Source organism: Callorhinus ursinus, unplaced genomic scaffold, assembly GCF_003265705.2.
Source record: "Callorhinus ursinus isolate GAN/ISIS: 27379988/994484 unplaced genomic scaffold, GSC_fseal_2.0 scaffold46, whole genome shotgun sequence".
NCBI classification, from domain to species: domain Eukaryota; kingdom Metazoa; phylum Chordata; class Mammalia; order Carnivora; family Otariidae; genus Callorhinus; species Callorhinus ursinus.
This window is the reverse complement of record NW_027397108.1, coordinates 1,630,834-1,702,717: the sequence shown is the minus strand read 5'-3', so window position 1 is coordinate 1,702,717 and position 71,884 is coordinate 1,630,834. Positions and strand designations below refer to the sequence as shown.

At 45.9% G+C, this 71,884-nt stretch overlaps 2 protein-coding genes across 3 annotated transcripts; both read right to left on the bottom strand.

Annotated features, from left to right (window-relative positions):
- Positions 1 to 46,091: 46,091 nt before the first annotated feature.
- On the bottom strand, positions 46,092 to 59,336 carry SYCE1L (synaptonemal complex central element protein 1 like). The gene is given in 11 exon segments (XM_025860365.2): positions 46,092 to 48,660; positions 48,942 to 49,017; positions 49,109 to 49,178; positions 50,015 to 50,078; positions 50,825 to 50,879; positions 51,154 to 51,201; positions 51,763 to 51,837; positions 52,253 to 52,312; positions 53,482 to 53,595; positions 59,169 to 59,288; positions 59,291 to 59,336. Coding segments are annotated over 11 exon segments (924 nt in total). The 3' UTR covers positions 46,092 to 48,464.
- On the bottom strand, positions 56,557 to 67,991 carry MON1B (MON1 homolog B, secretory trafficking associated). Of its 2 annotated transcripts, none has more exons than XM_025860363.2 (6): positions 67,761 to 67,991; positions 67,189 to 67,346; positions 64,690 to 65,019; positions 63,357 to 64,176; positions 62,836 to 62,983; positions 56,557 to 60,499 (listed from the first exon to the last, which is right to left on the bottom strand). In XM_025860363.2, the coding sequence occupies exons 2-6, from the start codon at positions 67,334 to 67,336 to the stop codon at positions 60,290 to 60,292; spliced, it is 1,656 nt and encodes a 551-aa protein (XP_025716148.1). In that variant the 5' UTR covers positions 67,337 to 67,346; positions 67,761 to 67,991; the 3' UTR covers positions 56,557 to 60,289. The 2 variants fall into 2 exon arrangements, with proteins under 2 accessions (XP_025716148.1, XP_025716149.1); XM_025860364.2 differs by lacking the exon at positions 67,761 to 67,991 and adding an exon at positions 67,563 to 67,719.
- Between the last annotated feature and the right edge of the window lie 3,893 nt (positions 67,992 to 71,884).

Here is a 71,884-nt window from a genome sequence, read left to right as displayed (position 1 = left end):
CACACCTGTTTCTGCTGGAAACACTTCTGAAGTTCTGAATTCTAGCTGCAGAAAACAGGAGACTCGGGCCCTTCCACTCGATACCTTTCTCATTCAACCTGCTCTTCAAGAGTATGGCAGGAACCATTCCATCTGGCATTTGTAACAACCTCCCTCCCAAGGGAAAAAACTATTTGCTATAAGGTTGGGGCTGGAGAGGGTAGAGGGAAGGAAAAACTAATTTACTACTACTCCCTTCCCTCTACCCCACCCATTAAAAAGAGGCATACCTAGAGGAAGGTATTTTGGACACAGTAGTCTTTAGTAGCTGGTGGGTTCTTGGAAAGGGATTTTTTTTTAAACCTGCATTAAGAATCATCTGATGAAATTTAAATGTTTTCTTTCTTTCCGTAAAATTTTCCTAGGACCTACTTGGAAAACCAGTAACAACAATGTAGTACAACAGCAGAGTTCCCAAAGATGGGCCATAGGAATGGGAAGAGAATGGAGAAGAGATGGTGACGTCATGATGGCTGACATTAATGCGCATCTGCTATGTGCAAGGGACTTTCCCTGTATGAATCTGAATCCCTGTAGTTGTCTGAATCTTAAAACAACATGTGAAATAAATCATTAACTCTCCTAATTTTGCATATGAACCGAGGCTCACAGACATTTCATACAAGGGAATTAGATTCACAGAAACCCTATTAACAGCCAGGAATTTGCAACCACAGGAACCTCAAATCCATATCCTGGGTACCCTCAAAGAATCTACCTGGTCAGCAGCAGTGCTGCTTCATCTCGTTAAGCCTGATTTCTTCATCTAGGAACAGGACTTTATAATCACTTATTCAATGAAAGTTAGCTCCACTGCGCTGGAGGCTACACGGTTGAGGAGAAACAAGGTTCTGCCAACACTGGGCTGGTGATCCATGCATGGGGAGCGCCATTAATCAAGTCAGCTCACAGACAAACACAAAGTGACCACCACGATGAAGGTGAAGCAGGAAAGGTATATGATCGTAGCAGAAGCTATATAGTGCTCTGTGCATTCATGCTTGGAACCCTTCGTCATTTTCTTGCACTCCAGTCTGTGGTGTGGTTTTACCCCCAAAGCCAGCACCTGCATATCTTTTGCCAAGGCCAGGCGCTCACTGCCGGCCCCCACTTTGCCCGCAAGCACAAAAAACCACAAGTGCCTGGGACGGTATTCCCCCACTCAACCCTGAGCCGACGCTGAACCACGATGCCACTCGTTCATGAGTGATCATGAGAAGCAGGTTCATGTGGGGCTGACATTTCTTGAGGCACTAGACCACCTGACCCTCAGCTACCAGCCTTCTGGCACATGTACATGGCTGTTGTCCTCCAAAGACTGAGATCTGGCAGCCTGGCAAAGGCCAGCAGCCAAACTCCTCTTCCCCAAGCGGAAGGAAGCTGGTTCCTGTGTGAATATTAATTCAATCTCAACAGGGTGGGCACTTCTAGTGTCCTTTCCAGTGGCAGTCTTGCTAGCAGAGTTCATAACTGAACTGCAGCCAGCCTCAGGGAGCAGGAAACCACCTTTGGCTGGGGCCAGATCACTTGTTCTGCATCCAAATTTACTCACCCAGGTAGAGGTCTGAATTGGAGGTCAGCCTGTGATTCTCAATGGATTGATTGTTTCCACCCATCTCCCCTCTGCAAGGTCCGGAAGACATGAAATAGGATTTGGGGGTGAGGGGAGGATTAACATGCTGTTTTACCATATTGTCTATCTGGAAGGCACACTCTGGGTATTGTTTCACTAGCACAAAGAGTCTTTCAGAGTTACCCTCTAAAGGACTGCTTTATGGAAGATTATGTTTGGGAGTTAGGTGTCTCAGTATCCCCAGGACAAAGTGGCAGGGAGATTTAGCAGTGATGTAGATAATCTTATCAACCCAGATAATTCAGATGTTGGTTTTAGTGCCTTCAAATGCACTAGGCAAATAATCAGCAGCTCGGTTCAATTCCTTTCCAAAGCGTTTACTGCTACACAGAGAAAAGGGGGCTGATATTTACTAAGCCCCAGTGGTGAGCCTGGTGTTGTCTTGGGTACTTTGTGTGTACTCTCTCCTTAATTCCCACATCAAATCCCTCGTTATCATTTCCTCCCTTTAAGGATAAGGAAACTGAGGTTCTGTAAAAGGAAATAATTCCCTTAAGGTCACACGGTAAAACCTGATGTGACAGGGTTTAGAATACAGGTCTGTTTCAGGTAATCAAATACTTGGGAGTGGAGTCAGAGCTTTGAATCTCTTAAGCTCATGGAGGGGATTCTGGCGCACAACCAGGATAGAGAACCACAGCCCTAGACTGAATGCATTCAACCTAAGTTGCACAGCTAGTCTATGGTGAAGCGGATACCAGAACCCGGTTTTACCTGACTTGCTTTCTACAAGCTCTGCTGTCCCTTAAAAATAATAAATTCAGCCCAGTTCTCAACAGTGATTAATGGAAGCCAATATTCTGGTGACCAAGGATCTTGGCTGCCTGAGGTTCATTACTTAATGAAAGAGATCTTAAGATTTGCTGTCCCTATTCCCAGAATTGATTAGGTAGACATTACTAAGCGCATTACTTACTAAGTGCATTGGAAAGAAGACCACACTGAAAAGCCGAAAACCTGGGCTTTAGACTTTGCCCTACACTAATTCCTTGGATGAACCTGATTTATTCTCATATTCCCCTTGAGCCCAGGACATCACTGGATCTTGTGATTCTCAACCCTAAATGTACATTATAATAACCTGGAGAGACAGTAAACAATTTTATGCCCATGTCTCACCTCCAGAGTTTCTGGTTCCATTGATTTGGGATAGAGCTATAAGGTCCCCCACGTTATTCTTATATTCAGCAGGGCTGGGAACCAGTGATTTAATTACAACAATACTGTAGATGAGTCATTTCAGGGCTCTTCCAAGCCCTTGAATCTTCCATAATTTTTACGATGGTTTCCATTCTCACTGAAAATCTAAAGAATGACTTCAGCCCTATTGTGTAAGTTGCCTGAAAGTACAATTGCTCAAGCAATTTGTCTATCTGCCCTGGGTGGGTTCAACGAGCAAAGATTAAAAACATCTGTGCTGAGTATTGGTTGCCGCAGTGACATGGGACACAATGAGGATGGGGGAAGTGGTCCTTGGGGAGCTTGTTGGAAAATTCAAATCAAAACTTTTTTTTATGGAGTTGCTATGATGCTATATTAGTGGATCTGGTACAATGGGCCACTTGACTTCTCTGGTTCCACAAATGCTTTATTTTCCTTCTCCTCACCCAAGAACATCTGAAAACTCACACTAATAATGGCTTAATTCTTAAAGGAGAACTACTTGTATCTTTTGGATGGTGAAGGTCACAAAGGAATCGGGACAAGGGCGTAAGTGAGCCTTGATCTACGCTGAGGAAAAAAAATAAAGCTTAAATTCAAACCTACATTTGAAAAGGGTATTATTCTCTCTTTCCAACTGCCTTGATTTCCTACTCCTAAAAGGAAGTCAAGTTTTAGTGTTGAATATTGATCTTCAGTACTTAGCAAGTCTGAACCACTGTATCTACTTTCCCTTCTCCAGAGAAAAACCACCTCACTCTGGAAGTTAGGGTTCTGCATTAAGAGCGAACAATGCTGGAACCCAGAGCAGAGGTGAATGGGGTCTCCTCCAAGTTTTCTCTTTCTTTTATTAAAGAACTCTATCTATGTCTGCCACCAGACGCCTGAGCCTCCTGTAATGTTGTGGAGTTAATAACATCTGCTTTCTCTGTCCCTTTTGACTCATTCAATGAATTCAATCTATATGGCTTTTCTTCCAGAAAGATTTATGGGGATGACATTAGACATTTTGGATTATGAAAGGTATAGAAGAATAAAAACCTAATCTATTCAAGTGATCTAATTTTCTTCTAGTTCCTTCCATGAAAAAAAAAACAGGTGTTAAAATTGAACTTCGATGTTTCCCATTTCCAAAAGGAGAAATGTGGGCAATGTAACATAAGGCTTTTTCCTACTCTAATAGCTATAATTTCCATGTGTTCCTCAGCCTTCTCCTACAGAAAGTTGTTTCCTATGACAAGTGTACTTAGGTTTAGTGTTTAAACAAAAAATAACACGTGTGGTCTTCTACTTTATCCTGGGTGCTATTTTGTACTTTACTTCATTGGCATTGATCTTGGCCCTAAAAGTAGGTTAAGGTTGATGAGAAGAGGGAAATGATATTAACTCATTGACCTATTCCTTAAGTACCTGTTATTTGCCAAAATTTAAGTCAATATTAGAAATGCCAGATAAGATATGGCCCTTTCTCTTATATGTCTCTTTGTACAGAGATAAAATAGTACTTTCAATAAAATGCATCTTCTTTATAACACAGAAGTACATACAGATTGCTGTGGAAAAGCAGAAAATTATTGATTCTGTTTAATGGATTCAGACAACACTCCACAAAAGCAGTGGTATTTCAGAAGATTCTAGAAGGATGGATGGGAGAGGACCAGGTAGAAGAGAGGCAAGGGCAGCAGAGGCAAAAGAAATAGCATGTTCAGGGTTAGGAGTGCAACAGCAAGCTTCCAGGAAAGCTCCCAATGACCTCTGCCTCCTGGTATTCATCCCCCTTCTTGTATGGTCCCCTCTAATACTTAAAAAAAGCCAACCTTTTTTTTTTTTTTTTTTTTGCCAGAATAACTGTGTGTGATTTCGAAGGCTAAGGCCATAAAAACTACTGTGGGTTCTGTACTGTGCCCTCTTGGATTTACACCGTGGAGTGGTCAGTCTCCATGTTGTAATGACGCTCAAGCAGCTCATAGAAAAGCCCTGGAAGAGGAACTGAGGTCTCCTAATGGCAACCAGAACCGTGTGAGAGCCATTTTAGAAGCAGATTCCCTAGCTCAGCCAAGTTTTCAGATAATGGAGACCTGTCTGACATCTTTCCTGCAACCTCATGAGACACCCCAAACCTGAACCACACAGCTAACCACTTCTAAATTCCTGTGAGAAAATAAATCTTTATTGTTGCAAGCCACTATGGTTGGGGATAATTTGTTACACTGCAATAGATTGCTGAGACAGGTGGCATCCAAGTTTATGTCATTCTCTGAGATAAGGGGGAGGGGGATGATAAGGGATGAAGTCCAAAGGGAAAGAGGAAGATCCAACTGGAAAGGTTTTGTAGTCAGAGCAGACCAAAGAGAACTATCAAAGTGGACTGTTGTTGATTTTAGCAAGGAAGTGATGCAACTGGATGAGTTAGAAAATACACGCCTAGACACCAGAGCACGAGCTGAAGGAAGGTGTTGGCAGATATGATATTCAGCATGAATTATAGGGAATTTTTTGCACTGGATTATTTGTGTCTACCTTTATTAAAGAATGATTGTTCAGAGTTGCAAGAGAATTTATGGATTCCTGCCTTCTTCCCTCTTTAAGACGCCATCCACAGCCTACTTGACAGATGACCTTGTTCCCTCTGCTTGAATATCTCCAGGGATAGGGAACTCACCACTAGTTGAGCGAGTCATCAAAAGGTTGATTTGAAAAACTGTATAATTCTAATGGACTACTGGACTGGGTTTTAGACTTGTCAAGAACTGGTGGCCTTAGGACTAGAACTTTTAAGATCAGTACAGATTGGATAGGGTTCAAGATTCTAATGTCACTTGTCTGCGCATTCTCTTGAGATGTGCTCACATAGATCAGTAATAAAGTAATAACTGCAGAGTTACTAACTCTAGGTTGGGATCTGAGAAGTAGAGGAATAGAGACTTTACCCTTACCACCCTTTTTAGACATGGCCTTACCAAATTAAGCAACAGAATCATTTGAGAGAAAGCTGAATATCTCTTAGTCTGTCCACTCAACATCTTATTTTGCAGCTATTTTAAGAGAGTGAATTGAAAGAAGAGGCTTTGTATTGATGTGTGGCTTTCTGAATACTCCAGAGAGTTGATGTAGCAACAGATCCTATGCCATCCCACTCTGATGGCTCTCAAGTGGCCACGGATGGAGGTGGTCTGAAGTTTGCAGTCCCAGGATGTCTATGATGGAGATGAGGTAATGGTTAATCAAGACTTGGCTCAGACCGAGCCCTGGTAGAGGAAGCATGAGAAGCAGTCCAGCTTGTATAAATCCCTTGCCTTTCCAGCCCAGGGTTACAACACTTGGCGACCATCAGAGCCCTGTTAAGTGATTTGGATGTCTACACAGTTGCTTAATCAGTAGATTCAATCATTTGGGCTTTTAATAACTTAATCATTCAGTATATCTCTGTAGGTCCTGCCAAAACATAGTTTCCAGAGAGAGAGAGAGAGAGAGAGAAAAGAGAGGGATGGAAGCAAGATTGTGAACAAGAAGGCCACCTTGTCTCTTGTTTTACATAGGAGCTTAACCTTGAATGTCATATTTATGTTGGTATTGTGCTGATGTGGGTCATCCACTGGTATTTGAAACTTTATTTCATGATACATAACAGGAGGCCCCATAAGTTTCAGAAGTGTAATGTAGTGAAAATGGACCTTAAAGTCAGACTGACTCACTTCCAAATCATGACACTGTTGGGACATCTAGATTGAACATGGCAAGGAGTCCAGTTAGCTTAGAATTTCCAGCGGCACCACCTTCATTACTCACCTCAGCTCTGCACGCAGTGGGGACAATGGAGGACAACCATTTCTGCTCAACGTGGGACATCTCTAAAGGGCAGTCTTTGCTCTGGAGCTCCTGGCTAAATTGACCAATGTGTCATCAAATCTGCATCATGGTCCGTAACTCTCACTGCCACAGCCCATGTCCCACCCCCCACCCGTTTCTTTGACAGGTGCCAGGTCCACACTGCAGTCTGAAGGATGTCCCTGATGAACTCAGCCTCCTCCTCTTTTAGCTTCTGACCTCCCGCCCCATCCCCTCCCACAGAACGACCCATTTGGACTACTAAGTCCATCCGAGTGTCACCCCCAAAGGATCTAACTGCCAGTAAGTTTTTGAACTCTGAGATTCAATTTCTTCAACTTTCACATCCTATTGCTACCGCACCCATCATCAGAATTTGCAGAGGTTAAATGAGGTATCATACATACAGTATCCTGGCTTATCCAGTAGAGCATCACCGACATTTTGTCCCCCTTCACTCAGCTCATCAGTGGGACCACTGGCGTGTAAAAAGAAGATACATCCTTCACTTTCATGCACCAACCATGATATGCCTGGAATTGCATTAACCACCACGGGGGGCGGGGCTGGAAACATACAGTTGTGGAAGTAGGACACATCTGTCACAAGTCTGTGAGCATCGTTGATGGTGGGGACTTTGGGTTTCCTAAGGGCTATGACAGACGTCAGAGAGGAGCACAGAGCAGCGACAGCTAGCCTGGAATGTCAAGAGCAACCACCTGGGGAGGAAACACTTGATTCCGGAAGAACACGTATGTATTCACCCAGCAAAAGAGGCAGGTTGTTGCTAGAAGAGGCAGCGACCCTTGCTGAGACGGAGACATGCCAGAGAGCATGGCAGAGTGCGACAACGATAAGATGTTGTACAGATGTGACAGAGCAAACCGTGGAAGGGGGCAGAGGTGCCCAAGCAGAGTCAGTCCATGAAGGGCTCTGGGCAGGGATTCTCTGCCCTGCTGTACAGAAAAGGAAGCCAAGTGGGGCCCACAGGTGTTAAAAGCCTGGCCCAAGGTCACAGTTATAAAGTCACCAAGACCCCCAGAGATGGAGCCCAGGTGTTTGGTGCTCCTCTACCTGGCCGTACAGGAAGGCCTCCCCTCCCAGGGAGTTACTGAGGCGATCGGGACCAGCCTGGAGCAGGTCTTAGCACATTGCCAACGGAGCAAGGAGACGGGTGCCGCTAACCACCCCAGAACCCATACTTGAGGCTTTCTCTGTGGACTGGATCTCTGTGCTCAATAGTTCAGGGAATTTGAGCTCCTTGAAAGCATGACTTTGGGGAAACAGAAGCCAATGTACACATTCACGGCATTCTGTTCCCCCGAATCAATTACGTTTAAGTGATGCTAAGGATCTGACAGAGCCACAAAAGAAAGAACAGTCTTTAACCTCAACACTGAAGCTGATCCCCATGCCTTAATCGAAGCCATTGTGTCTGGCCCTGCTTGCAAGCCCAGGTCTGGTTCTCATTGCTTTTGTGGATTTAAGTAAAATCCTTCATGTAACTGAAATTAGGGTTTGTGTTGATGATATTTCTTTTGTTATAATGTAAAAAAAAAAAAAGAAAGAAAACCACCCACATCCCTACAATCCAGGCCACTGGTCCAGTGGATACACTACACGCTGTCCCGATAGACAGAAAGAGCGTCTTCCTAAGGAACGAGGGTGACATCACCGTGGGCATCAGCACAGGGGGGTGTGAAGTGCAACTCCTTCTGAAAGAACCAGATGGGCTTGAGTTGTTCTCCTCCCTGGCATTACTTGTTGGTGAGAGAGGCTAATGGAAAACATGCAGGATCAGGTGGTTACTAGAGGAGCTTCAGGGACAGCCTATGGGGCTACAGGGTCCAAAGCAGCCTTCGGATGCCATTGATCTAAAAGAAACCACATCCCAGAGTCCTCATCTGCAAAGGGAAAAAAGTAGTATCTTTCTGGGGTGCATGGGTGGCTCAGTCGTTAAACGTCTGCCTTCGGCTCAGGTCATGATCCCAGGGTCCTGGGATCGAGCCCTGCATCGGGCTCCCTGCTCAGTGGGGGGCCTGCTTCTCCCTCTCCCACTGCCCCTGCTTGTGTTCCCTCTCTCGCTGTGTCTCTCTCTGTCAAATGAATAAAAAATTAAAAATTAAAAAAATCTTAAAAAAATAAAAGAAACCACATCTCATGCTGGGAGAGACTACAGAGACCAGGCTAGCTCAAGTCCCTCACTTTCTAGGTGGGAAAATGCAGGATTTGATTGGACAGGTGACTTGCTCCAAATCAAGGTCAAGTTCATGGCACAGGCTGAATTAGAATCCAAACTTTCTGGTTTCCAGACCATTGCTCTCATTTGGCTCCGCTCCTCAGAAGACAATGAAAGGCTTCTGGTTCCAAGTTTTTCTTTCCATTTGGGTGAGAAAAATGGGACACAATTCCGAAAGAAAAGGCTACCCAGGGAACAGTGGAAAAATCTAAAAACCAGTTTTGGCAGCAATAAGGATGTTGCGAAATGCATTTTTAGATTATGCATATTCTTGTTTTCTTTGTGCATACACTGATGGGTGTGTGTTTTACCCATGTGGCTCTGTGTAAATACAGACCTGTCAGTTGCCTGTGCCACATGGTTTGGGATTGACAGATGTGACCCCCATTAACAGGAAAACATCTCCACTTCTACCTAATGTCGAAACTACAGAAAAGCACATGGAACTCGCAGAGGACGTTGGTAGAGAGACAAGATTGCCAAAGTTGAGAAGGCTCTTAGCAGATCAGCTAGTCCAGAATGTCCCAAAAAATAATCCACGGGAGGGTGATTTGTTGTGATGGAGGGGAAAAGTTCTGTGGTCAAATGGCTTAGGAAACTTGAATCCAAACCGAACAGGCTTCTTTACCACAGGGCTCCCTTACACAGGGTCCTCACTGTGGTTATGTGCACTGAGGCATGCTAGAAGAGGAATGAAAGATAGGAAACTTCCGCAGACTTGTACATCCACTGAAGCCCTTTTCACTCTAAGGACAATTTCATGAGATGGATGTTCCTTGGAAAATAACCTTTAAGTGTGTTGACCTTTTCCCATATCCTAATTTTACAGATGAGTAAAAAAGAGTCTCAGTGAAAAAGTGACTTTCCTTAGGTCACACTAGTCATCGGTGCGCAGAATCAGGACTCGAAACTAGACCTTCAGACAATAGCCAAAGGACCAAATCCCTTTCTTGTTGCTCTATCCCCAATGTGTTTCCAAGAGAATTATCAGCAAGTGGTAAGACAATGACTAATAAAAATAGCAAAGTATTTTGCTTGCATTATGTCATATGATCTTGATTAAAAGCCTAAGGGATAGATACTTTTATTACCGGTTTTACAGATAAGGACGTGGAAACTTAATATATCAGCTAGTGGACCTTGGGCAAGTCGTAGCACATGGAAGATGAATGAATGATTGAATGAATGATACAGGATAAGACACTACTCTGGATTTAAAAGACTCCCAGATACTTCCCCAAAAAGCAGCAGCCATAGGAATGAAAGGAGGAATAATAGAGGAGTATGGTTTCCCTAGGATCATGGAAGAGATCCTGCTCTCATATTAGAGCTGAAAGCCGCACCCAGAAGCAACAGGTCTGTCACTCAGGCCCATGACCGATGGTTTATGCACAGACTAGAGAGGTCATACAGGTCCAGCAACGTAGTATCATCCTGAGCATCTCTGATGATAGCCTGAGGCATCCCGTCTTGGCCAGAGGGAAAACATTAGCCCCACCTGCCCACACTTCTGCTGTCTCTTCAAAGTTGGTCAAGTCTTTTGTATCATCGCAGAAATCCCAGGTCTTGGGATTTCAGATTGTTTTCCATCTCTGCCCTTAATCCTGTGTTCCTGTCTTACAATGGAAAACCTTAAAACTTTAAGTTGGACCTGGCATTGTGCCCTAGCTCAGGACCTTACATGCTATTTGACCCTGGGCAAATCACCTGAGAGATAACAGTCCATCATCATCATCATCATCATCATCATCATCACGGTGCTTATAATTGGCTTTACCCACCACCACCAACTTTAAGCTTCACAACAAGCCACTGGGGCAAATGTTACTACCGCTCACATTTTATCAATAAGGAAACGTGGCCCAGAGAAGCTAAACTAGTTCTCCAATTTATGACCTTTGGCAGGTGGCAGAGCTGGAGTTTGAACACAGGTGGTCCGACCCCAGCGACAACTCCTGAGTAACCACTGGATAAACAACTTCGAGGGGGATATACTGCATAAGAGTGAACAAATTCCCCTCTGTGGTCCCAAGCTTACGAGGTAGGTAGTTTCCTGCCCATCATAAAGAGGAGACTTGAGCCTCAGCGAGATTTAAAAGTCTGCTAAATGTCACAGAGCAAGTAAGTGGAGCTAAGCGCCGTACTCTCTAAAACCCAACTTCTCCTGACTGTGTTTGGACACAATTTCCTCACATGCAAATTGAGGTAATGATAACACCTCCTCCTCGATGACCACAGAAAAGACCATGGTACCTGAGAGACCTCATAATCTCTATGCTCGGGGCCCATCACCCATCCTCACCTGCGTCTATGCAAGCGAACGAGGAATCACCTCTCTGGAAGGCTGCCATTTGCTGACTCTGTGTTCATGTGTTGGCTGGACGTTGGATTCACTCACCTAATTTTTTAGAGCCTTGTAAAACGTATGAGGTAATTCATCTTTGTTAGTAAAAAAGATTTAGTGATGAATTCACCCTACGGCATAATTAGCCCCAGGCCTGTCTGTCCCGGAGGGAATCCTTCCTATCTTAGCAAAACACGGGCAACCTGAGGTTCAGGGGTATGTCATTTTACAGAATCGAGCTAATCAAACACAAAACGCATTGAATCCACGGGTCTTTATTCCTGCCACCTCTAGGAGACTCCACTTCTCCCCAAAGCAAAACAAAGGAGTTTGCCAGCATTAAGGTTGGCCAAACGACGTAAATTCCAACTGATACCTATTAAGAATGGCTGGATGCTTGGGTTGTATTTCTCCAGATGCTCCTTGGGTTTCAAGGAACAAAGGGGTATGCTTAGGAAGCGGAAGACACTTGTCATACTTGATATTGCTTCAAGAATGTGCCTCCACTGGATTTTCAAAAGACCTTCCGCACATAAAGGTTCAGTGGTTGCCAGACTGCCTCAACATGACAGAAGGATTTGCTCAAAGCAGAGGGTTTAGATTTTAATTTGAAATCAGGCTTTGTTCCTACCCACAGGGTCACCAAACGTGAGGAAACACTTGCTATCCTTCCCCAGGGGCTTTGGTCATCTGGCTATCATATGATCTTTGGTGATCTAAGTCACCTCTCGCCTGGCTTTGCCAACAAGTTGATGGCTGTTCATTTCTTCCTCTCGCAGACCATTCAGCAATAAAATGTCTTCTCCTTACCAACTGAAGATAAATCCACAGGAGGAAAAAAGAATCCTGTGGCAATCCAAGATGGGTGTTGGCTTAAATGGTTTCTCCCCTCAGGTGAAGCCCACGTGCTTTCCTAATGGTCCTCAGAGTCACTGGTGGCAGCCTCCACAATGAAGCCAGGTGGGCTTTCTGCAGCCAGCTAAGAAAACAGCATATGTCTTCTACTCCCGCTGCGGTAACATGACCAAAAACAGGAAGCAGGACTCTCGGAGATGACCCAACCAGGGGACACAGCAAGGGCCAATAACTAGGGCTTGGACCAAATCCATGGGAATGAAGGAATTCCGAGGCTACTTTATGCAGCAGCTGTGAAAAGACACCTCAGTTATAGAAAAACAAAACTCACTGTCTAAATCTCTTGAGGGAAATGTTCTCTTGCTGAACTCCTACACTAATCCTTCATCATCGTTGGCTTCTCCAGAGAGGATCGATATTGACTGATCACTTCCCAGGCCACCCAGTGCATTGTGGGACACTGCCAGATGTGATGATGTTCTTCTCCTGCTGTGTCTTTCCCCGCGATTGCTCCCCTGATCCCCCGATGCCAAACCCAGTGAACTCCTCCAAACAATCCATCCAGGCTCTCCAACCTCTCTCCCTTCTGTGCTCTGTCCTCCTCTGCTCTCCTTAATCAAGTCTTATGTGTCCTTAAGCTCAAGCTTCAGCTCTCTGGAGTCACCTTTAGTTGACCCCACTTTGGGATTTCTCAGCATCATTGCTGTAGACAGAAGTCCCATCAAAAATAGGAACCATTTCTTCATTCTTTAGCTTCAAACTTGCTTTGACTACTAGAACACGGGAGAAGTGATACTATGTGAGTTCTACCACCCAGACCTCAAGATGCCTTGAAATGTCTTCCTTTGCCCTCTTGAAATGCTGTCCTGAGACCACCATATAAAGAAGCCTGTCTTTCCTGCTGGAGAAAGTGAAACCATGTGGAGAAGAACCGAAGTGCCCCCAGAGAATGCTAGCACCAACTGCCAGAAATCTGAGACCATCTGGACCCTCCTCCCAGTTGAGCTAACGGACAGCAGCAGGCCCCATGAGTGAGTCTAGACAAGCCAGGAGGAAGACCACCTGCCTGAGCCCAGCCCAAACTGCAAAGTCATCAGCATATAAACAGTCATGGTTGTAAGACACAACATTTTGAGGTGATTGTTAGGCAGCAATAGATAAGGGATGATACAGCAAGACACTTTTCATACGGTTTGGGGAAAGTCTTATATGCATAGGGAACTGTAGGCACCTCTGTGTCTGGGAAAACGGAGTATTTCCACGGGAAAATTTTCTTTCTCCCACATTCATTACCCAACTGACTCCTATATTCAAGTCTCAAGTTAGCCTTCCTCTGGGACTTGTTCTCCGACTGCCCTGAGAAGGAGTGAAGGTGCTTCTCTGATGGGCTCCCGAGCTCCACGTTCTTCCATGATAGCGCATCTCATCCCCCATGGTTGCCACACCTGTGTTCCGCATCAGACTGAAGGCTCAGCAAGGCAAGGACACAGAAGGCCTGTCACCACTGTGCTCCCAGCTTTGGTTTCCACTTCCATACATGGGAAGGATTCGTGCTTGTGTAGCTCGTCAGTGCAGCAAGTATTTACTGATGCCCTCAGCCGGCCACACCCAGGCCACCGTGGGCCAGTGATATGCGACCATGTTTTCCCTTAAAGGAGACACCCTCTGCCTCTGTGCCTGCTTTCTGTTCCCAGGCCTGCATCTGATCGCCAAGGGCTCCCAAAACATATCCCCTGCATATATGCATACTTGCATACAGGTGCTCTGCTCTCCTTAAATCGTCTCTCCTCCAGCCTAGGGTAGAAGAACCAGCTGAGGGCCCTGGGGATGTCTGGCTTGGAGTACTTCTTACCTGCCCCTCCAGTCTCTCTCCTCCTGACCATTGTCCTCTTGCCAAAATGTTGCAATGAGAACTCGGCATCACCAGGAGTGGGCTGACCAAGGCAGAGTAGAGGAAAATTATCACATTCATTGTTGAGAACTTTATTCTGTTCTTAATGCCGCTTCATGCTCATACAGCTTGACTGGATAGACCCACGGTCCAGATTATGATGGCCTTGCTGCCTGTGGTAGCGTGTGCTAAAAAGGCATCCGGGTCATGTTCATTCTCGTCGCACCTTGACCTGAGAATACGCTGTTGATTTTATTTATGAACATTCTAGAGAACCAGCACGGGCATTTTCATTTAGCCTTGTTTTCCAATTGATATGGTTCCTGGGCCTTTCAGGTGCGATAGTGATTACAGAAAATTGTGTATTCTGCAACGCTCCTGCAAATCCACACGGAGCCAGAATTCCACGTTACGTTCCATTTAACTTAGAAGTTGCCTTTGGTAGAAAAGTTTCTATGCAGCACTTGGCAAAAGTTTTGTTTAATTCACCTGTATCCTATTTGGAAAATGAAAAACAATTACAAATGGCACCAAATTCCTTTCAGAGGATTGAATATTTCTTGTTGTCCCCATGTTATAGAAGCAGTTAGAGGCCGTACAAAGGAGAGAGTGTTTGGAAGCAGACAAATTCGGGATGAAATCTCTTTCCTACCACTAGGTAGCTTATGACATTGTAGATGACTAAGAAGGGACATTAAAGTGTACAGGGGGGATGAAGATACTGCTCTCGCAAAATTAAGCTCTCTATATTATGCTATACGTATTAACATATATAAAAGTATATAAAATATATATATTAATATACACATATTAATATATATTGATACTATATATATATATAAAAAATTTCATTTGATAGATACATCTGTGATCACAATGCTGGACACAGAGAAGCACACAACTAGTCTTAGTTGTTTATTTTCTGTTCTTTCCTACTGGAAACAATCTCTGTCCATGGGTAACCTGGTTGACCTTGGAGTCTAGTAAATCCCACCCCTGAAACGTGCATTTGACGTAGAACACTTCTTGTGATTGCCAAAATGTACAAGAGTAGGTAAAGAAGAAATGGCACCTTGAGATTTGGTAGCTCATTGGGCCTGTCTCAGCTTGGGGATCATATGTGTGTGTGTTGAGTGTGCATGGACAGTCATACCTACATAGACAGCCGTGGGACCCTCTTTGTGAATAGGCATAGGTGTGTGAGAGAGTGTGTGTGTGTGTGTGTGTGTGTGTGTGTGTGTGTGTGTGTGTGTAAACATGGAAACAAGGAGATCCTCTGAACCAGCCTGCTCTCCAGCCAGCAGTGGGAGCCTGGTGCCCTCTTGCGTTTACCTTAAATATATATCCCAAGGTGTTGGAGCTGGTGGCCGATGGTTGGCGCATCTCTGGGAAGATGCTGCCATCTGCTGGTTAGACCCACATTTAGCAAGTGTCAGATTGTTCTCTCTTCTAGGCAGGAAGCTAGGCCTTCCTCACTTGAACGCCCAGACTCAGCTTTTGGAAGGCAAGAAAACACAAATGACAACCAGCTGGCTGCCAGCAAAGCTCCTGATTTCTTCCAAAAATACTCTGGGCCCATCTTCCCCTACACAAATCTCTGCTGTTGCACTTTGCAAACTGGCCTGTGCCCAGGGTTTCTTTCCGGGCTTTGAAGGTTCTCTACAAGAGGAATGATTCTGCAGCATCGACGTTATAGGACGATCTTGTTGTTGGGGGTGAGAATTAAACAAGTTTATCAGAAAGTAAGTTTTACAAGCTGTTCATACCCTGAAACAGATAATCCAAAGTACTGGTAAATAGCCTGTAACTTAGCAGGTATTTTTCACATACTAACTCCTTTCTAACCCCCATCCCAAGATACCACACCCCAACCAGGCCTCTTATGGTAGTGTCCCAATCACTGTACACAACTGTGACTGCACACTCGTCAGCTGCTGCCTGACCTGTTTGATTACCTCTGCTGACAGAGCTCTCACTACCCAATGTGGTTGCTGACTCTACCATTGGACAGCAGTATTTGTTAGCAAATCCTTATTTGTCTTGCTGGTTCTTTATTCCAGAGAAAATGTTCAGATGTACAAAGAGGATTTCAGTATCCAGCTCTCTGTTCATCAGAAAAAAATATTTTAAGATTTATTTCAGAGAGAGAGGGAACATGAGCAGGGGAAGGGGCAGAGGGAGAGAGGAAGCAGACTCTCTACTGAGCGCAGAGCCCAACACGGGGCTTGATCTCCAGACTGGAGAACATGACCGGAGCCAAAACCAAGAGTCCGATGCTTAACCAACTGAGCCACCCAGGTACCCCAGAAAAATTTTTTCTTAGATTCTTCAGTCTCAGCTCTCATGATACAGATTTCAAAATCTTTCTCATACTTTCCCCACTGGATGTGCTTCATTTTGTTAATTCCATCTCAAACTGAGTTTACCCAAATTTTATGAAATGCTGTGAGCAAGGCTCAAACCGCAGAACCATGATCTCCTTTCTCTGAACACTGGAGTTGTATCAATGTGTCTAAAGATGCAAAAACATGGTTTGAATGGATGATAAATACTCTTGCCCAATGTCATCCAGATTTCTTTAACAGGAACCTCTGCGAAATTTTCTATATACTGACCCTAGTCCTTCAGCAACACAGAAATCATTCACATTTACACCAGGGCAGGGTTTCAAGTGCTCCCCTATACTCATCCCCCTCGCCCTCGGATTGGGACAGTTTAAGGCTGTGGTTTCTGTTTCCTATCCTTGAAATCTAAGAAGTATTTACTGCCTTTGATGCGTGTCCTCATTGGTCAGAACTGTGTGGAACCCACTCGTTTCATTTTAAGTATTTCTTTAAATGAACTCATTCATTTTTTACTTACATTTATTTAAAAGAACCTTTCTGTTATCATAGGAAAATCTAGCACAAGCTGTCTTGAAAAGGAAAATGCAAAAATAGAGGTAAAGCTAAACAAATACATTAAGTTCAAGAAAAATATAGTTGCTGACCAAAGGTGTTACTGAAAGGAGAGGGTAGCATTAGAAGTTTTGGGGATGAATTTTAAATCAAAATAAAACTTTTTTTTTAAAACACATTTGGCCATTTTGAACATTTTGGAAAGGAGAATAACATCTCCGGCATATGGTTCCATGTTATCAGATGACCCACCTGGACCACAGGAATCCTGAGTAATGTGAGTCCCACACTTTGGTGAAACACTGCCCTGAGCCACTGATAAAGAATATTACATTCCGGCAGATAGATTTAGCTTTCAAAGCGGGATTCGGGGTGAATACATAGATGTGCTTATCATTCCCATGAATGCAGAGACTGTATATTATAAGGCAGTGACCCCCTTCATAAAGGAAGGAAATTGACATCCTATCTCATCTTTACAATAACTATGGACACCAGTATCTTCATTTCTATTTCCAGGCGAGGCCATTGGAGATTAAAGAGGAAAATCATTTGCGCGGGGTCCCATGTTTAGTTTGTGAGGATCTCAAGCTTGAGCCTGACATGTTCTGCCTTCAAAGGCTAGAGGTGTGTGTGTGTGTGTGTGTGTGTTTAGTCTACTTCAAGAAAAGACATGAAAAAGTGTAAGAATCAGGTAGCTTTTCCTTGTGACAGTTCGTGGTTCTCAAATTCAGTGGGCAAGTCATCTATGAACACGGATATGGATCTCCTCTTTTTACGTGGGTGGGAAATGAGGTCAAGAAAGATGAAGGGGCATACAAAGCAGCGCTGACAAATATGAATTAAAATAAGAGGCTTAATGCTCCCTGTTGAAACTAAGGGAAGAAATTTCGCCTGCCTGCCTTTTGTTAGAGCATCTACTTTAGAAAACTTGTCAGCTCTTTCTTTCTTTGAAATTTATATAAATCTTTCTAAAAAAGCTAAATAAGCCTCACTTTGTGACCCATGAGGGTCTTTCTCAAGGACCTGAAAACCATCTTTTTAAAGTAATCTCTACACCCAACGTGGGGCTCGAACTCATGACCCCAAGATCAACTGTTGCATGCTCTACCAACGGGGGCAGCCATCTCTGTAAGATAGCACCCCATCTCCCAATTTCTGTGGGTAGGCAGGAGCCTGACTTCCACGGGTGCCTTGCTCCAAAACTACCTCCTGCCATTTGGTTGTCCTTTGGATAAAGCCAATTAGCTAACACAGATGGTCTCCCCCATTACCAAATGAATTCAGGATGACCTATGCGTGACAGATGATGCTGTCAAGTCCGCTATTTGGGAGATATTGTTTATCACTGGGCTGTATCTGCTTGGTTATCCAAAAGGGGGTGATTTATTCTTTAGCACATTCTTATTTAATGCTTATTCAATAATGAAACTGTCTTTTTTTCTACTTTGGGGGAGAAGTTTTCTGGGTTGGCAGATTTTATTTTAGTTATATTTTCCCAGCAAGGTCGCACAGTGAACCAGGGCAGAGTCAGAAAAGGAACCACCTGATTCCCGGTACTCTTTCTATTGGCCCCACTGCCATTTATGAGTGAAGGGGAGCAGAATACGGCACCCCAAATCTTGCCTCTTTGGCATATTGATTAGTTTGAGCAGGGTCCTCTTTAAGAAAAGGCAGACACTGAAGAGGCTCAGGCAAAAGAGTAGAATGTACGCTTCTGTAACTTACCCTTTGTAATGTAAATGTAACATTTACATTTATAAGGGAAATCTCTGTGTAAGGGTGCCTCCTCCCTACCAGGAAGAGGTGGGGAACGCTACCTCTCAAGAAACTATTGTCAAGGAGGAAGGCAAGGATTTAAAGTTAACGTAACAGCCTTGCTCTGGTGTGCTGTGCTCCCAGTAACTTACCCTAACTGGCCTCTCCCTTCCCAACTCTTTTTTTTTTTTTTTTTGCTAGAGATGTTATTTAAGGTGGTGGCCTAAGCTATTTGAAGAAGTTACTCCATTTTTTTTTCCTGGGTATCTCCCATGCACACAGGAGGTAGACATGATATTAAACTTCTGTTTTTCTCCTGTTAATCTCTCTTCTTATTACAAGGAGTTCTCAGGCTGGAACCTAGAAGGGTCAAGGGAAAATTATTTTTCCTTTCCTATGTGAACACAGGGTTTTATGTTTGTTATTGTGTACCATGTAAATCTTTTCTCCCCACGATCAGTTTATAAGCTCCTCTAGAGCAGAACCTGTGACTAATACATCTTCTGTTATTTTTCTCAAAGACTAACAAAGTGCCAGGGATGTGGTATTGTCAATAAATGCGAGTTGAATCACTGAACTTGGAAAAATGAAGTTAAATGGATTCTAACCTTTATTCACTATGAGACTGTTAACAAGATGGCAGGCCCCAAATGGAGTTGCTTATGCTATGCCCCACATCATCAAACTGAGACTTAATTTACATTTTGGTTCTCCCAGACATGGAATCTTAAACCAGTCAATCAGGAATCACTTAATCAGCACTCATTGGGCCATCTTCCTGATGGACCCCTGCTCTGCTATTCCCTCCAGGAAAGTGACCTTACAATAACCAACCAGCTTTTTTGCCTAGTTAACTTCCTTGTTCCTGCTCCCTTCTGTCTATAAGAGCCTTTGATTTCGTACAGATCCTTGGAACTCCTTTCCATCTGCTAGACTGGATGCTGCCCAATTCATGAATTGTTGAATAAAAGCCAATAAGAGATTTAAAATTTATTCAGAAAATTGTTTTTTTAACAATCTGGTGGCAGTGATGGGATCCAAAGGAGACTTCTGATGGCTTCAGTGACAATGGAAATGCAGGTGTTGGTACCCTTGAGCCTTTTGAGTTCTCTGTCTTCCTTGCTGTTTCCAAGGGCCTTGGGTAAGTTCTTCTTGGTTCTGAGCTCTGCCATCTTTGTGTTGAGCTCCAAATCTAGTTGGCTTTCTAGTCCAGGTTAACAGGTCAATCTAGTTTGGCAGGAGGTTCTAATGGAGCTCCAGCCCTCAGCCCTTGCTCAGTCCACAGCCCCTAGTCCAGGGCTTAGTGGGTCAACTGGAGCTAGCAGATGTTTCTCCCTGAAGCCCAAGTCCATTGCCCTTGATTCATTCCAAGTCCCCCTGTGTTGGGGTCTGCTGGTTCAAACCATAGTTCCATTTTAGGAAATGCTGGTCCTGTGCACCTAAGGCCTTCTCTTGGCCAATCCATGGTACCATCTCTTTGCTGACTATGGGTGTCCACGGTTCTATTTTCTTGGCTACCACTGGTCTCTGTTAATGTGCACATGACATAAAGGAACAAGAAATTATTAATGGGAATCTCAGAATCCAAAGCCACCAAATTGGTGGGCACAGGTCGAGCACTTGCAAGCTGCTAGAGCATTTGCCATCTAATTGTGAGAAGCCTATACAAGGACAAATTGGTCACAGAATGAGTTAGATGGACACCAAGTTATCCATCCATCTCAAAATTTGCATGCAAGGAGGTACACTGTAAAACACCACACAACCTCTAAGCCAGGGGCTCATCCCTCTATTAATCTGACTCCAAAAACCTAATGCTTAGAGAAATGCAATCCTCAAGTTTCAAAGAGTTGAGTGCTCCACCTTCCGGCCTACGTATTTCTGTGGCTAAGAACTCAGGTCTCAGATATCTACAAAAATGGCAAACCTCACCAAGACCATGTAGAAATACAATGGCCACTCGGACAAACATTTCCACTAGACAAGTTCATTCATCTAAGGAGTACACTTGAAAGCAAGGGCAACTGAAATCAAACCAACAGAATGGGATACCTAATTGGCATGCAGAAGCCTCCAAAAGTCTTCAGGATTCCAAAATAGCTTTATTGAAAGATTAAGTGCAAAAGTCTAATGAAAAATTAAAGACACAAAAGGTACCTGAAACAAAAGACCATAAGACTAACAGAACTCCTGCTACTCCCTCTCTCACCCTTTCCTCATGTACTCAGTCTACTAACCCTCCATATGAACTACCTTTCCATTCTGAAGAAACTACAAGACTATTAAAAAAAAAAAAGAAAGAAAGGGCGCCTGGGTGGCTCAGTTGGTTAAGCGACTGCCTTCGGCTCAGGTCATGATCCTGGAGTCCCGGGATCGAGGCCCGCATCGGGCTCCCTGCTCAGCAGGGAGTCTGCTTCTCCCTCTGACCCTCTTCCCTCTCGTGCTCTCTATCTCTCATTCTCTCTCTCTCTCAAATAAATAAATAAAATCTTAAAAAAAAAGGCTGGGTCTCATTTAAAAAAAAAAAAAAAAAGAAAGAAAAAAAAAAGAAAGTCCACCAAGTTAGCAGCCTTACAGATGACCCTCTATTTACCCTAGAAGGAGGGTCCCCCCATTGGTCCAATATTTACCTCTAAGGGTTGATGGAACTCAAAGGGATTCTCCTATAAACGGTTATTGGTTATTCCCTTCAGTAGCCAAGGGGAAACTAAAATTAATGGAAAACCTTGCCAAATTCTGCTAAACACTGGAACTACACTTGACTTTAAAGCCCACTTGATCTGGAGCCTTATATAAGGGATTGTCAGAAAATTGGCAGAAGCTGGCAAAAGGTGAGAATTCCTGCAAGTCAACTCTTCTGGATCTGTCTGTAATGCCCAGTTGAGAGAGGAAGGTAAAATTTCACATTGTCCCTTCCTTCCTAAGTCCAGACTCATTGGTTATTGATCCTTTTCCTCCCAGGGATAGCTACTGCCTTCCTCTAGGTCCCATTTTGTGTCCCAAGAACATGGCTTGGCAACCGTCAGGTTGGGGGGCCCCCAGAAATGGCTGGACAGAAATCAAGGTCATGCTCCATTTGTGGTTGGAATCCTACCATTTGCCAGCTTTCGGGGGAACTGTCTGTCTTTTGAGGGCCTACCTCTGGGTGTAACTCTGGAACTTGGGAAGAAGTATCTTTTGCACTCTCTTTGGGGAAGTCTCTTGGGTCCATGGGGTTGTTTGATACTCCCAGGAATAGTTACTATCTGTCCCAACTGAAGCCTGACAAAACATTTGAAAGGATTTAAGTAGCTCTATAGTTCGAAATTGGCCAAACTGGAAGCTGATATGCAGAGGCGGATAGGAATTTTTTTTTGAGGCCTTTCCCCAACCTAAACGTACCCAGAGAGAAAGAAAAACACTCCAAAGACAAAGCTATAAATCTAGAACATAGGACCCTTTTGACTTTCATCTTGAGGATCTTCTTTCTGATAGAAAGAAGCAAACTCAACATAATACAGCTAAATGGATAAGTCAGGCCTTTTGAAATCATTCAGATTACAACCCAATTATTTGAGAAATTTTTAAGATTTTATTTATTTATTTGACAGAGGGAGACAAAGCAAGAGAGGGAACTAAAGCAGGGGGAGTGGGAGAGGGGGAAGCAGGCTTCCCGCAGGGCGGGGAGCCTGACGCGGGGCTCGGTCCCGGGGCCCCGGGATCATGAGCTGAGCCCAAGGCAGACGCTTAACGAATGAGCCACCCAGGCGCCCCAAAAGCTACCGTGTTTTGAATGAGAATGTATGATCACCACAGATGAACCCCGGCTAATAACACAGAATTCCTCCTTTGATTTCATAAAACACTTATAAATAAATAGATATGTAGGAAACGTGTATTAAATTCCACTTGATTTTAAAGACTGTAACTTCCCTGTGTCCTCAGTGGTGCGACAGGAGGACTGACAGACTCCTAGTGCAAGAGATCACACAGCAGCCCCACCTTGTTCAAGTGCGGGCAACAGTCCATCCCCTGACGCAGAGCGCCCCGGGGTGTCCCGGTTGTGCTCTTGGGAAGAATCCCGTTATAACCTCCACGCTGCTGCCAACGCAGCCCTTGTCCGGAGGGCACGGAGAGGGAGGGGAAGCCGGACCGAGCCCATCAGGTGAACTAGCAAGTGAAGGGTTCTCTAGGCTCAGGGACGTCAGACAGGTGTCCTCTTTATTCTACAGTTCTCCCCTCTTCGAGATCCTAAATGTTCATGGACACATGGAAATATACACACCGTAACTTAGGGAAATGGTGTAGTCTTAGCTAGTGGGAAAGATTACTAAGCTTTAAAACACACAGTTTTTCTTTAAGTAGTTGGTATTTTTGTTTCGGGTGATGGGAGCGATACAAATAGAGAACGGGGTCAGGTGAAGGGTGTTTGCTGAGACTGATAAACATCGAGAGGAGCACAGCTCCCATTCCAGCCGCCCATTCCCTGGAAGCACCTAGAGCGAACTGTCCAATTATCCTGGAGGCAGAAATGTGAGACGATACAAGCGGAGGAAGAGAAAGGTTACAACATGGTTCTGGTCTATAAAATTGTCACACAGTCACGAGAGCTGGTGACTCTGGAGCACCCACCACCACGTGGGAGATACTCGGTCACAAAGAGCTCTCTTTCACACAGACTTTAGGGATCACGTAGTCCAACCATCATTTGAGTCTCACGTGCTCCCCACCGTCCTCTGACGGGTCCTTCAGCCTAAACCAAACACGAGGCATCATGAGGAGAGAAAAGCAGCAGTTTCTAAGCCTGGCTCCTAAAAAGGATCTCCCCCAACAGCGGGGCCGCGTGCTCGTGCTCTCAAACACGCCTGCTCTCTGACGAAGGGCTGTTCTTCACATCCCCACCAATGGCATCGTTATTAATTGTCATATGGACATGATATTTAAATCTCAAACATCAGTGGATCCCACTCGGGTTGAACCGACAAGGGAGCTCCTCAGAGAGTCTGAAATTAGGAAAGAAAGGAAAACGAGTGGTTCTTCTTTGCATAGCGCTTTATGTTCACAAACCATTTTCTCAAGCATTTGACTCATCCAGGAAACCTCCTGAGAACAGTGCAGCCTGGGGAGGTACATTTCTTCACGGCCAAGTTGGAACTCGAACACCATGTTCACCACCTGAACACTGGGCACTTCCCGCTGCAAAATTCTGCTTCTCGTGGCACAGACACTGCAATGTTTAATGTCCCTAAAATAGACTTTTCCCTGTGTAATTTCCCAAAGACAAAATATAAGACGATACTGTATTCAAGTTCAGAAACAAATTGAGCAACTTAGTGATTGATTTAGATTTTTTCAAGCCTGACTTCCAAATGCTTGTGTGGGAGATGGTGTGATGTGAAGAACCCAGAGGAAAATGGGATTCTTGGTACCTTTAGTATAACGAATCTTCATACCCACCCCCATGGGCTCCCAGGGCAGGGGGCTGAGTTAGTCAAACAACCTCTCTAGTCACTTCTTGGCTTGGTTGCTTTGCTTATGTATTTGTTTGCTGCTATTGTTACCTGCTCAATATACAGCCACTAAAAAGAGGATTCTGTTAACACTGTTACACTGTTTTCTTTCTAGAAAAATCCTGCCTGAAAAAAAGAAGTGATACACGTCCAGGTGGATTTAGTGCCTTGAAAATCTCAATCTCATGGTGCTGGAGTGCCCCGAAGAACTGCATTTACCTCAAATGGGTGTGGTTTTCACGAGGTTATTTGTGCTAGGTTTTGGTGTGAACGGGCCAAATATGAGGCATATTCATTGCATCTTTAAGGATAGTAAACTTCTAAAGATACATGTAAATATTTTTAAATGTTTGGTGAGATTTGTAGTCCAGAAGGATTTAGGACTGAGTAGATAATACAGTCTCTTCATGATTGATATTTTCAATGGGCAAATAGCTCCTAGATACGAAGAACATAGACTCTCTCTCTATACATACACACACACACACACACACACACACACACACACACAGCAGGTAACCCAAATTCTAAAAAAACTCTGTTATTATACAGTCAGGAAGTAGTAATTTCATTATTTACATTTTATCCCATACCCTACATTATATTTTTAAGAAATATTGTAACTAAAGGATGCATGTGTCACAGGAAACCAAAGGTTGTATGCTTCTCGTGATACATCCAGCTCTATTTAAAGGGAATTCAAGATAATTTTCATCTGTTTAGTCTCTGTAGAGTATTTTAAAATATTTTAAAATTCATGGGAATAATCACTCAGAAGAATTACATCTTTGCCAATGAAAAACACATTGAGAGGTTTTAGAGCCTCTGCAAATTGCCACTCAAGCTTATTATTTATGAACTCTTTGCTCTTTAAAAAATTGAGTACAAAGCAATTAACTATAATTTCACACCTTCGGGAAGACTAAGAACACAGTCTGATATTATTGTAAATACCCAGGGGTATTCTCCCACTTAAATTTATAGTCCCGTTGTGTGGAAATTTTCCTCTTTTTCCAAAGAAAGTTAGAAAGTGAATCTTTTAGTTTGTTCACTGAAAATAGTAGGTAATGCATACTAATCTGTTGCTAAGAAAGTAAGTTTAATAGACCCCATTGTAAAGATAATTGCAAGGCCAATATTTAAGAACACAATACACACAGGCAGACCATGTTAACTGAGGCAGCGTGCTCCCTGGTTTGTTCACTGAGTATGGTGACCAGAAGTTTGCAAATGCATGCCTTGATAACACCGTGTGTTCAGGTTAAGGGCATGGCACTTACTGTGGGTCAGGTCCTTAATCCCCCCACCGTGGCTGTGCTACAGTCCTATTAGTACAAACCACCCGTGCACTTGAACTGGGGGGGATCAGGGTCACACAGGTGGGCAGGCATGGGTTGGAACGCAGGTAGCCTGACCAGAACGTGAGCACTCCCTCGCTCTGCCCAAATAGGAGTACCCAGCAGGTGCCAGGAAAGCCACACGACATCCTCGGCATCTCACCAAAATACCACAACTCAACACGGCTTCTACTGAAAGAAAGTAATGGGATATTCCTTTTTGAGAACAATAAAAATAACAAAACAACTCACTTGGTTTTCATACTTTAGAGCTACTCAAAGAAGGAATTAGAATTCAACAGATATCCCTCGTGCTTTAGACCCATACATTTCCCTCTTATTCTTCCTATTCCTGCTGCCTGGGTTAGGCCCCCGCCGCCACTGCCTCCTCGGCTTCATCCTTCCAACCTCAATCTCCTGCTCCATTCAGTTTTTCAGAGTGGTTCTGCTCATGACCAGTCTACTGCTCAAGGAAATTCTAAATGGCTGCTCCTGACCATAGGATAAATTACATACAGCCCAGATTTTCTGGGTCTGGCTCCCAACTGAGCTCTCAATACTCCCCTTCCTTCTCCCATCAAGAAGTAACCACCAGGGAGGATTGAGCAAGATGGCGGAGGAGTGGGAGACCTGGATTTCGTCTGGTCTCAGGAATTCACCTGGATAGGGATCAAACCATTCTGAACACCTACGAACTCAACAGGAGATCGAAGAAAAGAATAGCAACAACGCTCTGAACAGAAAAGTGACCACTTTCTGGAAGGTAGGACGTGCGGACAAGTGAATCTGAGGTGATATCTGGGAGGATAGACGGCGGGGGAGGGGGCCTCCATCAGCCGCTTCCGGCAAGTGCTAGAGCCGCGGAGCACAAAATCGGAAATTTTAGAAGTCGGCTCTGCTGAGGGACGTCGCTCCAGTGGCTAAGGTGGGGGGGGGGGGGTAGAACCCTCGCAGGACAGTGTGGTCTCAGGACCCTCGGGGTCACAGAAAGACCAGGGGTGCCTGAGGGCGCCAGAGCTCCCAGGTATCGGAGCAGGGAAGCCGGCTGCAGAGACGGAGCCGAGGCGCGGGCTCTCAGCTCGGGGTGGCCATAAACCGTGATCTGCGGCCCAGTCGGGCCACTGCTCCTCCAGCAGGGACCCAACAAGCGGCAGATCCGGGGAGACTCCCCTTCCTCCCCCGGGAGGAGCGGCGCAGGAGCGCACCGCAGGGATCTGCTGGGTTTGGAGACTCCACACGGGGTCGGGTGCCAGAGATAGAAATGCTCGGTCACAGGCCGGGTGAGCACGGAGTGTGGACGGAGACCGGGGAGACGGGAGTGACTGACTGCTTTTCTCTGGGGGCGCACTGAGGAGTGGGGCCCCGAGTTTTCTTCTCCTCTGGGGCAGATTGGGAGACTGCCATTTTCACCGTCGTCCTCCAAAGCTGTACCAAGAACTTGCAGGGAACAAAACGTCCCGAGAGCAAACGGGAGCAGATTCCTTAGCCTGGACAGCAAGGGCGGGGCAATTCCGCCTCCGGCAAAGACATGTGGGAACCACGGCAACAGGCCCCTCCCCCAGAAGGTCAGCACGAACAGCCAGCCAAGACCAAGTTTACTGATCAATGAGAACGGCAGAACTCCAGCACTAAGGGAATACTGCACATAGAATTCATGGCTTTTTAACCATGCTTCACTGGTCTTTGAAAGTTAATATTTTTTTAACTGTCTTTTTTTTTTTGAATTTTTCTTTTTCCTTTTTCAACCATCTTATCAATCCCTTTAAAAAAAATTTTTTTTTATTTTTCATTTTTAGAGTCATATTCTATCCCTTCATAGTAGTTACCCTTATTTTTGGCATATATATATATATATATATATAAGTTGTTCTCACTTTAAAATTGTGAGATACAGTTTCTTCTAACATATCAAAATATACCCTAAATCTCTAGTGTATGGCTTTGTTCTAGTCTCCTGCCTGATCACATTCTCTCCCCTTTTTTTTTCTTTCTTTTTTTTTAATCCTCTTTCTTTTTTCAAACACCTTATCAATTGCTTTAAAATTTTTTATAATTTCATCTTTACAGTCATATTCCATCCCCTCATCGTATCAACCCTTATTTTGTACGTATTTAAGTCTGTCTTTCTTTAAAATTTTAGGAGGCACTTTCTTCTAATAGACCAAAATACACCCAAAATCTAATGTGTGGCACTGATCTATGCACCAGCCTGATCATATTTGATCATAGTCTGTTTTTTTTTGTTTTGTTCTGTTTTTGTTATCTTTTTCTTTTCCTTTTTTTTTCCCTCTTTCTTTTTTCTTTCTTTCTCTTTCTTTTCCCCTGGTTTCAAGTCCTTTCTGATTTGTTTAGAGTATATTTTCTGGGGACGTTGTTAACCTGTTAGCATTTTGTCCTCTCATTCATCTATTCTCCTCTGGACAAAATGACAAGACGAAAAAAATCACCTCAACAAAAAGAACAAGAGGTAGTACCTTCGGCCAGGGATGTACTCAATACAGACATTAGTACAATGTCAGACCTCGAGTTCAGAATCATGATTTTAAAGATACTAGCTGGGCTTGAAAAAAACATGGAAGTTATTAGAAAAGCCCTTTCTGGAGAAATAAAAGAACTAAAATCTAACCAAGTCAAAATCAAAAAGGCTATTAATGAGGTGCAATCAAAAATGGGGGCACTAACTGCTAGGATAAATGAGGCAGAAGAGAGAATCAGCGATATATAAGACCAAAGGATGGAAAATAAAGAAGCTGAGAAAAAGAGAGAGAAACAACTACTGGATCACGAGGGCAGAATTCAAGAGATAAGCGATACGATAAGACGAAACACTAGAATAATTAGGATCCCAGAAGACGAAGAAAGAGAGAGAGGGGCAGAAGGTATATTGGAACAAATTATAGCAGAGAACTTCCCTAATGTGGGGAAGGAAACAGGCATCAAAATCCCAGGAGGCACAGAGAACCCCTCTCAAAATCAATAAAAATAGGTCAACACCCCAACATCTAATAGTAAAACTTACGAGTCTCAGAGACAAAGAGAAAATCTTGAAAGCAGCTCGGGACAAGAGATTGGTAACCTACAATGGTAGAAACATTAGAATGGCAACAGACCTATCGACAGAGACCTGGCAGGCCAGAAAGGACTGGCATGATATATTCAGAGCACTAAACGAGGAAAATATGCAGCCAAGAATACTATATCCAGCTAGGCTGTCATTGAAAATAGAAAGAGAGATAAAAAGCTTCCAGGACAAACAAAAACTAAAGGAATTTGCAAACACGAAACCAGCCCTCCAAGAAATATTGAAAGGGGTCCTCTAAGCAAAGAGAGCCTAAAAGCAACATAGACCAGAAAGGAACACAGACAACATACAGTAACAGTCACCTTACAGGCAATACAATGGCACTACATTCATATCTTTCAATAGTTACCCTGAATGTAAATGGGCTCAATGCCCCAATTAAAAGACACAGGCTATCAGATTGGATTAAAAAACAAGACCCATCGATATGCTGTCTGCAATAGACTCATTTTAGAGCCAAAGACACCCCCAGATTGAGAGTGAGGGGGTGGAAAACCATTTACCACGCTAATGGACACCAAAAGAAAGCTGGAGTGGCAATCCTTATATCAGACAAATTAGGTTTTAAAACAAAGACTGTAATAAGAGATGAGGAAGGACATTATATCCTACTCAACGGGTCTATCCAACAAGAAGATCTAACAATTGTAAATATCTATGCCCCTAACATGGGAGCAGCCAATTATATAAGGCAATTAATAAAAAAAAGCAAAGACACACATTGACAACAATACAATAATAGTGGGGGACTTTAACACTCCCCTCACTGAAATGGACAGATCATCTAAGCAAAAGATCAACAAGGAAATAAAGACTTTAAATGACACACTGGACCAAATGGACTTCACAGATATATTCAGAACATTCCATCCCAAAGCAATGGAAAACACATTCTTCTCTAGTGCCCATGGAACATTCTCCAGAATAGATCACATTCTAGGTCACAAATCAGGTCTCAACCGGTACCAAAAGATTGGGATCATTCCCTGCATATTTTCAGACCACAATGCTTTGAAACTAGAACTCAATCACAAGAGGAAAGTCGGAAAGAACTGAAATACTTGGAGGCTAAAGAGCATCCTACTAAAGAATGAATGGGTCAACCAGGAAATTAAAGAAGAATTTTAAAAATTCATGGAAAGCAATGAAAATGAAAACACAACTATTCAAAATCTTTGGGAGGCAGCAAAGGCCGTCCTAAGAGGAAAGTATATAGCAATACAAGCCTTTCTCAAGAAATAAGAAAGGTCTCAAATACACAACCTAACCCTACACCTAAAGGAACTAGAGAAAGAACAGCAAATAAAGCCTAAACCCAGCAGGAGAAGAGAAATAATAAAGATCAGAGTAGATATCAATGAAATAGAAACCAAAAGAACAGTAGAACAGATCAAAGAAACTAGGAGGTGGTTCTTTGAAAGAATTAACAAGATTGATAAACCCCTGGCCAGACTTATCAAAAAGAAAAGAGAAATGACCCAAATCAACAAAATCATGAATGAAAGAGGAGAGATCACAACCAACACCAAAGAAATACAATTATAAGGACATATTATGAGCAACTCTATGCCAGGAAATTGGATAACCTGGAAGAAATGAATGCATTCCTAGAGATGTATCAACTACCAAAACTGAACCAGGAAGAAATAGAAAACCTGAACAGACCTATAACCACTAAGGAAATTGAAGCAGTCATCAAAAATCTCCCAACAAACAAAAGCCCAGGGCCAGATGGCTTCCCAGGGGAATTCTACCAAACATATAAAGAAGAATTAATACCTATTATCCTGAAACTGTTCCAAAAAATAGAAATGGAAGGAAAACTTCCAAACTCATTTTATGAGGCCACCATTACCTTGATCCCAAAACCAGACAAAGACCCCATCAAAAAGGAGAATTACAGACCAATATCCTTGATGAACATGGATGCAAAAATTCTCACCAAAATACTAGCCAGTAGGATCCAACAGTACATTAAAAGGATTATTCACCACGATCAAGTGGGATTTATCCCTGGGCTGCAAGGTTGGTTCAACATACACAAATCAATCAACGTGATACAATACATTAACAAAAGAAAGAACAAGAATCATATGATCCTCTCAATAGATGCAGAAAAAGCATTTGACAAAGTACAGCATCCTTTCTGGATCAAAACCCTTCAGAGTATAGGGATAGAGGGTACATACCTCAATATCATAAAAGCCATCTACGAAAAACCTACAGCAAATATCATTCTCAATGGGGAAAAGCTGAGAGCTTTCCCCCTAAGGTCAGGAACGTGGCAGGGATGTCCACTATCACCACTGCTATTCAACATAGTGTTAGAAGTCCTAGCCACAGCAATCAGACAACAAAAAGAAATCAAAGGCATCCAAATCGGCAAAGAGGAAGTCAAACTCTCACACTCTGCATATGATATGATACTTTATGTGGAAAACCCAAAAGACACCACCCCAAAACTGCTAGAACTCATACAGGAATTCAGTCAAGTGGCAGGATATAAAGTCAATGCACAGAAATCAGTGGCATTCCTATACACCAACAAGACAGAAGAGAGACAAATTAAGGAGTCGATCCCATTTACAATTGCACTCAAAACCATAAGATACCTAGGAATAAATCTAACCAAAGAGGCAAACAATCTGTACCCAGAAAACTATAAAATACTCATGAAAGAAATTGAGGAAGGCACAAAGAAATGGAAAAACATTCCATGCTCATGGATTGGAAGAAAAAACATTGTGAAGATGTCAATGCTACCTAGAGCAATCTATATATTCAATGCAATCCCCATCAAATACCATCCACTTTTTTCAAAGAAATAGAACAAATAATCCTAAAATTTGTATGGAACCAGAAACGACCCCAAATAGCCAGAGGAATGTTGAAAAAGAAAAGCAAAGCTGGCAGCATCACAATTCCAGACTTCCAACTCTATTACAAAGCTGTCATCATCAAGACAGTATGGTACTGGCACAAAAACAGACACATAGATCAATGGAACAGAATAGAGAGCCCAGAAATGGACCCTCAACTCTATGGTCAACTAATGTTTGACAAAGCAGGAAAGAATGTCCAATGGAAAAAAGACAGTCTCTTCAACAAATGGTGTTGGGAAAATTGGACAGCCACGTGAAGAATGAAACTGGACCATTTCCTTACACCACACACAAAAATAGACTCCAAATGGTTGAAAGACCTAAACGTGAGACAGGAGTCCATCAAAATCCTAAAGGAGAACACAGGAAGCAACCTCTTCGACCTCAGCCGCAGCAACTTCTTCCTAGAAACATCACCAAAGGCAAGGGAAGCAAGGGCAAAAATGAACTATTGGGATTTCATCAGGATAAAAAGCTTTTGCAAAACAAAAGAAACAGTCAACAAAACCAAAAGACAACAGACAGAATGGGAGAAGATATTTGCAAATGACATATCAGATAAAGGGCTAGTATCCAAAATCTATAAAGAACTTATCAAACTCAACACCCAAAGAACAAATAATCCAATCAAGAAACGGGCAGAAGACATGAACAGACATTTTTCCAAAGACGACATCCAAATGGCCAACAGGCACATGAAAAAGTGCTCAACATCGCTCAGCATCGGGGAAATCCAAATCAAAACCTCAGTGAGATACCACCTCACACCAGTCAGAATGGCTAAAATTAACAAGTCAGGAAATGACAGATGTTGGTGGGGATGTGGAGAAAGGGGAACCCGCCTACACTATTGGTGGGAATGCAAGCTGGTGCAGCCACTCTGGGAAACAGTATGGAGGTTCCTCAAACAGTTGAAAATACAGCTACCCTATGATCCAGCAATTGCACTACTGGGTATTTACCACAAAGATACAAATGTAGGGACCTGAGGGGGTACGTGTACCCCAGTGTTTATAACAGCAATGTCCACAATAGCCAAACTGTGGAAAGAGCTAAGATGTCCATCGACAGATGAATGGATAAAGAAGATGTGGTATATACACACAATGGAATATTATGCAGCCGTCAAAAGGAATGAGATCTTGCCATTTGCAACGACGTGGATGGAACTGGAGGGTGTTATCCTGAGTGAAATAAGTCAATCAGAGAAAGACATGTATCATATGACCTCACTGATATGAGGAATTCTTAATCTCAGGAAACAAACTGAGGGTTGCTGGAGTGGTGGGGGGTGGGAGGGATGGGGTGGCTGGGTGATAGACATTGGGGAGGGTATGTGCTATGGTGAGCGCTGTGAATTGTGCAAGACTGTTGAATCACAGATCTGTATTTCTGAAACAAATAATGCAACATATGTTAAGGGGAAAAAAAAGAAGATAGCAGGAGGGGAAGAATGAAGAGGGGTAAATCAGAGGGGGAGACGAACCATGAGAGACAATGGACTCTGAAAAACAAACTGAGGGTTCTAGAGGGGAGGGGGGTGGGGGGATGGGTTAGCCTGGTGAATAGTATTAAAGAGGGCACATTCTGCGTGGAGCACTGGGTGTTATGCACGAACAATGAATCATGGAACACTACATCAAAAACTAGTGTTGTAATGTATGGTGATTAACATAACAATAAAAAATTATAAAAAAAACCAAACAAACAAACTTCTGCTCTGGGACAGATGACGTCCAGACAATGAGAAGAACAACCACAGACTAGAAGAAAATACTGACCAAAGACACAGCTGATGAAGGACTGTTAGCCAAAATAGGCAAAGAACTCTTAAAACTCAACGTGATTAAAAAATGGGCCAAAGACCTTAACAGACACCTCACCGAAGAAAATATACAGATAAATAAGCATATGGAAATATGCTCCCTTATTTTTTCACCAGGAAAATGCAAATGAAAACTACGAGCTACAACTGCACCCCTGTTAGAATGGCCACAGTCCCAACCGCGGACAACAGCAAACGCGCGCAAGGGAGTGGAGCACCACGAGTGTCCGCCGTCGCGGGGGCGGGCCACGGGAGGGACGACAGGGCAGCCACTTGGGAAGACGGTTTGGCAGCAGCTTAGGAAACTAAATCTCCTCTTCCAGCAATTGCCCTCCTTGGAATTTGCCCCAAAGGAGTTGAAAGTGTACGTCCACACAAAACCTGCACATGGACGCAGTAACAGCCTAATCCAGAACTGCCAAATCTTGTAGGAAACCACGACAACCTTCAGTAGGTGTGGTCCGTCCAGACCATGGCATATTATGCAGCACTATAAACACAAGAGCTATCAAGCCATGAAGAGACACAGAGGAATCCTAAATACGTATTTCTAAGTGAAAGAGGCCCATCTGAAAACGCTACATACTCTAGGACTCTACCTATAAGGCATGCTGGAAAAGGTCAAAGTATGGAGACAGTAAGAGGATCAGTGGTTGCTAGGGGTCAGTTGGGGATGAGTAAGTGGGGCACAGAGGATTTTCAGGGTAGTGAAAATACTCTGTATAATGTCATGATGAGGGATATAGGTCATTCTACACTTGTCCGAATCCACAGAATGGCCAACACCAGGAGTGAACGCTAATGTCATCTTCGTACTTCGAGTAATTGTGATGTGTCAATATGGGTTCGTCAATTAGAACACATGTACCATTCTAGGGGGATGTCGACAATGGGGGAAGCCATGCATGTGTGGGGTAGGGAGTCCATGGGAAGTCTCTATACCTTCCCCTCAATTTTGCTAGGAAACTTAACATTCTTTAAAATAATTTCTTTTAAAGCCTTAAAGGACTGATCAAGACTTACGTAGGATAATACCTCAAGACCCCATTTCACCATGATCCTATACAAATGTCAAGTTCTTAAATCAGGTATCCTCATAACAAGGAGCTTTAAACACAATAAAATAAAGATAATTTTTTAAAAAATTAAGGTCCCTGATTATGTTACTATGTTTATCTAGGAACTTTGCATTTAAGGATCAACACTTTCATGAACCATATTTTTTTTCCTAATTTGCTTCGGGAGAATAAAATAAAAATCATATGGGATAAACAAAAACAGAATCCTGGCCTTTTATATGGGATGGAGCAGCTGCTGAAAATTCAATCTTAGCCTGCAGCCAACAGCATTTTTTGAATCTCAGGGACTAACTGGAGGAGTAAACAAGTAAACACTGCATTCAATGACTGCAAATTAATATTTTTAAAATCTTCAAACACAATCTGATTTCTACATAGAAGCTTATATATTTAGATCTAAAAATTTTTTAAATAGCCCATAGTATAAAAAGTTAGTGAATACTCCATTCGTTCATTTAAGTATTTTAAACCTTTAATCAGAATCATTTATATATATCGGACAATATTCTAAGTGTTGGAAATTGCATTACTTATTTATTGATGCTTAACAAAATAACCCCAGGGCTTATTCTGGGTGGCTCAGTCGTTAAGTGTCTGCCTTTGGCTCAAGTCATGATCCCAGGGTCCTGGGATCGAGTCCCGGGTTGCCATCCCACCTGCTCCCTGCTCAGCGGGGAGTCTGTGTCTCCCTCTGTCTCCCCCACCCACCCTGCTCCTGTTATCTCTCTCTCAAATAAAGTAAAATAAAAGAAAGATGCTATCATTTTGGGAATTTTTCTGTTTGCCTTACTTTACAGAAACCTTTTCCCCCGGTGCGTTCGATTCTATTGTGGCCATTCTGACGTCTTGCTGGTATTTTGTACGGGATGTAATAAACACTGGATCATCTTAAAGTAGAATATTATGCCTTAGAATTGTTGAAACTGGAAATCTAGAATGTGTGTTTGTTTTACTCTCTCTGAGGAAGATGGATGAGAATACTTCACTATCCCTAAATAAGCTCTTGAATGTGGACTTAAAATCACCAAGGTTTTTGATGAATTAAGAAACTTGCTGGTATTTATTTCTTTGCAATATTTCTAACAAAAATAAACTATCATCTGCTCCAATGATCCCAACAATGCTTACACAAGCCCTACAGATTTGAAGATAGGCTTAAGTTTTTAAAAACCTAATGCTCTAAAATTACAAACCAATTTGAAAGTGGGAGATATTGAGCCACAGAGAAGAAACAACAAAACCAAGCCACCAACTTTTATAATTAGTATTTCATCAAAGCTCATAACCACACTTTTTGACAGATCAGTATACTTATTTTACAGACGAATAAATCTAGACATAGCATTTTGCAAGTTTGATTAGTGTCCTATTTCCAATTAGGCAATGTGCCAGATTTCAAACTATAAAACTTACTGTGCCTTGTTCAGTTCTTTTTCTAAGATAATTAATTTAGAGAGTCCATCTGTAGTGGTTTCAACAGCATGCCCCCAAATTCATGTCTACTCATAGTATCTCAATGTGACTTTATTTAGACATAGGGTCTTTGCCGAACTAATTAGTTAAGAATTGAAGTAAGATCATACTGGATTAGGATGGATTCTAAATCCAGGGAGACTGTCCTCAGAAGAGGCATAAAAGGATGCACAGAAGCTGAGGGAAGAAGGCAACAGGAAGGCGGAGGAGACAGAGACTGGAGGGAGGTGTCCACAAACCGAGACACATCTAGGATTTGCTACAATCACCGGAAGCAAGGAGGGAAGCACGGGGACAGTTTTTCCCTCAGAGCCCCCGGAAAACCTAACCCTGCCAACGCCCCGATTTCAGACGTGTAGCCTCCAGAACTGTGAACGAACACATTTCTGATGCTCTGAGCCACCCAGTCTGGGGTACTTTGTTACAGAGCCCTAGGAAGCTAGTGCACCATCACTTATAGAATTTTTATTTTCCAATGAAAACCATTTTTCTTCATGAAGCCAAATGGCCCTTGAATCTAGTGTCTCTTGATCTATGTCATGTAAATTGTTCTGTGATGAATCTGGAATCTGTGAGATAGCAGAATCATTTACTGTGTTTAGATTAACTCACTATTTCCATTTGCAATTGCAAACAAAATAGCTAAGGTTATGGCTGGTTTTCTTTGCAGTATAGAGTCTCTAAATTCCTCTCTTGACCTCAGTTTATCTTCTTAATATTTGTATTCAAATGCTCTTCCTTTTTCAAAATAACTGAATTGCAAACTCATGGAGGGCAAAGTCATGTTTGTACACATTTGGCGGGTTACCTGTTGGACTGAACAACTCGAATATCATTCGCTGCCTTTCTATCAAACCACACCCCTGCAGGGAGTTACACTGGTCCACCGATCTCTAGCCTTCTGAACCCTACAGACCACCATGAACAGAAACTTTCCCAAGGCTGAGCAAGAGAACAGTGCCGTATTTGAAGTTCTTCAGTATCTTGAAGGCAGAACAACTGCCTATCGGACCACATGACCCCGTGTCATGTGTCCTTTCTCAGATGGAGTCTGTCCTTTGTCTTGTCAACCATGGAGCCATTAGACTCCATCAGATGGATGATCCTGGCCACTTTCTCATCTTCCTACCTGGCCTCACCAACCGTGCCCATCTCTTCAAATTCGTATCAAGAGGACCTTTTCCTAAAACCCGTGTTCGCAAGTATCTAGGACATCATTCTCCAGAGAAACAATAGTTAAGACCAGGTGACAGCCCCAGATTTAATATTTAGGATCTGTTCATTCGTACAGCACTTAAACACAGTACCGTTTCTTTCTCGACTGTCTATGGTGCTTGGGGTTGAGAGACAGAACACACCCGTGGACCACAGCCAGAGAACCGCGGGGGTCCCCCGCGGCAGAGAGCATCTGCAGGAAGCCCACACACTGCACCCGCAATCTGCCGCAACTCGTGGCGGGGGGTGGGGGGAGGCAAACATCAGCTCCTTCGGCAACTGTTCCCAAACACCCAGGACTGGATTCATAACTGACCGTTTTCCTCATTTTTGCCCTCACTTCCAACTTAGGACCCACAGGACAGAGCCTTCACCACTGCACCAGGAGAAAGCACCCCCCCCCCCCGCCTCACACAGCATGCTCCCCCGTGATCAGCCCCAACCACAGCCTCCAGTCTGGGCTATTGGACAGCTTGGGGTGTTTGCACCTGAAGCTTTTCTTCTCTCTTGTCTGCCTTGGAGTCTCTGCCAAAGGCAGATGATGGTGGCTGACTCCTTCGCTGGAGACTGTGAAGACGTCGCTTCTCCTGTTCCCGGCCGGTGGCCTACGCTTAGTCCCACAGGGCAGCGAGAAGCAACGTTCCTGCTGGACCGGCCCCCGAGACTTCAGTGTGACTGTTCCATCAGCAGAAACACAAACTCTGCTGCTCCTGGTTTCAAGGGCTGATTCTATACAATGATGAGTCCTGTCTCGCAACATGTACCCTGTACTCACAATCCAACATTATAAATGCCCGTACGGGGCAACCTGATTCCTATGATGTGTTATGTAATACATGTGATTCGTTTTATTAGATTATCTCTTAATTCTTGCTTGTATTTTTATTTCTACTCATCTTTGTGGATTCCAACCTATCAGAAATGCCAATATGCTATGAATAGAAATATAATTACATAAGGATTAAATGCTTCTTTTCAGTTTGTGCCACATTCACATGGAAAACTCGGGAATTATTTCCTGATCATGCTGTTGTCTTTGCCTTACAAATCAAGGCTTAAAAAAAAAAGTGCATTCTAATATTTTAAGAGGAGATGTAATCACACAGAGAAGCCAGTGAGGGGAAAGAGAAGAGAGGCAGGGATGTTGGGAAGCAAAGATGAAGCAGTGCATTACTCAGGAGCCTGCTGCATTGCCCAGAGAAGCAGCCAGTCCCTCAGCCACACAGGACATCGCTGGCCCGCGTACAGCCAATCCCCACGTCCGACCAGAGCATCAGGACAAAGACAGCGCGTGTCTCCAGCTCCTTCTCATCTCCCATCTCTCACTGGTCAAGACTCTCCCTACTAGGAGTTAACATTTGCAGCTCTTGTCATCGGAGCATTGCAGACATTGGCCAGTGACGCCATACGGCCCAGTCTGTCGCACCATATGGCGTCACGTTGTTCTTGCCCAGGAGCTGGGCAGGGGGAACAGAGCCTCGGTGGGTCTATCCCGTTGGAGCTGCCTGCTGGGGCTTCTGTGTCCCCCACCCAGGGGTGACACTGGAGTCCTTCCAGATGTCAGCACTCACCATGGGGGGAAGGGAAGACAGCCCATGCTGCTAGCGGGGATGTCCCAATGGCCGGGGTTTGGAGGTGGCATCAAAGGCAGCGACTCTCTCCATAAACAAGGAGTCAAAAGCCCAAGACACAATGAGACCAAGAAACATGTGATCCTTCTACATTTAACATAGGAAGATTCTGACAACTGAAGTGTCAGCACAATAAACCATCCTGAAAAATATAAATAACTGCCAAACTGGAACTAGAGAGCTGTAGAAGCCCAGAATTGAGGCTACTGGAATATACAGCCACCTGTCCTCCCAACAGAGTGGACAGGTTAAAATCAAAATATTTAATAATGGCAACCCCCAAACCATTTGTCTTCAGCTGGTGCTGGGACAGAGAAGCAACAGTGAAAATTAAGTCAACCTACCCCCTCAGAGTAAGGACCGAAGTTAGGCTGGCCAGGACTAAGGCAAAATATAGAGAACATAAGACATTTCTAACGCCTGAAAGTCGTTATTTAGAGGGGAAAACAATCACTATTGTCTTTGATGTAGAACTATATCCCTACACACAGGATAATGAGAGCATGTTCAAGGAAAAGCCATGCTAAATGAGCTGCCACAATGTTTACCTGTTCAATTAAATAACACAAATATCAATGTTTTCATTAATATGTGTGTGTTACAAGAACTTAGAGAATCTCAATCGGAAAATGATCACAAAGTGGGTCTACCGGTCAGTCTCAGTTATGAATGAATCGGGTCCTGGAGCGCATGTGGTCTTGTAAGATCATCCTCATCAAACGTGGTCCTGAAGCATAGTAATAGGACAGCACAGCGGACACGTGTGGGAGGTGCAACCATTGGATAGCAGATTACCTTCCCTCTGGTTTCCCTAATCCCCGCGGCATGTAGCACAGCAATGAGCTCGTCTGTATTCAGTGCAGTTTCAGATACAAGAAGGCCCTGCTGCCACCTCTGTCCCCCTCCCCGGCGTCCAGGGAGGCCCTTCCTTCAGGCTTCATGGTCGACCTTCCCAAAGGACATGGTGTACTTTACAGTAAACCACTGGCAGAGACGAGACCACTAGCCAGGCAAGCGCAGTCTGGTGCCTCTTTGCGGGTCTGAGCTGAGCTGGTGCCCATCCTGATTAATGACTGAGCGACTGGATTTGCAACAGGAGGTCCCAGAAATCACAAGGCCCTTGCAGGTAGAAGGTGTGGTTTAAAATGCTAAGTATGGGACTTAGGGCCCCGTGTTGCTGGAAGGTATCTCTCAGGACTGGTTTCCTCACTCAAACAAGGGAATTCCCAGACTGCATTGGAATACAGAGCCAAGAGTTGTACCAAAACCCCCCAACAGGAGGAGCTTGAGCAAGGTAGCAGCTGAGTTCCCCTCTGCCTCACGCTAGGGTCAAAAGAGGAAGACACCGGGGGCGGGGGTGGGGGGCAGCTCTAAGGGCCAGGGCTCGGGCCCCTCCTTCCTCACTGTTCTCCCCTGGTCCCCCTTGTCTGCAGGGCAGAGGTGGCCCGGAGTCAGCGGAGGGGACAGAATCCTAAGGCCTGGAACACATACCCCCCTGCCTGAAGGGCACAAGCCGTGTTGTGCTCCAGGGGGCGAGTACCAGCCCCAGAGCCAGCTCTTCACTTTTCAGCAATCGCATGAGCTGGTCGTGAAACACAGCCTTGATTAAAAATTCAATTACAGAAACTCACAACAATTTATATTAGAAACAAGGGCAACAGAGACTCAAAACTCAACCCTTCCAAATAACTCTATTTTACTCTTTTCAATGCTCTTACAGTGGTTATTTACTCCCATTGTTCACGCATGCAAATATTCCATAATGATATGCTACCGCATGTTTTCCTCACAGTGAAGAAACTTCACGTGGTTGGCGTGAAATCAATCACAGGGGTGTATTTACACTACAGAAATTGGCAAACACTGCTATTCAGGCCTCCACTGATTGTCTTGTTGATGGTCCACACCTGCAGCTAGCCAACCAGCTCACACCTGTTTTGGTTCAGTCCTTAATCTAAGCATTTTTTATGTTTTAAAGCATAAAATGAAGAGAGAAAATGGGACCGCAACAGACTGTATGTGGATGCAAAACCTGAACTCTATACTAGCAGGCCCTTTATAAGAAATGTTCCCAAACTGATGGAAAATATTAATAATGCAAATGACCCTGAAAAGCGCCCTTCCTGGCTGTCAGCTGGATGACGCCCTGGGCCCTACAGAAGCAGCCTCCTTCCTCGCCATGTGGCCCCTCTAGCTTCTAAGCCAGCAAGGGAGAAGATCCCATGGGTCAAATCCCTCCCATGCTTGGAGTCTCCTTGGCCAGGAAGCGCCCAGTCCCTTCTCAGGGCCCCCCTGAATAGGCCAGACCCAAGCCTGCTGAGGATAATCGCCCTTTCTTGAAGTCAGCTGTGTCATAAGGCATGCTCTGATTACAGAGTGATAGCCGTCATAGTGCTAGGTCCCCCCAATCAAGCGGATGAATTACACATGGACTTGGATCCCTGGGGTCATCCTAGAGTTCTTCCAGGGGGCAGCCTCGCCGTTTCTGCCATATCTCTTGTATTTACATTATTGAGAAGTTAATGAGATCACGGACAATTAATGCACATATATAGGGTGTGTACACACACACCGGACTCTCTAATGCTTTCAGCAGAAACAGCTACAGTGTTTGATTCGAGCTTCTTTTTAAATGAAAGCAGTACTTTAAGTATTGATGGTCAACAAGAACTTACTTCAGGGGCAGAACGAAAGCAGTGAGCAACAAACCAGCGGGATTTCTCACGAGGTCCACAGGAATACGTGGGACCCACATGCGTCCAGATGACATATAAAGAAAACATCTCCTCTGCCACGTCAAATACACAGATGTCACCTGCACCCTCTCTTTTTAGCAAGGATAATGCCCCTACCCTTTGTGGAAAACAAGACAACAGGCCCCAAATGGAATCGTGATGCTAAGTCCCATATCACAAAACTGAGACTTAATTACACTCCTGGCTCTTTCAGAAATCAGTCAATCCAGCACCTGATCAGCACCAGTCCGGTCATCTGCCCCGTAGACCCCTGCTCTTCCCTAAAACAAAATAACTTTGCAATAACCAACCAGCTTTTTGGCCTGGTAAAACTCCCTTGTCCCCACTCCTGTCTGCCCACAAACACCTTTCATGTTCTACACCTCCTCCTCGGAGCGCCTGCCTATCTACTGAATTGGATGCTGTCCAATGCAAACTCATTTTTGCGCAAATAAACTCAAAATTTTTAATGTGCCTCAGTTTATCTTTCAACAGTTCTGGTGTCAGAGAAGGAACCAAAGGCGGCCCCTGACAGCCCCGAGGAACAAGAGCACCCAAGCAAAGTACCTGATGGGTCCCTCGGGCTCGCTGCTCTATGATCTCTGGAGGTGATGGGCGTGTCCCTCTCAGATCCAGCGTCCTGGACTTTGCATTAGGAGCCTGCAGACTCTTTGAGCTCTTCTTTTTCCAGAGGGGTCTGGAAGGAACTGCACAGGGATTGAGCCGGGTCTGACATAAAAAGCGAACTGGGTCTGACTTAAGCAGGAGTGGAGCCAGCGTGAGGCCTCAGGTGAATAAGATTTTAAGGCTGAAAACAAGCAGGTTAAAAGTATCAACGATGATCCTGAGTTATAGTGACCACGGTGGAGCCACAGGTGAGCTTATCCATTTATGAGGCGCCGTAGAGAAAAAAGGGTCTCGGCCATGCACTCACCATAAAGGGAAGAGGGAAAATTATTTTTCCTCCTTTACAGTTCTTCGTGACAACATTGAGAACCCAGACACCCCCACTCATTCCAGAGCCTGCAGAAGGGATCCCAGGAAGACTGGCCAAAGCTGGTATCAAAAGTCCCTGAAAAAACAAGTTAAATCAACAGATCTCTAAAGTAGTAATTAGTAAAAGCTTATCGTGCACCCACCAGAAAGACAGTTGCAAATCAGCGCTGGTTAGATAATCTTCCTGATAGACCCCTGCCAGCTCCTAAAGCAAAGTGACCTTGCAATAACCAACTAGCTTGGTTACCTATTGTAACTTCCTTGTTCCTGCTCCCCTCTGCCTGCAAGTCTTTCACTTTACACAGCTCCTCCGGGCAACTTTCTATCTGGTACATTGGATGCTGCCCCATTCAGGAATCACTGAACAAAGCCAATAAGATCTTCAAATTTTATTCAGTTAAATTCTGTTTTTTAAAAAGATGAAAAAAAAAGAAAAAGCCAGACGAACCTGGGCAGACTGGGAAAGTGCACATGTGCTGTGGCGTGCAGAACAGGAAGAGTTCTAGACTCCACGCAGGAAGACCTGAGATTGAAATCGAGCCTCATCCTGGTTGGTAAGCGACCATCAGTTTCCTTTCCCGACAAAAACCTATGGTGTTGATTAGGATCGCAGTAGGACTGCTTGGATGGTGACCGATTGCGAATATGAAAATTCTCTAATGATGATGGCGGCTAACTCCAACAGAGTGCCCATTCATTCTAGGCCAAGTCGTGTCTTAGGCGCTTTCTTGACATTATCCATCTCCTTAGCCCTCACAACAACCCTGTGCTTTACAGGGGAGGAGACTGGGGCTTAGAGAAGCTAAGTAACTAGGTGAAGTCACAGAGCTGGTGTGCGGCGGAGCTGGGCTGCTTAGGGAGGTAGGTACCCCAGGAGCCCGTAGGTCAGTCACCAGGCCAGGACAGAGAGAGGAATTACCATGCCGCCCCCACCAACACACGCACAGTCTATGAGGTCACCTGGCCACTCCCTCTCCCTCCCCTCTCTGGGAACCCCTCAAGTCCCTCTGGCTCCTCTGCCCACTTGCCACAGTTAGCTCCTTTCTAGCTCAGTTCTCTGAGGTGCTCTTCAGCCTTTGGCAATGCTGAGTGCCACCCCCCCCCAACCCCAGGGGTCATTCACATGTGAACCTGAAAGACAAAGCAAAGTTCTGAGAACAAATTGCAGGAAATGAACACAGAGCCCTGCAGGCAGAGGAGGTGGGGGCAGGGGAAGAGGGAGGTCCGCTGATCTAGGAGAACAAATGACAAATCAAAAGCCAAAGGACACGGATTTGTTGTGGACCAGGAAAGGCCACCATGTGTGACAGCTGTCATCTCCTTATGGAGGCTGCTGTAGGCCAGGCAGGCTTCGTTTCCCTTTGTCATTCCTGAAATCCTGGCCAAGGAGAGGGTCAGAACATCTCCCAGCCAGCAGTGGTGATTGGGTGGAGATGAAAGACCTCACGGGAGAGCCTGAGATGTACTTCTCATTTCCGAGGGACTAAATACCAACAAAGAAATTTCATTAAGAAGGCAGAGTTGAGGGGCACCTGGGTGGCTCAGCCATTAAGCGTCTGCCTTCGGCTCGGGTCACGATCCCAGGGTTCTGGGATCGAGCCCCGCATCGGGCTCCCTGCTCCGTGGGGAGCCTGCTTCTCCCTCTCCCACTCCCCCTGCTTGTGTTCCCTTTCTCGCTGTGTCTCTCTCTGTCAAATAAATAAATAAATCTTAAAAAAAAAAAAAAAAAGGCAGAGTTGAGCTGGGACCTAACAAGAACATCATGAACAAGCACAGTCACCTTTGGAAAAAGTCAGAGTCTGAAAGGAGAGGGGTGGGCTTCCTAGGGATTGGGGATAGATCAAGTCTGGTTTTACATATGTTCATGCAAAATAAAACATCTGCCATCTCAGGGCCTTCTCGTTGGGACATTTAGGACACAGGAAGGGGCCATGTAAATGGAGCCCCAATTTTCCACTTATTAGATTTTTTAAAGGATTTCAAATCTTTGACAAAGAACCACACAATAAACCCCTAGATTGACTACTATCTTTCTGCACCCACTTCGCCCTCCCCCTCTCATACACACGTACACACTTCTGCTCTGCCAAACCATCCAAGCATTGGTGGCAGACATGATGAAACTTAAAACCTACTTCAGCCCTCATTTCCCCAAAATAAGAACACTCTCCAACCAACCACCTGCCAGTACTGCTAGAAATCAACATTAATTCCACAGTATCATCCAAATTTCACTCTATTCTTAAATTCCCCAAAGGCCCCCACAATGTTTTCTCCCAGCCTTGATCCAGGGTCCATTCAAGTTTCATGAATTTCCTTTGATCTCTCCCACTCAGGAACAGTCCTCCAATGTGGTGGGCAGAATAATGGCCCCTAAAGATGTCCATTAATCCATAGAACCTGGGAGTATGTTACCTAATGTGTCTAGAGGGTCTTTGCAGACATGGTTTAGTTAAGGGCCTTGGGTTAGGGGATTTTCCTGAATTACCTAGTGGCATCACAGGGGTCCTTCTAAGAGGGAGGCAGGAGGGTCAGAGGAGACATGATGATGGAAGCAGATGTCTGAGTGTGGGAGTCAAGTATTTAAGGCAACCTTGAAAAGCGAGAAAACGTAAGGAATAGATTCTAAGAGCCCCCAGAAGGAACAGCACTGATGACACTGAGTTTAGTCCTCCAGAATGTAAGCTGAGTCCTCTCCAGAACTGGGACTTCTGACCTCCAGAACTGGGAGGTAGCAAATTTGTATTGTTTAGCCCCCAAGGTCGTGGTAACTTGTCACCACAGTGATAGGTAACTAAAACATTAGAGCATCTCCAGTCTTCATGACGCTGACCTGTTCCAGATGTCCAAGGTAATTGTCCTATAGAACTTCTCGCCATACAGATTTCCATTGATTAAACGTAAGTTAAACATCTTCACCAAGAACCCCACATGGGTGATGAGGTGTACGTCCCACTCATCTGGTCCCACGACTGGTCATGCTACACTTGGCCCTTGGTTCAGGCATTTCTATCTCCCCAGTACAAAGTCACATCCCCCTTCAGAGTTAATACACAAACTGTGGGATAAAATTGTAAGAACACGTGATTATCCTCCTCCTCACTAGCCAATTCAACAGTTTGGATGGCATGCCAAGGTTGTATAAAATGCATTCCTGAAGCCTGATAATTTTGTAGTGTAGCCATTCTGAACCTCTTGCTAATGGCATTAGAAGAAACTTTATACTTATGTAGGTGTTCAGGGGATAAAAATCAGCATTTTTGCCTGAGTGGGCAAGGACATCTGGTATATACCAGGATTATGCCCTTCAAATACACTACAATGTTTTCTGAGATGCAAGACTGTGGGATCTGTTCACCCACAAACTGAGATGTATACACAGAAAAGGGATCTGGATGCAGATGGCTGTGTGTGTGCCTTGCATACATGTCCATCCCATGTGAAACACTGTTCCAGTCTTCAATGCTGAGCTCCTGGCACAAAAGGCATCAAGCGAGATCAAGACACCGGGAGACCAGGAGTTATGTGGCCTGCAGGTAACAGCTACAAAGGGGCCAGGGGCACAGCGGATGGCCCAGTCCCCTTCCACACCCTCTAATAAAACAGTGCTGTCCAACAGAAATAGAAAATAATGTGAGCGACCTATGTAACTTAAAATGTTCTACTCACCACATTAAAAAAATTAAACAAGGAAAAACAAGGTGAACTTAACCTTAATATTTTATTTAAGCCAATATATTAAATATTATAACTATTCACAAAATAGTCTCATTTACATATGTAATCAACATACGAATGATTAAGGATGCATTTAATTTTTTCTTGTTCCAGGTCTTTGAAATCCAGCCTGCATTTTGTACTTGGGGCGTGTCTCTGTTTGGACCAGCTGCGCTCCAAGTGCCCGGTAGCCCCTTGGGGCCCCTGGGGGCCTGGAGCTGTTACACTGGGCAGCACAGCTCCCATCTAGGACTCCCTCCATCTTATAAAGGTGCACGTCTCATATTGCTCCTCGACATTCCCAAATAGCAGTCTCCTGTCTTTTTATTCGCCCATTCCAAACCCACAGTCCCAACAGAATAAAGACGAAAAGGCGAAAGAATTCCTGACTAGGAACACCATTTGATCCTTTCCTCCCCAGGGAATAATTTGACAACTGTCCTTAACTTACAATCAGTTGAGAAAGAGAAGTGTGTGAGAGTAAAGAAGCAACCACTCAAAGTCGGAGCTTTTGGGGAACTCCAGAAATATGGAATAAGCCAGTATTTATTTTATATGAGAGAAAAGAAGAAAAACAGTTAAGAATAAGGACTATCGGCACACGGAAACAATTAACAATTAAACATCAGTAGCCTTCAGATCCAAGGAATTTCAGGGGATTTCATGCATGTACAAAAATATCCAGGCAATAACTGAAAGGGGCATTTGTCTTCAGCAGTTTTTTTCAGGGCTTTTACTGGAAACCAGGGAGAAAAATAGGGCTGGTCAGTCTCTACTCTTCCGAGTTTGGTTGGGGGGGCCAATCAACCATTGCCTTATACTGTACCCACATGAGGCAATTTAGCTTATCTGTGGGTTCAGGGGAGATTTCCTAGAGGAGCAAGGAGTTGGCTAGGTTTATAGTAATTTCTGTGCGGTTGGTATCATTTTGCAAATCTGGCAACTGAGTTTGGGAGACCTTAATCAGTTTGCTGAGGTTACTCAGCCAGTGAGCAGGGAAACCAGGATTTGAATACTAGGAGGAAAATGGTAAGTCGGTAGAATATCCAGGCTGTCCCATCTGTGTGACAGACAGGAAGGCTCCCTAAAGATCCTTGGAGGCTGGCCTAACGCAGGTGGGCAGTGGGCCAGGGAATCTAAGGGATGGCTAACCTATGCTGAGTGTTGGCTGGGGGCCAGGGCCCCTTCTCAGAACACTACACAGACTAGGTAGGCAGACAAGGCCCGACTTGACTGGGTCCCCAGCAATTCTCCAGTATTATCCCCCCTCCCTCTTTACCTCACCGTGCTCCACCACACTGGCTCCCTCCAGATGTTCCTTAAGCACAACAAAGCTCAATCCCACCTCACAGCCTTTGCACGAGCCATTCCTTCCGCCAGGGGCACCTTTCCCCCGATGTCCACAGGGCTCCCTTCCTCACTTGCCCCCTCACCTCCCTGCTCTGGCACCACTCCCTCAGTGAGACATCCCCTGACCATGCTATTTAAATTCAGGGCCAGCACTAGTGCCTGGCACACAGCGGACAACCAGAACAGACATGTTATGAAGACATGTTTGGTCAAGGACAGCACCCTGGTGCAAGGTGCCTTTTGAAGTAGGGTCCCCCAGGCCAGCCTCCAAGGCAGCTGATAGACTTGCGGTTGTTAGAGGCCCCGGGGAAGGGCGTCCCACAGGAGGACACAGCAGGCAAAGGCCCTGAGAAGAAAAAGTGCTTTGAAGAGAGTGCAAAAGCGGAGGGCTGGAGCCAAACGTGTGAGGGGGGGCAGGGGAAGCCTGAGAGGTCAGTGGGAGTCTGTGGGGAATGCAGGGGCTCTTGGGAGGCTGGAATTTACTCTGAACCACGGGAGACAGACAGGACTTTACATGGGTTTTTAACATGTTCCCTCTAGCCCTTGTTGGTAAAACAGTTAGGAACCCAACGCGAGGCCGAGGATATGGGGTGGCTTCGGCACCCACGTGTCCTTTGTGATGCTCGCGAACATTCATTGAGCTTCCTGAGCCCTACACGTGACTGGTGGGCGGAGCCCGGCCGAAGCCCCGCCCAGAGTGCCTGGACACGCCCCCGGCCCGCCGGGAGCAAGCCCCCCGCCCCCCCAAGCCCTGGGGAGCACAGACTCAGGCAGGAAGTGGAGGAAGGTCCGAAATCCTCGCCTTTATTTCTCGGCCGGCCTCGAAGGGGGTGGGAGTGGGGAGCTTCGGGCGGGTCCTAGTGCTCTGGGGGCGGCTCCAGGTCCTCGCGGCGGGCGCCGGGGCGCTCGAGGCCAGCCTGCGGGAGCGGCGAGTCAGGCTGCCGGCCCCGGGTCCCGAGGGCGCTGGCGTCCCCGCACGCAGGCCGGCGGCTGCCTTTACTCTATCCGTCACGTCCCCCGCCGGGGCGCCCTGCTCCCCACTGATGCTTTCTCCAAGAGACTCCGAGGGCACCCCCGCCCGCCGTCTCTGCCCCCTCGCCGCATCGCCGGGCTCCCTACCTCTCCTTTGCAGGCCCCGTCCTTTGGGGTGCAATGGATTTGGGCAGGACCCTGGCCCCCGAATTTCTCCAGCTCTGCCTTCAGCCTGGAGAACAGGGGGCGCGGAGAGGAAGAAAAGAACGAGAGTGGAGCCGGCGCAGGGAGGAAGCCACCAAGATCCCGACGTAGTAGACCTCAGACGCCAAGCGGCCGGAGCCTCCGCGAGCGGCTGGGGTGCAAGAAACGCCGCACCCTAGAGGCCCCGCCGACCCGCTCCAGCGCCCGGCCTTCCCGGAGAGGCGGCTGGAGGCGGTGCCGGGGGAAAGTCGGCCCATTGCCCTCCTCCTTGCTCCTTCCCCTTCGGCCCTTGCTCTCTGCCCCTCTCACCCATCGTTCACCGCCCGGGCGCGCCCCGAGCTCAGCTGCAGCTCCACCTCCTCTAGCTTGGCCAGCGCCAGTTTCTCTGCGGGTGGGCGGAGCGTCATGAGCAGGGCCAGGAGCTCCAGCGGACTAGGCCCCGCCCCCTCAGCCCCAACCCTGCACCGGGGCCCCACCTTCAGTGAGCAACTGCTCCTTGCTGCTCTGCAGGGCACATATCTCCCGGGCCAGCCGCTGCTTCAACATCTGCGAGAGAGGAGGCCTGTCTGTCCGTTTGTCCTCTCAGCCCCCTTGGCAAGTCCTTACCCGAATTATGTCATTCATTCATTCATTCATTCATTCAACTATTTATTAACTCGATGCGCAGTTCCAGCTGTGGCCTGGTGGTAGGGACCCGTCTCCCTTTCCAAAAGCTCCCCACGTCTCCGTGTACCTCTCAAATCTCATCTCTTCTCCCCCCCCCCCCCCGCCTCCTCTTGCTCTCTCAAATACCCCAGGCTGGCTTCGGCCTCAGGGCCTTTGCATTGGCCTTTCCTTCTTCCAGGAACATTTGCACCAAGACAACATTTGCACCCTTACTTTATGTCTGCGTTCAGATGTCACCTGCTCAGAGTGGCCTTCCCCACTGACATTACATGATCTACTTATTTTTTTGTTTAGAGTCTGAGTATGCCTCCCCCTGCACCCAACTATAGTGGGGACAAGCAAATACTTGGCCCCTTTGGCTCCCCACTGTCTCCTCCTGCCTGGAATGTTGATCGGACCGTGGCCTTTTCAGGGTTCGTATTTGCCACTGCAAGGGGAGCAAACTCTAGGTAAGCAGGAAGGAAGCAGGATGCTCAGCAATGGTTACTGTAACAGTCTGGGCAATAGAAGCCCGGTGTGGCAATGGGGACAATGGTAAGAGGGGGCTAAATATAAGGTAAAAGCTGAAGGGCTGAGTAGGTGGGTAAGAGGAAGAAAGGAGTCAAAAACTATCCCATGGAGTTGGGGTGACCAGTGGATAGACACTGAGCCAGTCAGTGGAGACACTGAAAGCAGGAGAGGAAGGGCTGTGGTTGGAGGCAATGAGGATGGCTCACGTGGAATTCCCAGAGGTCCTTGTGCTGGCCCATCAAATTCTCCAGCTGTTCTTCGACGTGCAACCTAGGGGCCAACAGCCAGGAATGAGAGAATACATGCTAGGACTGACATACAGCCTGGCTCAGTCTAGGGGATTCCTCTGGATGGACTTTGGATCTTTGCCCAGTGCTCCCTCTACTAGGAGTCCCCTTATGGGCTTTCTCCTCCAAGCTTTGGTTCCAGTAGCTCCTCTTCCAACAAACTCCCTGATGCAAGCCCCACTCCCATGCCCAACCAGCACCACACTGGGCCATGGACCCGGGGTTACCCCCAGCAGTTACCCCAGTTTTTTCTGCCTGCAATTCTCTGTGACCTGAGAGTTATGGATAGAAATTTGCTCTGTGCACTCCTGCAACATGGAGACATATATGGCTGGCTGGCTGGCTGGAAAAGGATTGCATAGCTGTGTGGATGAATGGATGAATGGGTGGACAGGTGGGTAAGTGGATGACTGGAGGCCTAAATGGGCAGATGAATAAACAAATAAATGGATGGTGGAAGAGCTGGACAGCCAATAGAAGAAGATTTAGACTAACAACAGTGGGTGAAATTTATTTAATAAACTAGCAATGAATGATCAAACGAGGGAGTCAATCTCCACACCACCAACCAAAATCAAAGATGAGCAGGGAAGTCTCTTGTCTAGCTATTCTATTTTACAGAAAGGAAAAATGAGGAGTGTGTGTCCAAGGTATATTTTCCCTAGCTTTTGCTCCCTCCTCCTTCAGGTTGGGGAGTAAGGTGGGGAAGAGTTGAGCAGGACCTCTTACTTCTGAGCTCTGCTGTCCTTCCTTTGGCAGTGCAGCTGGAGGATCCTCAGTGCCTCTGTGGGGAGAGGAACCAAGGGAGCCCTGTGTGACCTCTTGGGGAGTCAGGATTGGGTGGAAGTAATGGGCCCCACATCATATCGCACATTGGAGGGCACCTGGAGGCCTTTAGTGTCTACTTCGCGTCAGGTGGCAGCTAAGGGAAAGGCCTGAGCAGAGAGGGAAGCACCCTGACTCAGGTCTCAATGGGATGACTCTAGCTGTTCTGAGAATGGTGGGCTTTTGTGGGTAAAATGGGGTAGAACAACGAAGACAGAAGAGCTGATAAATACCTTGCTTTTTGCTCAAGACCTCCTCTAGGTGCGCTTTCTCTCCATTCACTGGAAAACACAGGGGCACTTTGAGCCTCCAGAGGCCAGATCCTGTGCCCTCATTGCAACTTCATGCAAAGGCTTATCAAAGCTACAGAAGGTAGGGCACAGTGCCAGGGCAGGGTATCTTCTTGCCACCTGCAAACCCATCCCCCCTGGGGACCATCCTGATCCAGCACCTCCCCCTCAGTGTCCAAATTCTCTGTAAGTGCCAGAGGAGTGAAGACCCTGCAGAATGCACAGGGTTTATACCAATGGGAGAGATGACTAGAAACAAATATACTATATCAAGTGTTAATACAGGCTGTGAAGAAACAAATAAAGCCGGGGAGTGGGAGTGACAGAGGGAAGGCGGTAGTCCATAGTTAGATGGGTCCGCCAAGGTAGTTCTGTTAGACTGAAGTTTGGGCTGAGAGCTCAAAGGTGACTTGAGAAAGCGAAAGGCAATTGGTATTATACAGGTAAGAGTATTGCAGATGGTGGGAACAGCCCATGCCAAGGCTCTGAGGTGTGCAGAGAACATCGGCAGTGCTCATAAGATCTGTGGGTCCCTCTTTTGGTTCTACTTACAGGAGTCCAATTCCTGATGCAGGGTCTCCCAGAGAGCTTGGGCTTCTCCCAGTTCGTCACTGGATTTCTTCTTTGCTGGGCCAAAGAAGAGGACACTGTGTGAGTGCAGCCTCTAACCTGGCTACTCTCTTGCACACTGTGACACTGCACACTCATCTTTCAACAACCTGGAGGTGCCTGGATTCTATAGATGAGGAAGTGGGGGCATTCAAAGTCCAGGTTCTTCCTGGCTAGCTAGGAAGTCTAGGTCCTGGAGTTTAGTGCTAGTGCCTGGCACACAGCGGACAACCAGAACAGACATGTTATGAAGACATTTGGTCAAGGACAGCACCCTGGTGCAAGGTGCCTTTTGAAGTAGGGTCCCCCAGGCCAGCCTCCAAGGCAGCTGACAGACTTGCGGTTGTTAGAGGCCCCGGGGAAGGGCGTCCCACAGGAGGACACAGCAGGCAAAGGCCCTGAGAAGAAAAAGTGCTTAGGTCCTGGAGTTTACCTTGCTGAAGCTCATTAATCCGGTTAATCAGGTCTTCATTCTGTGGCGCCAGGCTTCCCTCTGCAGAACGAAAGAAAGACTGAGCCAGAGAAGACAGGTGCCTGGCTGTCTAAGGCAGATAGAGATGGGTGGGGGTTGGTACAGTGTCTCTGATACTAGCAATGAAAACACATTTATTGAGTTCCTGCTGTGTGTTGGGCTCTGTAAGAGGCCCTTGCAGGGTTTGTATTCTGCATGGGTGAGATAGACATTGAAAGAAGATATATGCCATCAACGTGGGTGCTCTCTTTGGAGAACTATCTCTAACTTCTCCCAGTACCAATTTGAGGGCTCTGTATGAAGATGACTTCCTCCTCATCCCTCTCTGGCTTCAAGGTCAGCAGCACAGAATTGGGGCAAAAGTTTCCCAACCCTTGCTGGGTCTCACTACCAACTCCTGACGCTCTGGAGTGCTGGAGTTGATAAACTCAAGCTCTTGGTCTTCCGAGACCACCAACTTCCATCTCCTGAAACTTCTAGGAGAGTGAATGCTCTCCAAGGTGCTGATTATGACTTAACACGAGGGTCTTCATTTTACTGGAGACAGTCATGATCACTCTGCATTTCCAGTCCTGTGATTTCTCTACCTAATTTTAGCCTAGGCAGCAGCTCCAATGCAGGTGGCCATGGGGAGCAGGAGCGTGCCGGGCTGGAGGAAGGAGAGGTTCTCTTTTATTTGGAACAGACCAAACAGACCAATGGGTCATAGCATTTTAGTTGCAGATGGCCTGGGCTGGGGGGTCGAACTTCAAACCCAGCCAGCACTCTACCCCAGCCCTGATGTAGGCTGGCTCCTAGGCCCCCTCAACAAGTGAAGCAAGGTGCAGTCATTTGCATTGCCATTTGCCATCTGTATATAAAAAGGGAGGACAAAGAATACACACCCAGGAATTTTTTTTTTTAATCTCTGGAAAAATACCTAAGAATTTTAAAAATAGTTGCTGCTAGCCCTTGAGCTAGGGACATGGATGGCAGGTGTGTGTGTGTTTGTAAGAGAGTAGGGTTTTCCATTCCCTTATACTTCTTGATTTTTGAAGCTGTACTTTTGGTTCAAAGAATTAAATTGAACAAGAGGGATAATGTGTAATGGGTAATTTTCCAGGGATGTGAGCTGAGGGGGCTGGGTTGGAACCACATCTGCCTGCCTCAAAACCCCAGGCTGAGCCTCAGACACAAAGAGACGGCATGACCTTTCTGCAGCTTTTTCACCATTGCCAGCAGGTCTTCAGTCATCTTCAAAGACCTGGTCTGCCCTGGGGACATGAAAACCAGAATTACAGGATGGAGGAAAGGTCCAGGCCTATCTGGGGAAGGGAGGGAGAAAGGCGCAGTGAGTTCTGTGGAAGCCCTAGGCTGGAACTGAGGACAGGCTGGGGGGGCAAGCTTCCAGCCAGAGCAGGGCTCCTGCAAGACCCTGTCCCTTGCCCCTGAGCTTTCTGATGTGTGCTGGATGAATCAGGACTCCTAATGGTCAGCTTCTCCTAAGAGGTCAAAGGACACCCCAGGCATTCCCTTACTGAAATGAAACAGCACTTTCACTGCTGCTGCTTAAAATCAGTATGAAGTTCTAACTGATGCAGTAGGGCAAAGAAATCATTATAGGTCACAATTTGCAAATTCTTAAAGGACTAATGGGTGTAGGAAATGGAAGACAACCAGATATTATGAGCCTCCTCACGAAAGAACACACCACCACTTATGAAGGATTCTTGCCAAAAACCAAACCAAACCAAACCAAAACAACCCAGGAATCTTACCAGGTTTCTATACCTAAATACCAACTCAGAAGAAATAAAAGGGTCAGAGAAACATGTTAAGTGACACCATGGGGATGCAGATGCTGGAAAACACCACAGGGCAATTTGGTTTCTTCAACAAATAAAATGCAAAGGAAAAAAAAAAGAGGGAGAGGGGAAACTCTATTGATTAAAAGAAACTTGACACGTATATCATTCAATTGTGAGGAAAAGACCTTATTTGGATCCTGATTCAAAGATACTTTTCACCGTAGATACTTCTACATGTATTTAACATAAGCCTGTGTTCTTTTAAAATTGTAACAGCAACGACAACAAAACCCACAGGAACAATGTTAACATCTTAAACTCTTGAAATCAATGATAAAAGGTCAAAGTCCAGTGACCCACTCCTCTCCAAGGAACACTGGACAGAGAAAATGAAAGGCAGCTCACAAAACGCATATGATAGTCCCAAGGTAAAGGAAGATATGCTTACTCACAGTTACAGTGCAAAATTCCTCCTCCTCAGACCCTAACTTCCTCACTTCCCCTTCAGAGACCACTAGTGTTACAAGCTATCTGTTGTGTAGTTGGAGATAATTAAATTCACAAGTCCACTCATGCCATTTAAGTGGTGTTGTGTCATAAATGGTGCTCTACATCTTATTTTTCATTTGACTGTGTATCCAGTGATCTTTTTATTCTTTTCAGTGGCTTCATAATGGTCCACTGAAAGGATAGACCATAATTTAAGAGAAGTCGCCTACTCATAGATCTTCAGGTTGTTTCCCTTCTTTTGCTTTTAAAAACAATGCCACAGTGACCATCTCTATTAGTTTTCTTGGGCTGCCATAACAAAGTACCACAAAATGGGTCTTCCTTTTAGAGAACTATCTCTAACTTCTTTCAGTCCCAATTTCAGGGCTCTGTATGGAGATGACTTCCAGTCATCTGGAAGACTCTGCATTTCCAGTCCTGTGATTTCTCTACCTAATTTTAGCCTAGGCAGCAGCTCCAGTGCAGGTGGCCATGGGGGGAAGGAGCGTGCCAGGCTGGAGGAAGGAGAGGTTCTCTTTTATTTGGAACAGACCAAACAGACCAATGGGTCATAGTATTTTAGTTGCAGATGGCCTGGACTGGGGGTTGAACCTCAAACCCAGCCAGCACTCTGCCCCAGCCCTGATGTAGGCTGGCTCTTCACCTGGCATTCTGTGTATTTCTCTATGCGCAAGTTTCCCTCTCCTTGTAGGGATACCAGTCATTGGATTAGGGCCCATCCTAATCCAGGATGACTTCATCTTACCTAGTTATATCTACACAGACCCTATTTCCAAATAAGACCACATTTTTAGGTTTTGATAGACATAAATTTTGGGAGGGACACAATTCAACAAGAAAACCATCCCTATACATTCTTTTTGTGCATGCATGGGAGTATATTTACTGGATAAATTCCTACTAGGCCATCTGGTGGATCAAAGAGCAGGTGTTATTACCAAATTTGACTGGTTTTATGAAATTGCTCTCCACTTGTTTCAAGCAGGCCCGTAAAACATTCCTTCCCCGTTTTCTTTACCAGCCAACTATGTTTTCCAACTTCTTCATTTGTGCCAATCTGACAGGCAAAATCAGTATTACATTTCAACCTTTTTGGTAGTAAATACCAAAAATATTACTCAAATCCTCTAGATCAGAAATTCCATATCTAGGAATCTATCTCAAGGAAATAAATGATGGTGGGCAAGTTGTTCATTATTTCTAATCTTAAAAAACTGAAGCAACCTAAAGATATTTTAGTTAATTATAGCACATTCATAGGATGAAATCTTTTGTAGCCATTAAAAATCATGTTGTAGGGATGCCTGGGTGATGCAGTCGGTTAAGCTTCCAACTCTTGGTTTCGGCTCGGGTCTTGATCTCAGGGTCATGAAATCAAGCTCCATGTTGAGTTCCACACTTAATGCAGAGCCTGCTTGAGACTTTCTCTCCTTCCTTCCCACCCCCACCACACCCCTACCCACTCTCTCAAATAAGTAAATAAATAAGTCTTTAAAAAAAAAATCATGTTGTAAATTTAAGTTTTGCTAAAATGTTTGGTGGTATGGTGTTTTGGTGGTATATTCACTTTCTTTACATGTCTCAAATCATTTACAAATTAGTATGCATTAAGTTAATTTTGCATTTGAATTTAACTAATAAACAAAAGTAGAAAAACATGGACGAAAAAGTAACAGCTTCCTCTCAGGAACAACCCCTTCTTCAGTGAGTCACTTCCCTTCCCAAAGGTAACTACTGCCAACAGTTTGGTGAACACACTCAGATCTTTTAGTAAAATGTATTTCATGTATTCCTTTTTTACTTTCTTACCCCCCAAAACATTCAAACACTACAAAATATGTGAAGTCAAAAATGAAACCTCCCCTTCTCTCGTTGGCCCTAAATCTTCCTGCCTTTCTCCAATATAATCCATACTAACGGATATGTCTCCTCCTGAGACTTTTTAATTTCCACAATACTCTTTTAATATTTGGAAATGAAACAAAAAAATTAAAGCTACTTTATTAACAAGGGCAAGTATTTACAATTATTTTCTTTGTAGTATTGCATATGAAAATTTCCAAATACACATGAAAATAGAGAGGACACCTGATGAGCTCGATTATGCATATTGTTAAGATCTGACAGCCATTAATATTCATCCATATTTGCTTCAGCTGTTTTTCCTGTGCTGCGGTATTTTCAAGCAAGCCCTATGCTTTATGATATTTCATCCCCAGATATTTCATTAAGAGTCTCAACTACTTGAGTCCATTTTCTTAGATAACTCCAATCCTGTCATTACACTAACAATCATCATGTAGTATCATCCAGTGCCCAGACAAGACAAATGGGATTTCTCAATTGTCCCCTTGTTTTTCACAGCTGGTTTTTGTAATCATTTCTGCAAAAGCTCCATCTGTATTTTTCCTCTCCATTTCTAGTCCAAATCATGAGTGATCAGTAAATCTCTTAAATAACCCAACTAACATCTTGATAAAAATTTCTGAGAAATCCATATTACGAAACAGTCTGTACAGCATGAGTCCTTTTTAACATTTTATTTTGAAATAATTTCAAATGTGCATAAAAGTGGTAGAAAAAGGCCACAGTGCTCCTATTTGCCTGTGTATTAGATTTCTCATTTGTGAGCATTTCTGTACCATATATTGCAGGCATCATGGCCCATTATTCCTTAATATTCCAGTGTATATTTCTTAAATAAAAGAGGACTCTGCCAGGTAACCACAGTATAACCATCAAAACTGGGATGTTAATATTGATCAGTATTAATATATGATCCTTGGATGCCATTCAAAATTTCCCCCTTTCTATTTTAAAATCATATAGCACATTTTCCTGAAAGAAACATAAAACAAACAAACAAAAAATCACAAAAATGCCTCCACCTTTGCACACTCCTAAAAACCTAAGTTCCTTGTTGAGAGTCATTAGTTAGGCCTATAGCCTTCAGACACTGTGCAATATGCCTTAGGGCTCTAGTTGACACTGCCCCCTTTTTATTTTTTTTTTTAAATCCCAACTTGCTTTTCTCTCATAAAAGTATGATCACCTTTGAAGCTCATTCTGTGTCAATAAACCATAATCTTACTTTTAAAAAATTAATTTTTAATTATCTTATTGTTTTCTTACTGCTTAAAACAATGTCCACCACACAGGCGTTCCACAATAGGCATGGACATATCTAAATCTAGACATTTCCCTGATTGCTCCTCGTGTTTTGCTTCCATCAACAACACTCCAATGATCCTTCATGGTCCACACATCTGCACATTTTATGATGACCAAGCATGGTGACTAAAGATATGGAATAGCATTTTAGATGCTAAAAATATTCCACCAAACTGTTTCTAGCAAAGCCTTTACTGGTCAGTTTTGAGTGAGGCAAAGAGAGCCTGTTTCCCCACAGAGTAATCAGAGCTAGATTTATCCCTCTCTTTTTAAAGCCATTTTCAATGGGCTAGAAATGATACTTAACATGTTCAATTTTCTCCTTTGCTGGTGAAGTTCATCAGAACCTCAATTTTGACTAATTTGAAAGCTTGATACGAAAATAGTTTTTAGCACAGCTGCTACTATTTTAAGTGCTATAGTAAGTGCTTAATAAATGAGATCTATTTGCATCTGTCTACCTTCTGACTGTCCTTTGTTGAAGGCCCATAATGTATAGCCCTAACCTAAGAGAGCTCTTCCAGTTAGTTACTATTTATACAATTAAAAAAAAAATTTACTGAGCACCTACTATATGCCAAGCAGGCATTGTTTTAGGTGCTGGAGAAATAACAATAAACCAGTGAACCATCATAATTACTGTTGGTGTCTGCATAGATAGATCTGGAAAGATGCAGTCCAAATGTTATTATTAATACAGTAGTTTAAAGGGTATGCAGGAAGGGGAACAAAGATAGATCAAAGGAGGGCAGAAAGTCCAGAGCTGTTGAAACAAGAGTGGTGGGTACATGGGCCTTCACCATATTATTTGCTGTACTTTGGTACATTCCAAAAATGTCTACAATTAAAAAAAAAAAAAGAGTTAGTGGCATAGCGGTGGATCACATAATTGGGAGGGTTTCTTCTTCCGGCTACGCGGTAATTTCTAATTATCCTTAGAGCAATCCCCTCCCCCTCACTAGGGTGGGGGTGTCATTATTGACAAAGCGCCCCAAGGAAAGGAGCCATCCATGGGAGAGGTCACTCTCATTCAGACTTAAGAGTCCATGTGAAATGTGATATGGGCGGGGTGTGAAATGATACTGGGGAATTACTGTTGCTTTTCCTCGGTGTGGCAGGAGCAGAGTGGTTTGTGTGACATCCATCCCCGCTTTTTGTCTGAAGAGATGCATATTGAAATAGTCTATTGTTTCTTCGAAACACTTAAACCAATATACCCGATAAAGCTGAGTTAATCTAGACGATAAGAATATGCATGTTATTTTTCTCCCCTTTGGTGAACAGTTTTTTGTTTTTATAAAAAGCTTAAATTAATTTTTTTAGTACACTATTAATATTTTATTACTGTAACGGGACAAGGCTCCCTCCCGTCTGCCCTGGCCAGGGAGAGGCTGGCTCGCCCTCCCTACCTTCAGCCTCCTCAGGCTCCTTGACGACTTCGGGGGCCTCCGTTTTCAAAGGCTCCAACTTGCCTGCCATTTTCCAACGTGGGGTTTGCGCTTGCGTGCACCCTGGATGACAATTGGTCAAAAAAACCAAAAAAACAACGCGAGGGACACAGGCTCTGCAGCGCGCATGCGGGTACTGCGCGTCTGCTCGTCAGTCCACCGGGCGGGAGGAGCAGTGAGAGTTCGGCTCTAGCCAGGCACGGACGCGGGCCCCTGAACGACAGTTAGCGCGCATGCCTAACCTCGCGTCCCCCAACTCCAGTGTAGGGGAACGGGCACAACTGGGTCTTGGTGGGTTGAGGAGGGAGTGCTGTGCACACACATATGAACTCTAGGGAAGCCTTGCCCTCTCTGGGTTGCCGTGTGGTGCAGGTTGTGGAAGTCCGAGACAAATATACATGAGCTGTTCGGTGGTACCCAGGAGTTCGAGTCCCCTTTCGTTCACAAATCCTCACGTAACAGCCTATGCGAGGTTTTCTGCGCTTGACAAATGAGTTCAATGAGCCTTAGAAGCCGAGTGCACCTCCCATGCAGGATGTCTGGATCTCAGCCACCTGTTAAGTCAGGTGTTCTGCCCTGGAGGCCACCTTCTCACCGATATCAGCAGCAGCCAACGTTGATGGGGGCCACTTTTGCCCAGGTAAAGATGAAGTACATGATGGGCAAAGGAATGTCCTTGTGGCAATTGATTTTAGGTCTTTTATGTACTGTTTCTTTCTTAAAGCCTTTCATGAAGGCTGGCCATGCATTCCCGATTCCAGAGCCTCTGTGGACCACCCAAAGGGACCCTGGCCAACCCTAGACACTTAGGGATGAGAGCCCATCAAGGAGGCAGACTCCCGATGCAGGACAGAAGGTGTGGTGCCCAGGACTGGAGGAGACAGCCCCTGACAGAGGAGTATCATCCAAGTGATAGAGGTGAGGCAGAGGGGCCAAAGGATTTCCCCAGAGGTGGAGGAGCATGACGGGGCCGGGGAAGCAGCCTTTCCTCTGTCCCTCCTGCCCCTTTTCCAGGGTAGAGACAGAAGGTAAAAACCAAAGGTGGTGTTTCTCAGCACTGCCCAATCTGAGAACTCCGCCTCTCAAGGTCCAGGGAACAAGCCGTTATGGGAAGGTTGGTCTGTAGAGGCAGCTGGGGCTGCTGGGGGTGTGGAGTACTTGGGTGGGTAACGAATGAAGAGTCGATCCTCCTCTTTCTTCACCCAGCGCAGGAGTTTGGTCACTACCAAGATGGCACCTGCCTTTGTCACCAGGGGGCTGAGACAGGTATAGAGTTCAAATTTGGAAGTCACCTGCAGGTTTGAGAGGAGACACAGTCAGACCAGAGCTGACCATGCCCAGTCCTGTCCACCCCACCCGAGCCCCATGCCTGTCTCTTATTTGGAAAAGCCATCTGGCAAGAGTTCCCACCGGGTGCTACCTGGTCACTGGGCTAAAATTGGTAAACTAATACTGTGTCACGGTGGGCCAGGGGTTTTCAGTAGGGCCAAGGAATCAGCTGATCTAGTGGCTTCAACTGGGTAACGCTGGCTGTGTGTGTGTGTGTGTGTGTGTGTGTGTGTGTGTGTGTGTGTTCATACTCCCTAGATCTCAGTTTGCTCATCTGTGGACTGGGGAAAACAACAATGCTTAACATTTACTGAGCAGTTGTCATATACAAGGTTCGGTTCTCAGCTCCACATACCTGTTTTCATCCTTTGTAGCCTGGGCAATTTAATCCTTCTACCAACCAGAGGCCTAACCTGACCAGGTCACTGTACCTTCCTGTATCACCTCCCTCACTGCTCCCCCCTCGCTCACTCTGTTCCGGGCCACTCTTACCTCTCCCTGCTATTCCTCAAACATACAGGTTCTGTCTCACCTCACAGCATTTGCACAGTCCTTCCCCTCTCCCTCCAGATACCCACATAGCCCACCACCTCCCCCTCAGATGCCATCTCTCCAGTGAGTCATCCCCTGACAACCCAATTTAAAATCCTGGGCCTACCATATCTTGGTTTTCAAATGCCATTTTCCACCAAAAGGAACAAGGGCTCCTTGGACAAATGGCTGATTCCAGGACTGGCACAGAGAAAGTGCATGATGAGCCTGGAACGTCGTGTGCCAGAAAACAGGAATGCTCAGACAGCGATAGAGACGTATAAAAAAAAGACACAGGGCCCAGCCCAGCTAAATTGAGATAATTTGAGCACCAAAATAAATGACAGAAAAGGCTTGTAGCCCACTAACTTAAAGAAAAATCCATGAGACAATATTGCTATAAAATTAAAAATTCAACAAATAAACAGGGGGAGGAAAAGTTCTTCCATATAGTAGCAGAATCCCAACCAATAAATGTAGAAGGGATGACAGAGTTCAAAAATCACCAGGTGGCAAACACTAGAGTAGTAACTGTTGCAGACAAGAATCATTACTGGCTATTAAAATCAGGGGATGAAAGTGTGATGGAGAACAGAAACCTGACATAATCCCCACAAGATACTTACTAATTATAAAGGGGGAAAACACTAACTTTGTAGTGGAGAAATCTGGGAGACAGCACCTTAACCAAGTGATCTAAGTTACATCAACAGTGGGACAAATGACACTGTGGATCTCCTGAGCAGGTGCAGAGAAGGGCATATCACTCACTCTTGGGATATTCTTGCCCAAAATGCATGACCTTAATTCAGTCATGATAAAATATTAGAAAACCGCAAGTTGAGGGACATCCTACAAACTAGCTGGTACTCTTTAAAAGTGTCAAGGACATGCAAAAAAGACCGAGAAAGGATTCTAGAATCACTGAGACTAAGGAGATAACAATAAATAAACCAACATAAGATCCTGGACTGGATTCGGGACCAGTAGAAGGACATTAGTGGGCCAACTGGTGAGATCTGAATGAAGTCTGTGGATTAGATGTTGTTGTATTGGTATTAATTTCCTGATTTTAATAAGCTCCTGTGGTTAACATCTGGAGAAACTAGGTGAAGAACCTATTTACAGTAATTATTTGTACTATTTTGCAGCTTCTTTGTAAGTCTAAAATTGCTTGGAAATGGAAGTTAAAAAAATTTAAAAATAATAAAATCCTCAGGTGAGAACAGTGCCTCACACCCAGTAAGCATACAATAAATGATTTAATACATGTCTGCCAAATGGCAGAGCCTGAGGGAAGGTGCCATTTCCAATGGGGTCACCTTGGTCAAACTCCCTGAATGGCTGACCCTTAATCGACCCATGGGAATGAGGAGAGGAGCCCTGAAGACCCCAGGGAAGGAAACCCCAGGTAGAAAGCACAGCCCGGGACCAAGCCTGTAGTGTTCAAGAGTATTGGGGACTCCCAGAGCGAAAATTGAACTGGTAGACACACGGGCAGGGCTACTGAGAAAATAAAGGGCATGCTGATGGTTGTTAATGGGACCTCTTCCAAGTCAGAGACACTGTACTGGTAGCTAATGCGGGAACAAGGAAAAGAACAGTGGGTACCGGAGGGTTGTAGACCATGCAATCCTTAGGGTTTCAAAGACACCCGTGTAACGGTAGGAACAGGGATGCAGGCAGAGGCATGGTCAGAGGCAACAGAGTGGAGGAAAAGGGGGCTTCAAGTCAGGAATGAACTCTTCCAGACCCCTAGCCGACTCACCCAGGCCAGCAGCGTCTCCCGCTCAGCCACGTGGTAAATGAGGCGCAGGGGCCTGGAGGGGCTGTGGAGGCGCGCATGCAGTCGGTGGTAGAGGTCGGACAGGCGCTGCCGCTCCTGCTCTCTGCTGTACGGTGCCTCCAGCTCAGGGCTGCCAGGATGGAGGGAGGAGAGGCCAAGGGCAATCAGAGGCTTGCTTGGCTGGCCTGTCTCCCCTCAGTCTAGGGAGTTCAATTAAATGAGGGAGCCCAGCCGCCCCCATTAGACTTGAGGTTTTTCAGTGGCTGGAGGCCCAGCTGGCCCAGCGACCGGGGGGTTCCATGAGTACTGGGGCCCTCTTCTTCATCAGAATGAGGGACTCCTTGAGGCTGGTGGTTGAGCCTCCCTCAGTGGACAGACACCCATTTGATTCCATCCTCCTGGGGAATGCCTGGCTCTCTCCCACCTCATGGCTATGAGACGCTGAACTTTTTAGCTAGATAAGGCCTCCTGCCCAGCCAACTGCCCACAGGGTCCGGGCCTACCTGGTAAACTGAGGCAGCTGCCGGTGATGGTCGGGGATATCGAGCGGCTTATAGAGGAAGTGTCGGAGGCCGGGCGCCCCCACAGCCTGCACGCTGTAGGCGGGAGCACTGGTTGCTGGGGCGCTCGAGAAGCTGGCAGCCTCCCCCAGGGCCCGCATGGCACCAAGGCCGTGCATGCCCTCCTCCAGCAGGCGCCTGCAGGTGGCCATGTCATGGAAGGCCTCGGGGTCGGTGCCAAGCAGCAGCAGACAGACCGGCATGGCGTCCAGGCGCGCCACGTAAGCGTAGAAGAAACCATCGGGGTTGAAGCGGGGCAGGCACACAGGTGCCCACGCCTCCCCCGCCGCAAAGGCCGGCGCCCCCACCCAGTCGAGCAGCAACTGCAGGTCGGCTGGGTCCAGCCGGCACTCGGCTAACACAGTCCGCTCCTGAGCCGCCGTCACCAGCCGGCCTCCGATCGCCAGCAGCGAGAGGGCCAGGCCAGGCGCCGTGCACCGCCGTAGCAGCGCACCCAGTGCTTCCCGCAGTGGGCGAGCCAGAGGCACGCAGCGCACGGCGCCCAGCAGCAGGGCCCCGGGGTCCCGCTCCACGCTGTCCAGGAGCCGGTCTAGGGTGCGCTCCGAACCCGCCAGCAGGCGGCGGAGGTCGTAGTTCTGCTTGCGCGCGAAGATGCGGGCCACACTTGCACGCGTGAGCGTGCTCACGATCTGCGCATGCACGGCTAGCAGCTCCCCCCGTAGCTGGGCTGCTGACTGAGGAGTCCTTGACACGGCCACCAGCAGCAGTGGGCCCTGCTGTAGGAACACCAGCTTGTGGTCCTCTGGGGGAGGGAGGGGGGGGGGGGGGGTAGAGATGGGTCAGCTGCCACTGGAGGGCTCAGGCGGGGCTCTTCTGCTCTGTCCCTGAACACACGCATTCCTGGCCCGAGCTCACATGGTCACTCTGTGGCACACTTGCACAAGGATAAGGACAACTGGGGGGAGTTTGGGTTATTTGTAGAGACATGATGGGATGGTCAAGGAATCAGGTTAGACACACAGCATGGATCAGTGGAAGACAGAGCAAGGACTGACACGGACACCCAGAGACACCCAACTCAGCCAGAGAGCCCCCAAAGTCACGGAAGTATCCAGCCAGTGACTCCGGTCCAGGTGAGTTAATCACTCAGAACCCAGCAGGCCAAACAGACGGACAACAGACAGATGCCTGGCCAGCCATCCATATACACAGAGGGCTGCGTGGATAGTCTCCCAGCCGACCAGCTGGCCAGCCAGCCATTTTCCTGGCCACCATCCCCTGCTCCCTCCACTCCCTCACCCCCACCTTTGCTCACCAGCGTAGATGGCGCGGATGGCATCCCCTGCACTCTGTACGAAGGACACGAGGGCTGTCATCACGCCCATGGTCGTCGACAGTGCCTCCACGCTGCCATACCTGGAGTAGATGGGCTTGCCTGCCTCGCTCAGCACAAACACGTGCTTTCGCTTGCTGCGCCAGTCGTCATCACTGGGGTCCCCACCCTGGCCCCCAGAGCCACTCTCGGGGCCACCCATGGGACTATCCTCGGAGGTCACAGGATCCCAAAGCCCACAGGTGCATGACAGGGCCTCTGACTGGGGCAGTGGTGACAGCAGGCCGGGTGGCTGATCCTTCGTCTCGGATTCTGAAAGGGAACTCCTGGTGGGTCATTCTGGCTGTGGACTCCCCTTAACCCCATGTGCCCAGGGACTTACCAAATTCTCTACCAGCCCCCCAATGACCCGTGATACTGACACAGACCTCCAGGTGTCCCTTCCACCCCTCAATGACCTCCACATGATCCCCCTAAAACCCCAACAATCCAGTCTCTCACGGTCCTTATGGAACCCTCTATGTCCCTAGAGCTTATTTACTCTCCTGTCAATAACTGCCACTTCCAAGTCTTCAAAGCACCCTATTGCTTCTGAATGACCATTATTATCCTCATCTTCAATGATCCACCATTAACACCTCTGACCCCTCATGTATTCTCCTAGTATCTACTCACCCCTCATTGGCCATCATGACATCCACTAATATCTCTACAGTCTCTCATTTAAATCCTTCCCCCTGCCCCACCCCTCCCTAATCCCTTACTTATTCTCATGGATGTTCACTGATCCCTAATGACCTCATTGACTCTCCTCATCACCACATATATTTTTGGTGATAACCACTAATTCTTCCAATGACTGCCATGACTATCCACTAGCACCCAGATCTTTAAGCCTCCCCTAACCCCCTATTTATGCCCACTGCTTTTCACTAGCATTTAGTTATTCCATTAATATCACTAATACCTGGGTCTCCAGTTACCTCCAGTGACTGCCCTGACACACAATCTATTTTACCTCATGTGCACTCCATCCCCACCATAACCACCATGAACCCCTACTAACATCCAAGACTTCAAATAACCTCCCCTGACCCTCTTTTATTTCATTCTCCCTTCTCCCCAATGACTACTATTAATTTCCACTAATATCCAGGATTTCAGTGACTTCCTCCGACTTCCTTGACCTCCTTTTATTCTCATTGATAATCCACTCCACTCCTTACAATACCCACCAAGAGGCACCTAGATGGCTCAGTTGTTAAGCATCTGCCTTTGGCTCAGGTCATGATCCCAGGGTCCTGGGATCGAGCCCCACATCGGGCTCCCTGCTCAGTGGGAAGCCTGCTTCTCCCTCTCCCACTCCCCCTGCTTGTGTTCCCTCCCTGTCTTTCTGTCAAATAAAATCTTTAAAAAAAAAATACCCACCATAACTACACTAACACATAGGACTATGATAATGTTGTCCACCGCCCTTCCTCATGACCATAATTAACAATCAGCAATTAAACCCACAACTTCACTGCCCTCTACTGATTCCTTTGACACCTCTCCCATTTATTCCAGTCAATGTCCACTGATCCTCCAATGATAACCATTATTTCAGCAACTTTCCCATAAAATCCCAATGACCTCATATTCCCTCATTCTCTGATTGACATTCGCCGATCCCCCATGTTGTCCTCCCAATTACTCTCCCAATACCTGCCATTAGTTGCCAATAATTCCCAAATTCTCAAAGACACCCCCCCAACACCCACCATTTATTCTCCGTGATGTCCACTCATCCTTCCCGATGATGCTACTAACATTGACTCATTCCCAGGTGGTCAATGAGCATTGTTTCCCCAATGACTCCCATTGAGTCTCCATCAAATAACTTTACACATCCACTAAGTCTTCAAAGACCCTCCTACTGGTCCTCTGACTCTCCACATAATCTCACTGATGTCCACTGCCTCCTCACCAATGACCACCCTTAACATCTAATTTTTGGTTCCTTAAAGACTGCCACCAACAACTCACCACTGACTCCTCAATGATGTAAACACTGAATGTGCATTGGTTGCCACTGATCCCCGCCCGTTCCCACCTCAATGACTTATTAAGACCCTAGCCCCCAAAGACACTGACTTCTAAATAGTTTCCTTTTGACTGTATTAAATTTCTTTTGGTCATTCATTGACCTAAACATCCTAAATCCCCAATACCCTTCGTTGACCCCAACTGATCTGATTCCTCAAAGACCTGAACTCAGATCTAAGTCCCCAGTGAACATCCATTTGACACCCACTGATTTCCTTTTCATTCCTCAATGATTTGAACTACACTGTGTGTCCACCATGGCCTCCTACTGATCCTGCTGTGGTTTAAACCACTTTCCTGAGTCCCAAAAGATTCCTCACTTGTCCCCCTCTGACCTCCCCCAACAATGACACCCTTAGGTATTCTTTCCAAGACCCTAGTGAGGGGAAGACATACCTGTTTTCTCCAGGTCCCCGTCTCCAGGATCCGGCGGGTCCTCGTGAACCCCTCCATCCTCTCCAGCCTCCTCACTGGGGAACCGAGTGTCCCCCAAGTCCTCAGCGTCCCCAGGGCCTGGGGCTGTAGTGTCTCCTCCAGCCTCCATCTGCACATCCCTGTGGGGCAAAGGAATTGAGGGTGACAGGAAGCAAAAGAAACTTCTTAAAAGCCTCTACTGAGCCTGGCCCCCTTGGACACATTCCTACTGCTCGTTTCCCCTCGGGTTTCAACAGGATGAGACAAGCAAAAACATGACCAACTACTTGCACCCTCCAGCATTTCCCGAAAAGGGAGGTTCTAATGAGCTTCAGCGGATAAAGAGACATAAACACCTGTATTAACCCCGTATCCCAACTGGCCGGGTACCATCACTTCCCGAGCTGCGGTAGCATCACACTTCCGGGTGCGGCTGCCGTCGTGCCACACTTCCGGGTACGACGCCGCTCTGAAGACACTTCCGGCTGCGGAGCTTTATTCGCTCTCCGCCGCGCCGGAGCCCTGTCTCCCGCCGCCCACTGGTGTCCCCTCACCGTTGAGATGACGCGCGCCACTCCCGGATTTACGTCGCTCTGGCTGGGGGCCCGGTGAGCCGCCTATGCACTCCTCTCACCGCCCTAGCTCGCAAGGCTAACACAGGCGAGCCGGGCAGCCTGCCTTAGAGCCCGCTGTCGGCGTGACGGGGGCGCGGCTCGCGTTCAGCCAGTCCGGAGTCGGAGGGCCTCCCTTATGGCCCAATCAAGAGAAGCCGGCTCTCCTCCAGCGGTTCCGCACCCGCTCTGGCCGCGCCGTAGCTCCACCAATACGGTGCGCTGCATTACGATTGCACCCGCCCATCTTGACTGACATATCCCCGGACCCAATCGAAGGCTCGAGGACTTTCACAGCCTCGGTCACGATGGATACCAATGTCCGACCAAATAGGCGTGCTCCCCAGAATTGAGGCAACTTCACTTTCCCTAATCCACCTGAAAAGGCGAAGGGTGGAATGGAGTAGTGTGTGCCGAGAGGAAATGCTTGATGGACAGTCCCCGCTTCCAATCGGAGCGCTGTGCGCAGCCTGGTCAACCTATGGGGCTCGGTTGCTAAAGTAGCGAGAGGCGGGCTTCTCAGAAGTAAGAAGTATTCGTGTGTCTCTCTGTAGTCAGACAAATGGCTCGACAGCCTCTGGAAAAAGGGAAGCTTGCTCATGGAGAGGCGGGGAGTGAGCTTACGAAGGCGATGTGCAGGCTGCCCAGCGTTTGCCCAGATCCGCGGAAGGCCGCGTACACCTCATTTCCGAAATAGAGCTCTGCGGGCGCAGCTGTGCGGTTTAGGAGTCCTGGCTTAAAGGAGGGACACGCAGGCGGGGCTTCGAAAGGCCTCGGAGCTCTGGTTGGTTGAGGAAAATGCCCCTCCGGCCTCTGTGCGCTACCATTGGCTGGGCGAGGGGAGGCGCGACGTCTCCGCCGCCGGGGACCCGCCCCCTAGAGGGTGCCCTCCCTAGTTTTTAGTTAGTGCCTGAGCTGAATTTGCTTTTATCCCGGGCCAGAGCACCGCAGGGCAAAGCCTTCGGGGACCGGCAGAGTGGAGTCCCCAGCTCCATTGCCCGCAGGATTTCCATTTACGTTGGGGAATCTTAGGAGAAATCGACTCCACCTCTGAGCACTCTCTCCTCAGGAAATTGAAGGGTAAACTCCTGCATCCCTTCCCGATAAGGGTTCCCTGATTGTGACGTGCTTCCCCTCAGCGGGATGTGCCCAATTCCAAGATTCTTGTCATGTCAGCTAGAATATGCTTTTTCATGAATCTACATCACCAGGTAAACAAACCAACTCTTCCCACATCCATATTCCCACCGAAATACAAGGTATTAAAAAACAACTCTGCCAAGAGGGGAGTAAATTTCTGGAGTCCAGTGAATCCCGAAGACATAGTAAGACCCTGCACTCATACAAATACTTTTCAATCCTCATTACAGAGGATCAAGGAAACTGAAGAGTGTTTGAGTTTATTTATATGACTGCTAAGGAGAATAATTGTTCTTACATCCCAAAGTGGGCATCTCCACTGGGAAATTCTGCATTTGGGGTGAGTTGATCCATCTCAAGATACTTGCCCTTTTCATCCTCTGCACAAACACTTCCATACTAGGCTGCACCCACAAGCCCAGGAAAGCGTCCCTTTCTAAGGACATTTTTTTTTTTCATGTGGTCACTAGAACATAGTTCCCAGGGCTGCACAACCATGCCTACTTCTATACTTGCCCCAGGAGGGATAGAGTCTCTGGAACTGACAGTTCATAAACCACAGTAGGAACTTGCCTGTGCCTATTTGGATATATTGTGATGACCCTCCTGCCATGGGTTATTTTCTTTCTAGATTTCTTGATTGCTAGGAAATTGAACTTGAATATACACGGTGAAAACGAGTGGGAAGAAGAACACAGCTGTGAGTAGAAAAAAGGCAACCTGCAGTGTATTTGTGCCGTGACTGGCTCCCTCAGTTGTACCCACAGTGCAGGAACATTTGTGGCCTTCATTTCCCTATTACCTGTCCCTCTTCTGTTCCTTGATTCTTTTCTCTTTTCTCTGCCCCCTTACCTTGTTCCATGATCTCTTCTCTGATTTGTACCACTGCTCCCTGCTCCTACTTTTTGTTCCCTGCCCCATCATGCTGTTCTCTCTTCTGTTTCCTTAGTCCTTGCTCCCTCCCCCAGTTCTTTGCCTCTTCTTTCTCTACCTTGTCACTCTTCTTTGCCTCTTCTTTCTCTGCCTTGATCCTCTGATCTCATTATCTCCCCCAGATTGGGATGGGAATAGGACTAGGGTGAAGAGGAATGATGATCTCGGCTATATTCACCACATTCATCCATAAGGAAAGGGTTGGTTGCTTTCCTAGATTCGTAGTTTTGAATGGAACACCCCCTGCCCTGCATTCATCAAGTGAAAAGTTGAACAAGATTGGCCTACCCTATGTAACTAATCAATGTAAATGGGACCAAAAATTCATAGCCTTCTCTGTTGCACCTGACAGAGGTCTAGCCCCATTTCCAAGCTTACCATCTTCCACAAGCCAACGAATTTCTTCAAATTTCTAAACTACTCAAATCTACTAATTTAACCAAATCCTTAAACACACCTTAGGTCATCAACCTCCATAAAACATTCGATGTCTCCCAGTTCCAAAATGTCTCCAAACACTATGCCTTCCCAATCTGATAACCTCTCCTCTGAAACCCCATCTGCACCACATTGGTGTCACCAAAACTCTCACTCTTCAAACCCAAGAAAATGTCCAAAGCACCTAATCATCCCACACACCCCACCATCTATGAATCTACCCACATCCCTAAAGCTGCCAATTTCCATAAATCAGCAACCTTCCAAAAACACTACCCTTCAAAACCAAAAACACCAAAACATCAACTTCCCTAAATTCACCAATATTTCATGCCTGTCAACCTCCTCAAGCCCAACAATGTCATCCATGCTCATCAAGTGCCCCAAACCCAGCAATATCCTTATGCCACCCAGCCTCTCCAAACCTGCAAATTTCCTAAACACACCATATTGCCCGAATATACCCACTTGTTCAAACACATCAAACTCTCCAAACCTCTATCGTCCCTCAAGGCATCAGTATTTCCAAACTTTCCAAGCTCCTCAAGTCCTAAATTTTCCATGAGGCTCAAATCCCCATGTCCACTCCCCAAATCCACCAGTTGCATAACTTCAAGTGTATCAAGCCCTAAACCAATCCACCAAATTTCTCAAGCCCCAAATTCTTAATCTCTTCAAAAGTCTCCAAATACCCACCCTCAGCCCCCTAATCCCACATCATCCACAAAGCCAAAATCTCCAAGTCTATCAAAATCTCCAAAGCCACAATCACTCTCAATCTCCTGCCTTCCTCAAATCAACACATCCAAACTTCCCCAAAATATGAACTGTCCAGTTGCTCACAGCCACTGATCTCTCTAAACAAGCAACCCTCCCTAGCACACAAAACTGCCCATATACTAGTCCCCACAGTTCTACCAGACTACAGATGTCAACAGCCTTTCCAAACCATGCCACCTTCCCAACACCATTAGGTACTGTCAGTTTTGAGGTGCTCTCCATGGACTATCTCTTGCTCTGGATGCTGGTGGGAGGGGTTGTAAAGTTAACAAAATTCCTCAATTTACTCTATTCCTTTTTGATACCTTTGGTCTCTCCTTCATCAAAGAACCACATCTCTGTGTCTGTTCCTTCTTGCCTGGAGGCATGAGGTCTTTCCCCACTGGGGGCAACAAGACCCTGGGACTAAAAGAATGTGAGATACAGGCAGCTCTGAGATAAGACCACAGCAGGCATGGCATGAACATTGCTTAACGTTCTTTCTTTCTTTTTTGATTGAAGTATAGTTGGCATACAGTGTTATGGTCATTTTGGTTTCAAATGTAAAAATCCCTGTGGATCCAGGAAGAGGACTCTGGACTTGTGGTGGGCCCAGGTTAAGCACCGTCTCCAAAGAGAATACACAGGCCTGGAGAGTTTGGTCTGACAAGTGACTGCAGCCTGAGGGACAGGGCCAGGCCAAGTATCGCTATCAGGATTGTGGGGGTTTTTTCCATCTGTTTGACCCGGGTTGTAGGGTGGGGAGGTTGATCTCCTGTGTCATGATAAAGAATACA

What these genes read in the sequence shown, in the direction of transcription:
- MON1B (XM_025860363.2), bottom strand. Translation starts at nt 67,336, where the DNA reads ATGGAGGCTGGAGGAGACACTACAGCCCCAGGCCCTGGGGACGCTGAG. An exon ending in CATCCGCGCCATCTACGCTG is followed by an intron (nt 64,177 to 64,689) that starts GTGAGCAAAGGT and finishes TCCCTCCCCCAG; the next exon opens with AGGACCACAAGCTGGTGTTC. An exon ending in CAGCTGCCTCAGTTTACCAG is followed by an intron (nt 62,984 to 63,356) that starts GTAGGCCCGGAC and finishes CCATCCTGGCAG; the next exon opens with CCCTGAGCTGGAGGCACCGT.